We start from the raw sequence: 72,089 nt of genomic DNA on the forward strand, positions 1-72,089 counted from the left end.
CACCATGGACCACTTCCCATATCTCGGGAGCCTCCTATCAACAAGAGCAGGCATCGATGACGAGATCCAACACCGCCTCCAGTGCACCAGTGCAGCCTTCGGCTGCTTGAGGAAAACAGTGTTTGAAGACCAGGCCCTCAAAACTGCCACCAAGCTCATGGTCTACAGGGCTGTAGTAATACCTGCCCTCCTGTATGGCTCAGAGACATGGACCATGTACAGTAGACACCTCAAGTCGCTGGAGAAATACCACCAACAATGTCTCCGCAAGATCCTACAAATCCCTTGGGAAGACAGGCGCACCAACATCAGAGTCCTCGTCCAGGCCAACATCCCCAGCATTGAAGCACTGACCGTACTCGATCAGCTCCGCTGGGTAGGCCACATAGTTTGCACGCCAGACTCTCAAAGCAAGTACTCTACTCGGTGGGCAAAGGTGGACAGCGGAAATGTTACAAGGACATCCTGATAAAGTGCGACATCCTCACTGACACCTGGGAGTCCTTGGCCAAAGACCGCCCTAAATGGAGAAAGTGCATCCGGGAGGGCACCGAGCACCTCGAGTCTCAACGCCGAGAGCGTACAGAAATCAAGTGCAGGCAGCGGAAAGAGCGTGCGGAAAACCAGTCCCACCCACCCCTTCCCTCAATGACTATCTGTCCCACCTGTGACAGAGTCTGTGGCTCTCATATTGGACTGTTCAGCCACCAAAGAACTCACTTCAGGAGTGAAAGCAAGTCTTCCTCGATCCCGAGGGGCTGCCTATGATGATGATAACAAGTGACCAAAAGTGGCTCTAAAGTGCTTTGGGATGTTCGGTGGTCATGAAAGGCGCTATATAAATGCAAGTCTTGTTTCTTTTTGTTATATTTGCATGGCGGGATCGATATTTAAGACGGTGGAAGCATTTAATGTGAATTATCGGTTGAAGACATGAATCTTCTGGAAATCTCAGCGGGTCAGGCAGCATCTGTGGAGGGAAAATCATCATAGGCAGTGTGTCGGAATCGAGGAAGACTTGCTTCCACTCTAAAAATGGCTAAACAGTCCAATACGAGAACTACAGTCCCTGTCACAGGTGGGACAGATATTTGTTGAGGGAAAGGGTAGGTGGGACAAATTTGTCACATGTTCTTTCTGCTGCCTGCGTTTGATTTCTGCATACTCTCGGCGATGAGACTCGAAGTACCCAGCGAAAAACAGAGTAAACGTTTCGGGTAGACGACCCTTGGTCAGAACTTTTTCGGCTTATGTGGTTCAGTGACAAATTTTGTGTGGTAACTCCCCTGTAAAGCACCTTGGGATGTTTTACTACGTTGAAGGCACTATCTAAATGCATGCTGTTGTTTCCAACAGGGGTTGCTGGATAGTGACTGGGAGCAAGGCGCGGCTGGCTCCAAGTCCTGGGTTGCTGAGGTTACTTGTCGCACCCAGCTGCTGACTAAGGAAAGAATGACCCTGCCAGTGCAGTGATGCACTATTGCTCAATACATTTCACTCATGCTGGCATTCTTACTATAAGGGCAGTGAACTTTATTTATGCTATCTTCTTTATACAGGTATTGATGCTATGGTATGACATTGACAACACAAACCACGCCAGCATACAGATACAATTCTTTAACATTCTTTAATCAGTTTTTGTTTCCATATAAAGATGTATAATAGTAAGTAAATCAGTTGAAAGACATGCTCGAGCAGTACAATAATTCCTATATGGAGACTGTGATTAAACATTTTTTTTAATGGAGAACATTGTCACCTTCTGAAAATAATGCTGAAAATCTGTTGCTAAGTCAACTGCAAGTTCAGTATTTCTTTGCCACTATCCTGTAAATAGATCAAGGTACCTGTTGACATTTGCGAAGAATGGACCAGCAGGGGTAATAAAGATTAAAACACGAGTGTGCTGGTAAGGACATTGAAGTTAATGAGGCTTTGCTTAAACATTTTAAATTCATGCAAGTAAGGGAGGTAAACTTGTCTGTGCACATTTTTATTAGTCATAGCTGAAGAGCTTCTAAATGTGCAAACAGGGGTTGGAACTCATCAACACATGATAAATGGATGCCCATAACATTGCTTTAAAAGAGCACGTGGCAAAAATGAATGCAGACTCTGGCATCTAATGGAGCATAAATATTGTGATAGTAGTTCCAATGTCAGGTACATTTAAAGATAAGTGCTTTGGCATAAAGTGCTTTATAAAGTAAAAGGAATTCACAACCGTTTGACATATTTTCTAAACTAGTAATTAAACTGGTGAAACTTTACCAGAAAGCTATTGTATAAAAGATCAGTGGTAATTATTAAAATGATTGATTGTAAAATATTCATGTAGCAAAGCAAAAATTTAGATATCTGATTCCTACTGCTGTGCATTGTAATTTAATTCCATACACATAAATTATTTTTCCTGTATTATATGTACAACAAAAATAGTGTGTTGCTTTCTGTTATGGCATTGGTTAAAAACAAACTGATCACTGAATGGATTCACATACCCAAGCTTATCGAGCAGTCACTGGGTTTCCTATTGGTATATCGCAAGTATAAACAGTGATGTTGGCATAAAACTGGTATTGATTGGCCTCTTAGTTTCTGCAGAGTTTGAATATAAAGCAGATAGTAATCACATGCATTGGTAAAAGTATTTGGGGAATCAATCAAAAGTGTTTCCAAAGCGTAACATTTTGTAGTGAAATTGAAAGCAAAGAAATGCACAATCTGAAATAAAATCCAAGAATGTTGGAAATACTAATAGATCAGTCAATATCTGTAAAGAGAAGAATATTACAGGGTTGATGAAGGGTGCACATGAGCTCTGATGAAGGGCGCACATCCAAAACCTCATAGCCAGTCTTCTATTTTTCTAGATGTTAACTGGCTTGCTATATATTTCCAGCATTTTATGTTTTTATTATTTTAAAAAATTGCAGTATACATTCTCAGGTGTCCTGATCACAAATTCCTTCTTTGGACATTGGCTCCTAGGGTACTACATGCGTGTTTTGAAACTGGTTTACAATTATACTGCAGTCAGCCCTTAGGAGTATCTCCAGATTATCTAACACTCTCTGATAGTAACATAGGAACAGGAGTAGGCCATTCAGCCCCTCGAGTCTGTTCCATCATTCAATAAGATCATGTACGTCTATTCCATTTACATGACTTTGCTCCATATCCCTTGACGTCCTTAGCTAACAAAAATCTGTTGATCTCAGTGTTGAAAGCTCCAACTGACCCAACATTCACAGCCATTTAAGGGAGAAAATTCCAGATTTCTCCTAACCTTTGTGTGAAAAAGTGTTTTCTGATTTCAATCCTAAACGGCCTAGCTCCAATCTTAGATGTTTCTCTCCTTGTTCTGGGTTTCCCTAACAGAGGAAATAATGTTTCTGTATCAACTCAGCGAATTCTTTTATAATTTTAAGCATCTCAATTAGATCACCCCTCAACCTCCCAAACTCAAGGGAATCTAAACCAAGTTTATACAACCTGACTTCATAATTTAATCCTTTAGCTGTGGTATCTCTGGTTAATCTGCACTGTATCCCCTCCATGGCCAATATATATTTCTTGAAGTTCTGTGCCCAGAACTGAATGTAATACTCCAGTATTTGTGCACCAGCTTTAGAGATCTGTGTATATGGACATGCAAATCTCTTTGCGCCTCCACAGCTCCTCATCTCTTACCATTAAGAAAATACTCCAATTTGTCTTTCTCAGCTCCAAAGTGGATGATTGCACACTTCCCCACGTTGAACTCCATCTGCAATAGTTTTGCCCACTCACTTATTCTGTCTGTAACTTCCTGTTCCCCTCTATGCAACTTACTGTGCCTCATAACTTTGTGTCACCTGCAAACATTGAATTATAACTCTCTATTCCTTCATCCAAGTCATTAATATATATCATCATCATAAGCAATCCCTTGGAATCGAGGAAGACTTGCTTCAACTCTAAAAGTGAACTCTCAGATGGATGTTCAGTCCAATACTGGAATTACAGTCTCTGCTACAGGTGGGGCAGATAGTGGTTGAAGGAAAGGGTGGGTGGGGAGTCTGGTTTGCCGCACGCTCCTTCTGCTGTCTGCGCTTGATTTCCGCAGGCTCTTGGCGACGAGACTCAAGGTGCTCAGCGCCCTCCCGGATGCTCTTCCTCCACTTCGGGTGGTCTTGGGCCAGGGATTCCCAGGTGCCGGTGGGAATGTTGCACTGGTGAAAAGCTGAAGCCCCAGTACAGGTCCCAGGAAAAAACACGTATTGCATCCCAGCAATCAGAAAACATTCCCTTGAACCTACCTTCTGTCTCCTACCCCTCAACCAACTATTGACCCATGTCACAAGGTTACCTCCAATTCCATGCACTTTAATTTTTGCTAATAATCGCCACTGCAGAACCTTATCAAATGCCTTCTGGAAGTCCATAAAAACAATATCCTTAGATGTGGCTTCAGATGGATTATATAATTTGAACAAGACAGGCATAGAAATACTTTTCAAAGATATGACTAGGATGAAGGAAATATAAATATGTGACTCTAAGAATCAAAAAAGCTGCCAATGAAACATATATGTCAATAAAGCTAACAATATGCTTGTACTTCATTGAATGTCTTGGTACCAGGCTAAACTCAATGTATACATTCGAAAGCTTTGGTATTAAAACAAATTGGGTCATTAGAATTGAAAAGTAGGGACGTTATGCTAAACCTATATCGAACCTTGGTTAGACCACACTTAAGAGTACAGGTTACAGTTCTGATTGCCATATTATAAAACAGATAGAAACATAGAAACATAGAAAATAGGTGCAGGAGTAGGCCATTCGGCCCTTCGAGCCTGCACCACCATTCGATAAGACCATGGCTGATCATTCCCTCAGTACCCCTTTCCTGCTTTCTCTCCATACCCCTTGATCCCCTTAGCCGTAAGGGTCATATCTAACTCCCTCTTGAATATATCCAGTGAACTGGCATCAACAACTCTCTGTGGCAGGGAATTCCACAGGTTAACAACTCTCTGAGTGAAGAAGTTTCTCCTCATCTCAGTCCTAAATGGCCTACCCCTTATCCTGTGTCCCCTGGTTCTGGACTTCCCAAACATTGGGAACAATCTACCCACATCTAACCTGTCCCGTCCCGTCAGAATCTTTTATGTTTCTATGAGATCTCCTCTCATCCTTCTAAACTCCAATGTATAAAGGCCCAGTTGATCCAGTCTCTCCTCATATGTCAGTCCCGCCATCCCGGGAATCAGTCTGGTGAACCTTCGCTGCACTCCCTCAATAGCAATAACGTCCTTCCTCAGATTAGGAGACCAAAACTGAACACAATATTCCAGGTGAGGCCTCACCAAGGCCCTGTACAACTGCAGTAAGACCTCCCTGCTCCTATACTCAAATCCCCTAGCTATGAAGGCCAACATACCATTTTCCTTCTTCACCGTCTGCTGTACCTGTATGCCAACTTTCAATGACTGATGAACCATGACACCCAGGTCTCGTTGCACCTCCCCTTTTCCTAATCTGCCATCATTCAGATAATATTCTGTCTTTGCGTTTTTGACCCCAAAGTGGATAACCTCACAGTTATCCACATTATACTGCATCTGCCATGCATTTGCCCACTCACCTAACCTGTCTAAGTCACCCTGCAGCCTCCTAGCATTCCCCTCACAGCTCACACCACCACCCAGTTTAGTGTCATCTGCAAACTTGGAGATATTACACTCAATTCCTTCATCCAAATCATTGATGTATATTGTAAAGAGCTGGGGTCTCAGCACTGAGCCCTGCGGCACTCCACTAGTCACTGCCTGCCATTCTGAAAAGGACTCATTTATCCCGACTCTCTGCTTCCTGTCTGCCAACCAGTTCTCTATCCATGTTAGTATATTACCCCTAATACCATGTGCTTTGATTTTGCACACCAATCTGTTGTGTGGGACCTTGTCAAAAGCCTTTTGAAAATCCAAATACACCACATCCACTGGTTCTCCCTTGTCCACTCTACTAGTTACATCCTCAAAAAATTCCAGAAAATTTGTCAAGCATGATTTTCCTTTCATAAATCCATGCTGACTTAGACCGATCCTGTCACTGCTTTCCAAATGCGCTGCTATTTCATCTTTAATAATTGATCCCAACATTTTCTCCACCACTGATGTCAGGCTTACCAGTCTAAAATTACCAGATTTCTCTCTCCCTCCCTTTTAAAAAAGTGTTTTTACATTAGCTACCCTCCAGTCCATAGGAACTGATCCCGAGTCGATAGACTGTTGGAAAATGATCACCAATGCATCCACTATTTCTAGTGCCACTTCCTTAAGTACTCTGGGATGCAGACTATCAGGCCCAGGGATTTATCAGCCTTCAATCCCATCAATTTCCCTAACACAATTTCCCGCCAATAAGGATATCCTTCAGTTCCTCCTTCTCACTAGATCCTCGGTCCCCTTGTACTCCCGGAAGGTATTTGGACCTTCCTTCGTGAAGACAGAACCAAAGTATTTGTTCAATTGGTCTGCCATTTCTTTGTTCCCCATTATAAATTCATCTGAATCTGACTGCAAGGGACCTACGTTTGTCTTCACTAATCTTTTTCTCTTCACAAAGATATAGAGGCACTGGAGAGGTATTTACAAGGATGATACCAGAAAAGCGAGGGTATAAATATCAGGAAAGGATGAACAGGCTGGGTCCCTTTTATCTTGAAAAAGAAGGCTTTGGGGTGACCTAATGGAGGTCTTTAAAATTACGAAAGCTTTTGATAGAGTGGATACAGAGAGAATGTTTCCACTTGTGGGGAAGAGCATAACGAGAGACCACCAATATAAGACAGTCACCAAGAAATCCAATAGGGAATTCAGAAGAAAATTCTTTACCCAGAGAGTGGTGAGAATGTGGAACTCTCTTCCACGGGTTGTGGTTGAAGCAAATGGTATAGATGCATCGAAGGGGATGCTAGACAAGCATATGGGGGAGAAGGGAATCGAGGGGTTTGTTGATAGATTTAGATGAGGAAAGACAGGAGGAGCCTCGAGTGGAGCATAAACACCGGCATGGACTGGTTGGACCGAATGGCCTCTTTCTGTGCCGTATATCCTATGTAATCCTATGTAATTATGTTTGGGTGAAGCTGATTTCTAACTCTGAATGTTCCATGACAGAAAGAAAAAAATCGAAGACCATAATATATTCTGGACAAGCTTCAACTTTGTCACACACCCTCCCAACTATTCATAATTTAGAAAATCTTCCCTTCATTGCCATGAGTCTTAATTTCTGCATCTTGCATGGCACCTTATCAAATGCTTTCTGAAAATTCACGTGTGCATTCACCACAATCCATTTCTCTTTGCATTCTGCGATTTCTTTTTTTTTAATCACGTCTGGCCCTTCACTAATCCACGCTGACTGACCCTGATTATCTCACTCCACTAATATCATTCTATATTGTGAACTTGAGAAGTTTGCCCACTCGCTGGTCTATATGTCCCTGACTTATCCCTTTCCCTTTGAATAAACAAGAACATTTGCCAGCTCCTTCCCGTCCTTTGGCGCTATTGCCATTTCCAATTCTCGTTAGTGCCTCCACTTCCCTCCCTCCCTCAGTACCCTTGGTAACCGATCACTGGATGGTTCGGGGTTTTTTTTATGTTAGAAGGGCCGAAACATCTGCTATCTACTAACAATAAAAACATTCAAAGGCAAGTTTAATAAGTCCCCAGGAGGCCCATCAAACTGCTGGGGCACTTTTAAAAGGCAGCTTTACACGGCGCTGGAGTTAGACTGCACCCCTTGTGAACTCATACTAGTTATGAGGTGGCCTCATGGAGAGCATCTCAAAGCCTTCGCTTTAGCCTGTTTGGCTATCAGACTCCCCAGTCTCTTAGTGACACTTTTGTGTTGATACTTATCCTAAACCTTTTCACTTCCTATAAAATGATCAGTCTATGGAAGAGAAATGGTTAAGGTGCTCGGGCGATAAAGGGCCATTTAATAATCTGCTTTTTTAGTTGTTTGGTAAGACGCTGCTTAATTTATATCTGTCTTTGTTTGACCAATTCGATGTATTTACTTTACACATGTCATATGAAATAAGAATCGTTTTGGTTTGGGGTCCAGTCAGACGGAAAGCGAGTTGTGGGACGACAATAGCAGGTGTTCGTAACACGGCAAGGACTTAACTTCGGTACGTTTGCTTTGATTCATTTTATCTATTTTATGCATGAGTGCAAAGCAATGGGATTGGTGCCGGCGCCCTCTGTGCACTGTACACCGAGACACGTGTCTGGAACCAGAGCTGGATAAAGAAAAAAAAAATCATTGATGTATATATTGTAATTCCAATCAGATAAAGAATATACTTTTCGTTTATCTGGAACTGTTTCCATGAAGATATGTGTTTTAAATGCCTGATATGTATTTAAACAAAGGCTCAACCGATTATAATTTATTGACTATTCAACTCCATGAATAGGGCTGATTTTGGCGGGATATGTTAAGTAGGGTCAGTGCTTGACTTCTGGCGCCTGACTAAAGCTGTAGGCGGTAGTCCCTCCCTCCACCAAGCTTTTCGGGTCAGCCTCTGTGTCTATGTCGAACTGACATCCACCACCTCCTTTGGTACCCTGAGATACAAGAATTCAACAAACTCGTCCCCGCCACGCAGAATAGCCTGACATCATTCTCAGACACGACCAGCTTTGATATTCAGCGGGAGAATGTGCATCCCGGACCCAGTGCTGATCTTGTCTTGTCAACCTATTAGTATGGAAGGGAGCCAGAATACGAACGAAACCGTTTGTCCTTTTATGTGGTGGAGGCAGAAATCAATTGTCAAAACACCTCCATCTGTAAAACAAAATGTAAACACGTACAGCCAACTTTGGTTATTGTATCTAAAGCAAAGCACATAGTGCTTTTCCCTGGCCTGTAAGAGTTGTCTTACGATGGCCTGTATTTGCATTGTCGGTTTAAAGGGTAGATTGAGTAAAATATCGATCATGTAACAAATTGCAGCTAACTTTCATAGAGCGGGCAAAAAGTGAACAGGAATCCGCCCTAACAACTGGAGACATGAAGAGGCGAAAGGCTGTGGCATGGTTGCACCTTGCGAGTTGCGATGGCTCGAGCACTGGGCTACGCCGCAGAATTCAGTCCTCTGCCTGCAGGCATCAGACTATAAATGATTGCGGAATCCGCTAGTCTCAATAGACTGAAGTGGAACAATTCAACAGGGGTTGCTGGGGTTACTTCGCATTGCCTTGGATGTCAGACGTGCTTCTGGTCATTTTCTGTCCTGAAGCACAGTCAGCGATTTGCATACAACTCCGCCCGTCTGTCCTCTCCCATTGTCAGTGGATTTGTGGCTCTTTATTTGAAATTTTGGCGGGCGATACGACTATTTAGTGCGAGGGAAAAAATCTATAGTCCTTTCAAAAGCCTTTCCCTTTCAAACCATAATGTATACACGAATTTACAATAACACTGGCGAGATTAGGTGATGGGTCTGACAGTCTCGAGATCTTATTAAGAAAACGAATGCAACTTTAAGAGGTCAGGCATAAGTGAATTCGCATTCTGTCCAACATTAACTAACGCGGAATTATTCTATAACCTGACACACAAAATGTTACTTTAAGTTCATTTCAACAAATATGCCGATACAAACAGCGCCCATCTTTATCTGAAGACTGTATGGGAAATTGCAATACAGCTTGCGAACTGACTGCATGTTGAAGAATGTGAGGAAGTATTGTTACTATTGCGGACATGAGCAGAATTCGTTTTTTTTTAAATCAATAAAGTACCATATTTATGTTAAGCACGCCACTGGAGATGGATATTCCATTGCACATGGTAGTTTAGTATGGGGGTTTAATTATTATACTGAAGTCAATCTCCCATTTACACGTTTGGTTAGCTAAAAACACCCAGTGATTCATAATAACTCTACGGTTATATTTACAAATCATTTTAAGGTTCAAGACAGAACATAAAAATAAAACCTCTAAGTTTATCTCAATCTCGGGAGACTGTGATGTCGTTCTGTCTCATTTCGGCTATCAATTAAAACTATTTTTGACTAAATTAGAGTATGTATTTTATCCTGTGAACCATGCTCCAAAATGGGATGCAGACAAAGTTTAATAAGTTTGACTGTGGGGATTGCTGGCAATTATCAGTATCCTTGACTTCCGGATCAGTGAAATTTGCCACAAAACTGATCACTTAAAAACTTCAGTGTGGAAAAAAGCCGTGTATCAATACACACCCCATAGACCACAGGTAGCCCAAAAGAAAAATCCCATTTGTATATGTGCAATGACTTCTTGTAAAAGTGCCGCGTTAAATTCACACTGCTGCACTCAGAAACTGGACCGTCACATAGGATCGTAAACGCAGCTAATGTATTGTTAAAATGTAGATATTTTATAGAAAAACATCTGTTTTTGATCAGTTTAAAATCGCGTAATGCGCCCAGAGCCCGGTGATGTCTATCCGCGGCTGTAGGTGAGATTCTGTTGATAGAATGGCGTTTACATTATCTTTTATCCAGTCAAGATTTATCAGTGATTTTTCTGAGTTAAAAATGTAAAAGCTGTGCTTGATGCATACGTGTTAATGTTTAAAGAGCAAATATCCAGAATGCTAATCTGGGCGGTCCTTTCCCAATATGTGGGGCCCAGAGAATCTCCCTCAGAAACACCTCTAGGGATTTCAGAAATATCTGAGCCAGCATTTGTTCAATACTCTGCACTTCATCTCATAGCATCTAGTGCTGATTTTTGAGGAATTTCAAATCTAGGAAAATATTAACTCTATTTTTTGTTGTTAAATGGGTCAAAACCATGAATGGAACTGAACCGAAGCGGCGAGTTAAGCACCCATCGATGCCCTTTTAAAAGTGCACAGGCTGACGTCATGTGTAGAGGCGTGCCTCCGGCGTTAGCTGCTTCCCGCGGTGATTGGCTTTCGGTACGGTGCAATCGCGGCACTTGCGGCTTGATTGGCCAGGGAGGCCCGGCGTGTGTAACAAATGCGAGCAGGAGGCGCTCTTTGGGCAGTGTCAGTGTGTCAGAGAGCGAGGCTTGAGCCTGAGCGATGCCAGGACAGTGAAAGGGTCGAGGCGGAAAGCAGCAGATGTGTCCTGCGGAATGCCAGCCGCCGGTATTTTGCAGCGTGATCCTCCTCTGGATATCAGTTTTAATGGGATCTCCGCTTGATTAAATCGGGATTACCTTTCTGGGCTTGAAGATGCTTTTGCTCACTCCTTTTGCACTTTGGACTTTCCTCCTCTCCCTGCTGAAAACGGCCTATTCTAATTACTCGGTGGATCAGTGCAACTGGAAAGGAAGGTATGTGGCCGGCTTGGTTCATTTACCTCAACATGCGTCAGTTAAAATGCCCCACTGTATTGTGATGTTTCGGTAACAGTCAGGACCGGGACCAAGTTGCGTTAAAGTTCTTCAGTGATGGCGCCCCCTGCCCACCGCTGCCCCACAGCTTCGGCACTTTACTGCTGTCAACTTGCTCTCCAGAAAGTTGCTTGTTGTTGTCAGTAGAAACAATTTTGGGAAACTCTAAGTTTGTAAATGTTTCGGGTTTCCGCGGAGAGAAACGAAGGGGTTTGCATTTTAAAGGAAGGGGTTCGACCCCCTTTCTCTCGTTATCTCGTCTCTTAAATCGGCTGCTTTCGAAAATAGCAACAAAAAATAAAAACTCTGCGTTCCCAACTCAAATCATTATTTAAAAAAGATGTTGCCCGTTAAAACTAACCTGATGAATCCTGAATTCTTGGGCGAGTAACAAGTGCACATTTGGCTTTCCACAGATCATATTTGTTGCAAAGTACAGCTAAACACTCATTAATCGACTGTAGTAGATTTTATTCCCCAGCATTCCAACCCCCCATTCCTGAACGCTTTTTGTTGTTAGTCCGCATTACTTAGACCGAGAAGATTATTTCAATTCCATTCTGGAGCATCGTCGTGTTAATGCAGCCCATTGTATCCCGGAGGTTATGTTTTTTAGCATTTAAAGCAGCGTCTTAAGCTCTAGTGTCTGTTCGCATGTTAGGATTTTTGTTTTCGATAATTGTGATTTTAAATCCCGCATTTTCATCAAAATGCGAGCCCTTTGTTATATTTGGCGCGCACTTTTATTGTTACATTTGTCTTATCCACGAAGTGTAGCGATGCGCTTGACAGCAGCTGAGTCCCGTGCAATCTGTCGCATCACCCGAGCTTGGGGCTGAGTCCGCACTTTATCTGCTTTCTTAATGTTGTTTGTTCGAAACTAACTTTGCGGAGAATGGTGGTGGGGGACTTGGACATTTGTGTATTGAGTTCACTGGGGTGGGGGAAAGGTTAACGCCCGTGGAAAGAGGACGGGGAGGCGGATTCTGCACAGTCACATTGATGCTTATTCCATTTAACAGGTATAACTTGTTGCCTGTGATTTCGTTTGTAATACGATTTATAGAGAGATTTCCGTCTGTCAGATGATGGAACTGTTTTATAACCGGGACTAATTAATAGAGCCAGGTCTAAGGTTTACATAATTCATGTAGACTGTGAAAAATAACTAGTGTCCCGTTTATTTTTCTCAAGAGAAATGTGAAAATCTTTTAAAAGCCTTTCATATTGAACAGCCCATAGCAACAGGTCTGGAGCAGGTGGCTCTGCAGACAGTTCCAAGTTCCCATCGCCTCCACCACCAATGAATCACTTTGTCAATGTATGTTTGGTCAGTTGAATCTCAAGTTATTTGATGAGTGAAGGTTGGAACCGTGGAACAGAAGGGCAAGTTTTCCTTGAAGCAGGTTTAAGGGGTAATTTAAGAGGTGTTCAGAATTATAAGGGCTTTGGATAGAGTAGATAGGGAGAAACTGTTTCCACTGGCAAGGAGGTGGTAACCAGAAGTCACAGGTTTAAGGTACTTGGCAAAAGAACAAGAGGATAATGTTTTACACAGTGAGTTGTTATGATCTGGAATGCACTGCCTGAAAGGGTGCTGGAAGCAAATTCAATGGTAATGTTCAAAAGGGAATTGGATAGAGACTTGAAACGGAAAACACATTGCAGGGGCTGCGAGGAAAGTGCAGAGGAGTGGGACTAATCAGATGCTCGATCAAAGAGAGGGGGGGGCATCGTTTTAAGAATAAGGGGCTGCCCATTTACAACTGAGATGAGGAGGAATTTCTTCTGAGGGTTGTAAATCTGTGGAATTCTCTGCCCCAGAGAGCTGTGGAGGCTGGGTCATTGAATATATTTAAGGTGAAGATAGACAGATTTTTGACCGATAAGGGGGTGAAGGGTTATGGGGAGCGGGCGGGGAAGTGGATGAGTCCATGATCAGATCAACCCCATCATCGTCACCACCACCACCATCATAGGCATTTCCTCGGAATGGAGGAAGACTTGGTTCCACTCCTGAAGTGAGTGCTTTGGTGGCTGAACAATCCAACAACAAATCTTATTGAATGGCGGAGCAGGCTCGAGGTGCCAAATGACCTACTCCTGCTCCCATTTCTTATGTCCTTATGAGGCAGGATGGGCCGAATGAAGTATATTGTATTGGTGGGAATGTATTGGATTATAATCGATTCAATTCCTATGGTTCTCTATGAATGAATAATGTCATTCCAACAGTGTATTGAAACTCTTTTTGGAGTTTATCTGCAAAACAAAAAAAATTAAACCGTGCCACCCGACCTGGGTGACACACCAGACATTTACAAGACCCTTTTTTTCCTTTTTTTTTTGTGTTTTTCTTTTTTTTTTTGGTTTTTTTTTGGGCACTAAAATCACAATTTTTCCCCAGTGCCCCCTATAAAAGGGAAGGGGACACTAAAAGCACCGGCAATTAAAACAAATTAAACTTTAAAATGTAAAATCAAATTAAAATTTGGTTGCCGGGCGTGATGATGCACTCCAGTCCCTCCGGTGCCCACCTCTCGCGGAAGGCCGCGAGCGTACCGGTGGACACCGCGTGCTCCATCTCCAAGGACACCCTGGACCGGATGTAAGAGCGGAAGAGAGGCAGGCAGTCAGGTTGAACGACCCCCTCGACCGCCCGCTGCCTGGACCGGCTGATGGCACCCTTGGCCGTGCCCAGGAGCAGTCCTACGAGGAGGCCCTCGGACCTACCCGCTCCCCTCCGCACAGGGTGCCCAAAGATCAGGAGAGTGGGACTGAAGTGCAGCCAGAATTTCAGGAGCAGCCCCTTCAAATAATGGAACAGGGGCTGCAACCTCGTGCACTCAATAAAAACATGGAACACGGACTCCTCCAGACCGCAGAAATTGCAGGCGGCCTGGGAGTCCGTGAACCAACAGTGCATTGAGTATAATATATGCAGCGCCAGATGGTTTGAATTTAACAGAAAAATTCCATCAGCCGCGGTGTTAAAGGTGATGTGTGTGTCGGTGTTATTTTGTGTATGTTGATGATGTGTTAATGTTCCGCTGCAGTGGTCTATCCCAGGAGCCTGGCAGCGTGGAGCAGATCTTCCTCCGTTGCGCCGAAGGGGACGTGGAGTGGCTGTACCCGGTGGGAGCGCTGCGCCTCAGCCTCTCGCCCCGGCTCCCCTCGGGGCCAGCCGCCTCCGCCAGCCGAGGGCACGCCGGCAGCCGCATCACGGCGTGCATCAAACCGGCCGACACCTTCCGGGGGGCGCAGATCTACCTGGAGCGGGACGGGGAGCTGCAACTGCTGGTCCGAGATCAACAAGAGGAGGAGGAGGTGGAGGAGGAGGGGGAGGGAGCCGAGCCGAAAGTACATTGCTTCAGCCGCTTGGCCGGCGAGAAGGTGGCGCTCTTCATCCAGTCTACACTGCACCGGGATATCAGCCGCCGCATCGCTGCCTTTAAGTACGAACTCCGCGGGGACTGGAGCTCGGGACTGCTGCTCCCTCAGCAGATTGAAAGTAAGGAGCCTTACTTTGAAATACATGTATCGTATTGACCCCTCGTTACATTTAGCGCTAACGGTGACTTGTTTCCATTATTCAAGCTGCAGGCTTGCCCTTGACTAGCAACCCTCCACTTGTCAATTGCAAGGGGCGGGGCATGATATCAACCAGTCATCAGGCACTTGAACACTCTGCCTTGAGAGGGTAGGAAACTGCCAATAACTACAGGGAATGTTGAGAAGGCCAATGTTGGGGTGATAACACCTCATTTCCTATCTCTTCTACAAAAGAAAACAAAATCTGCATTATCCATTGAAAAGAAGGTTACAGTTCAATTCATTTTCATCCGCACCTCTCCACCTCCAATATTTAACACAATGAAGGAAAGACTTGCATTTAGATAGTGCCTTTCATGATCCCAAACCGTCCCAAAACAGATTTACAGCTAATTAAGTACTGTTGTAATGTAGGATACCTGGCAGGATAAAAGCAGCCAGATTTTATTTATTTTGGAAAAACATTGATAAATGGTTGCATGCAAAAATTGAAAAGGGGAAAAAAAGAAAGACTTGCATTTATATAGCACCTTTCAAGACCACTGGATGTCGCAAAGCACTTTACAGCCAATTAAATACTTTTGGAGTATAGTCATGGTTAGTGATGTAGGAAACACAGCAACCAATTTGCGCACAGCAAGCTCCCACAAACAGCAATATGATGACCAAATAATCAGCTTTTAGTGATTTTGATTGAGGGATTAATATTAGCTAGGACACCGGGGATAATTCCCCTGCACTTCAAGTGGGATCTTTTACGTCCACTTGAGAGAGCATACAGGGCCTCGGTTTAATGTCTCATCTGAAGGATGGATGAAAAATTTACATTAATTCTTCTGTTCATTGTTACCAAATATAACAATGTTGTGAGGCTGACCATCTGTAATAAAAACAGACAATGCTGGTAATATCCAACAGGCGCATCAGCACCCGAAAGGGAGAAATGGGTGCAAAATGTCATCAGAACTTGCACCAGCAGGCTGGAGAGGCCAGTGAAATTAGTTTGACTTCAGTGCATCACCTGGATTTAAAAAGTACATAGGAAAGTAGGAGCTCCTTAAAGTTTTCATTAACTTAATGACACCGTGGGAGAAATCTCCCAGTTAACTTGATCATTTCTCAACAGCAGGCAATCCAACTTTTGCAAAGGACAAGGGCAGAGGTTTACAGGGAGATAATTAACCAAAACACAGTTCATTCTGGGCAGAAGGGAAAGAGAAAACAACTGGTGTTTTTTTCCTGTAACAGAGATTCTTGCAAAGTAAAATTCACATTGGCTTGGTTTGATTGTTTTGTCAGTTTCAGAAAGTCATTTTCATGTAGAATTAAAATTGATTAGGGTCAAAGATTGCAGTAAGTACCAGCGCAACTCTGCTGTGAAATCTTGTCATTAGCAAAGAAACTATCATCATATCAACAGGTTCAATTGGAAATACTTGTTCCCTGGTCGGAACAAACTGCAAATCACCTCAGCAGAGCATTTTAGTGTTGGGAATTTAATAGGGCCTTCATTTGGTCACAACTGCTGTACTACTAAAATGCTACAAAGTCTTGCATATGTGTTATTTCAGGTCCTTCCAAAGCACAATACAGTTGCAGGGACATCCTGCTCACAACCTTCAGTTCACAAAGGCAACACTTAAAATAAACTGAAATATTTAGTTACCTGCTGCCTGATGAATATTGTATCAAGTTCTTGTGTAGATACAATTGACTAGGCTGAGAGAATCCTTATAACTATTTCTCCTATTAGATTAAGAGGTTGTAGTATTGAGAAAATAAACTTCAAATCCCACTTGGTTGGTGATTCTGAAACTTGTTGCCAAGTAGTCATTATTAAGAACACTTCAGAAATCAATCTACTTCCTCTTATTATTATAGGAGAAGATAAAAGGGAAGGACTGCACTACAGACTTTGTATTTTTTTTGCTATACAGGATTTAATCTGTTTAGAATTGTAGTTATAAATTACAATGCTTTTTATTATACCATTTGGAAGATATTTCTAATTTTCAAGGGTGAAGCTTTTGATTCAATCTTGGATGTAAAACTATTTTGTGGATTGAACGAGGCAGAATGCCTTGAAACATTTGTGTTTGTGTGGCCTGAGCTTCTTGTACCATCAGCGATTCTTCCAATCTTCACTTTGTGTTGTGTACAATTCAGAAGTTTTAGTGAAAGTCTCACACAGCTCACTCACTGAAGCATGTTGGCTCCAGCCAGGTACGTCTGGACATCAACTTGAAAATGGGTAGTTCCAAAGCTTTAATCCCACCCCTATTTGGCTTCCCATGCTCACGCATAGAATTCTTCCCCCTTTCCTATGAACAAGTCCATGGAGGGGAAAAAAGCTGCAAGTGCATTATGAGGGTCAAGAATGCTCTTGTCTTTGTGACTCCAATAGCACCCTTGTGGTGGAACAGACAAAAGCCCAGTGTGTTGAGCGCAGTACAAAACTCTGCCTTTTATGCAGATGCATGAAAGATTAAGGATTAGTACAGTTGTCATGGTGATTGTGAAGTATTTCATCATGTCGCCTTGTTTAGTTTTTTTTATTATGAGCAACCAGTATCTTTTGGATTTTGTTAGTTTTTGTTTTGGAGGATGTAGGTGGAAATAAGATTTATGGAACATGTAACTGGAAAACCTTCCTCAGAAAGTAGCTTAAAGTGCAAAATACCCTTGAGGCATTTTCCTTCAACATAACAAGAATTCAAATTTGTCTGAAGCAACAGCAATATTATAAGGTCCATGTTACTTCTGTGTGCCACAATAATTGTTTTTATAATGTATATTAAGCATAAAGTACAAAAATGAATTTCCCTTTTTAAAGGTACAGAAAGTAAAAATTAAGAAATTTTAAAAACAAAGTTTTCAAATTAATTTCTGCAGTGTCTGAAGAATATAAAAGGAAGGATTTTTTTCTGTCATTCCCTCCAATCTCCATTCAATAATGGGTGAAGATTTATTCATTGCAACAAAATTGTAAACTCCTCCTTTATAACTTATTATGAATTTATTATCCATAGTGCACTGAGGACATCATTCCCCACTATTCCAAAGTCAGTGCACAAAGTAATGCTGAATCTGCCATACAATATTACAGAAGAAAGAACTTTCATTTTTATAGCCTTTCACATCCTCGATGTCCCAGTGTATTACCGAATTGCAACAAATTTTAATAGTCAAAGAGCTAGAAAAATGCCACACAGTTTACGCTTCTAATTCCTCCTGAAACTATTAACATGTGACAATAAATATTCAGAAAATTGAAGTTTTGTCATTCTCTCTTTGTCACCTAACCAGGACATTAGAAGCATAGAAATTTACAGCGCAGAAGGAGGCCATTTAGGCCCACCATTCCACGCCTTTTTACTCGTACTTAGTAGAAAGAATCTATTTTAACCTTTTGTCAACCATTGTGTTTTTTGCTAAACAGTCATGTTAAAGAATTATCATTAATTGTTTCCAGTCCGACTGGAAAATTCCAACTTGGACACCTGGAACCTGCCCTGGATCCTCCCACTGTTCCATCTTCGGTGCACCTTCAGCACTTTTGCCTTAAGACTTACAAAAGTTATTTGGAACAGCTTTCTAAACCTGAACAAATTCCAATGGAATAAAAAAACAAACAAACATACTAATGTGAGCACAACACAGGTTTCCTTGTCGTCCTTTATCCGTTGAGATGCATCTTCTGCTCCCTGGCTCTCAGCGTTTCCTGCTTGCTGCTGTTGCACCCTATCTGCATGTTGAGTACCAACAGTGTTTGTTGGGAGATGTGAGTGGGGAGCTGCAGTTACGTTCTTCACTCCCATCACTGCAGGGGTGGTAGAGCCACTTGGACACTATGGACTCCAACTTCAATCAGATTCCATTGATTTGTTCCAGCAGCTCTTTTCAATTGGCTTTATTCAATTGCAGTGCGACAAGCCGTTTAAGTTTAAAAAGAAATATAAGTCTTTGGTCCCTGGCAGTTTATAAAATGAAACAATGTGAGACCACCTCTTAGAATTTCTCACTTTTGCCAAATATCGTCCCACACCGGTAGCTTTATGCTGCATGTTGGCACCAACAGACTGAAAATCTCGGCAGGGCACTGGTGCCAAAGTGCAGTATAATAGCCACTTAAGAAACGAGTGTAATACTTGGAAAATTAGTTCTGATGGGAAAACATTAGAAAAGGCCTTTTTGTGGTCAAAAAGAATGGCAAACCATTTCTACTGCACAAGCAGCAATGAGCCGGAGTCTGATGACCCCTTATGTGTCAGCTGTGGCTCAGTGGGCAGCACGCTTGCCTCTGAGTCAGAAGGTTGTGGGTTCAAGTCCCACTCCAGGGACTTGAGCACAAAATCTAGGTTGCCACTCCAGTGCAGTGCTAAGAGAGTGCTGCTCTGTTGGAGATTCTGTCTTTCAGATGAGGCCCTATCTGCTCTCTCAGTTGGAGGTAAAAGTTCCCATGGCACTATTTTGAAGAAGAGCAGGGGAGTGTCCTGGCCAATATTTATCCCTCAACGAACATGACAAAAACAGATTATCTGGTCATTATCATATTTCTGATTGTGGGAGCTTGCTGTGCGCAAATTAGCTGCCGCGTTTCCCACATTACAACAGTCACTACACTCCATTAGCTCCATGAAAGTACTTCATTAGCTGTAAAGTGCTTTGAGATGTCCGGTGGTCATGAAAGGTGCTATATAAATCCAAGTCTCTCTCTCTCTCTCTCTCTCTCTCTCTCTCTCTCTCTCTCTCTCTCTCCTCTTTTTTTTTCTCTCTCTCCTTTTTTTGTTTCTGGTACCAGAATCTACATCAGGAGATTTTGGCAGACACGGCTAGTTCTATAGACTCCACAGAATATATTTTCAATTAAATATACATTTTTCCTGGAATTGTTTATATAATAACACATTGACATCATTGCGACATTACACTGCAGCCTAGGATACACAATACAGGAAAGGAAATAACCAAAACTACAGTTGAGTCCCTGTAAAACACTTACATCAGGCTCAATTTGATCTTATCTCCAGAGTCCAGGAGTTAACTTGGTTGTTTACACTGTAGTTGTGGATTAGGATATGGGCCAAATTCAGATTTAGTTTTCTCCATGCTGTCTTGAAAAGCTACCAGCATAAAGATTACAAGGTCATAGTGTCTTCCAAACTCCCCAAATTAAATCCTTAATTTCTGACAACTTGCAAAATCATTTTTTTTTGAGGAGTAGATGATATTAAATGAATGCATGGGATGTGAAGAATACTGTATTTAATCTTTCAACTGACTTCTTCACTCAAGAGTAATGAGGTGTTTACACTCAAAATGTTCCCATGTGCCACTATCCCATGTAAGTATACTTTAAATAATAGATCGCTTAATCTGCCTATCAAGCTATACCATTTTGATTTATACAAGGCAGGTTTTGCTCCAATGCAGTAGCCACCATTGAGGAAACTAAGGCAGGAGCCTTGGCTAGAAACACGAAACACACACAAAAACATTGGCCTGGCTTTACCTGAACTTTGAAGGTGTGGTTTGACTGGTGCTCCCTCTGTTCATTTTGAAGTTCTGCTACTGCCAAGCACTTGTGTTTAGTTAAGATGCTAATAGATTTTCAAAGCAAGCAGTAAATCATCAATACGTTGTTCACAAACACTGCCGTCGGATATTTAGGAGAGTAAACTTTCTTCTTAAAGTAATAACTTTTTTATGTTGCAAACGTATATGCTTTTATAGTATGAATTATTTATTCAATCTGATACAAACAGAAGACATAGTGAAAATGTAGTCCATGGGAAACAATGGGAGTTGTTAACCATGTGAAAACTAGAAAAGGTGTCATTATCATAATAGGCAGTCCCTCGAAATCGAGGAAGACTTACTTCCACTCTAAAAGTGAGTTCTCAGGTGGCTGTACAGTCCGATGCGGGAATTACAGGCAGACAATGGTTGAAGGAAAGGGTGGGTGGGGAGCCTGGTTTGCCACACGCTCCTTCCACTGTCTGTGCTTGGTTTCTGCATGATCTCGGTGACAAGGCTCGGTGTTCAGCACCCTCTAGGATACTCTTTCTCCACTTTGGGTAGTCTTGGGCTAGGGATTCCCAGGTACCGGTGGGGATGTTACACTTTATCAAGGATGCTTTTGAGGGTGAACTTGAAGCTCCATCTCACTATCAACAAGCTGGAGTGGAACTAAACTATAGAAAAGGTGTATAGGATTGCCATCAAGGTAATGCAAGAGCTTTGAGGATACATTTGAAGGATGGTAATTTTGAACAAATGTTTCTGTAGATATTTAACTATGAATGGAAAATGTCAAGTAAATCAAAGAAGGGTAAATGAGAGAGAATGGGAATGGTGCTGTAAATGCTATGCTTGGATTAGATATTTGTCTGCATTTCTGGACTGTCGCAGTGTTCCTGATCAGTAAAACAAGCCCATTAGTGGGTGGTGCAATGGGTTAGAGCATTGCCCCAGCACCTGAGATCAGGGCTTAAACTACATACCATATTCTACCCTTAATGCTTATCAGGGACATAATTCTAAGATTGAGCATTGTAAACCCATTTCTTAATGGACATGAGACCAGGAAACACAACTACCAAGACTTTGTAGTTTCTCACAAAGGTTACTGTTGGTTGGAGTAGGCATTACGGGAATCAAGGGATATGGGGAAAGTGCAGGAAAGTGGAGTTGAGGTAGAAGATCAACCATGATCTTATTGAATGGTGGAGCAGACTTGTGGGGCCGAATGGCCTATTCCTGCTCCTACTAATGTTCTTATGAAACAGAAATGTCATACGTGCTGTAGGTGGTGGTTTCTGAAATTGATGGTAAAATACCTTGTTAAGGAAGTGTAGGGAGAGCTTCACTCTACTGAACCCATGCTAATTGTGGCCTAGTGCTTAATGTTGATGCTGAGTGGGAAAATCTAAAAATTGTTCCGTTTGCTAACACTGACCGCTTTGCCTTAACCAACACACAAACTTTCAAGAATAATGGAGAGAGGGCAAACTAAGTCTAGTTACCATGTGGTACTACAGCACACACTTACACGTTTATGCAACAAGAGAATGTACACACATATATTGATGATAAAAGTCTTGTGCACTTCCTGTAAATGTCACATTTTGTATAATACTTTCCCTGCAACAGAGAAAGAAGGTTTTCATCCTGTTAGTCTGAACTGGATTTGAACCAGGATCCTGAAGTGAAAGGACATTGTGCTAATCTACTACACCCGAATAACATTTGAATAGATATATTTATACAGATTGAAACTCCCTTATCCAGCACTCCCTTATCCAGAACCACCCCTCATCCAGAACCATTCCCGCCACCGGGAGGCGCATCCGCAGAACTCCGACATGACCAAATTGAACTTCTTCGCTGCCGACTCCCGCGATCGCTGGCCTGACCCCGCGATCCATCGCCCCTCCTCTTTTTCTCTTCCCCCCCCCCCCCCCCCCCCAATGATCTCTCTGGCACTCTCCCAGCCCCAAGCCCAAGCCAGCCAGCCCCGATATCCCCTTGCTCAGTACCTGTACCATCCAATTTATGTGATCAGCCCTCGTCTGGAAAAATCCCTTATGCAGAACAGGCCAGATCCCGAGGGTTCCAGATAAGGGAGATTCAACCTGTAGTTAGATTGTCAAGAAATGCTCTGATCTGACTTCAGTCTTCCACATAGTGAGAGAGAATGGGAATGGTGCTTGTAAATGCGATGCTTGGATTCGATATTTGTCTGGATTATATATGAATTTATCTGACTTGACTAAGTGTTACACATCAGATCACGTATTCAGGTCAAATCCGGTCAATTAACTCAACAAAGGAGACCTGTCATCAGAAGCAATATAACTCCCTTCATTATCATACTTCAGCTCTTTTTACAAGTCATTTTGTGGTAAAACTAAAAGACTGTCTTCATGCATCATGAAACATTATCATCTGACTGTTTTATTACAGTGAAAGAGTATGTTCAGTGAATTATTATACTTCATAGAATAACAGGGAAAAGCTGAGATAGAAAGCATGACTAACAGTCCTAAAACTACTGTAGTTACCATTTTAATATCTTTTATTGCAGAAACTCAAGTATTTTTAACTTGTTTTCACTAGTGACAATTAATTAAAAATAAAAGGCACAGTCATTGTATAGCAATTTACTAGACCAGATTGTGGTCTTTGCTCACTAGCATTCTGCAATGATGTGGTCTTTTTCAGTATATTCATAGATAGCATCTGAAAACTCTTTGTATTATCATTGTGTTTTTAATCTTTCCTGTGTAGGGAGGATCTCCTACAAGTATTGACACACATGAGGAATCCCTGTACTAATGGCCAAAAGATAGTGTCAGTTACTCAAAGATAATTTTGGCATTACAGAATATTTTGTCAATTTTTAGTATAGAGCAATATAAGTTATGTGCTAATTAATCAACTAATATGGATGAATTTAATAAAAATCTGATGATCAATAGACAAGAACTGGATAGACTCCCAGGATGTCCTCACGGATCGGCGACCCCAGTTTGAAAACTTGATGTTTTAGCAGCATATATTGTTGCTTAAGGTCTAAAGAGTCGGTGTGAAAAGTGTTTGGCAAATCATTTTTTTGTATGCGCAGGGAGAAAGAACAGAGGAACTGTGATATTTATGTCATATCACACAAGTGAGATGATGTATTTCATCACAAGTTACTGACTGGGTTATATTTATGGATAAACATGAATATTTTATTTTCATAATTCCCCAATATTAATATTTTCCACCACAAAATGAGAAGTAACATTACACTCGTGAAAGTATCAACTAACGTGCACACCGACAGTCAGATCCACAGATCACTATATCCATGGAAATTGGTGCCACATCTCCCCCAGGATATAACAAAACCATTTACAGATATTTTAAATCTCCCTGCTTTGAAATGGAGTGCAAGTTGATTTCACTAATAAGACAAACTTCAAAATACACATTAATTATAGTTCTATCCCACTTATGAAATAAACTCAGGCGATGCATCTCCACCACTGCTAAATCCTCTCTATATATTTAAGCTGCTGCTTGTATAACCAATCTCTACATTTGTCCAATAATGAAAGGGTCTTTTTGTGTTTTCAAATGTAAAACTTCTCCACCCTTCAGTCAGCTCTTCAATGGGTTTCTTTTCCACCTCAGGTTTTTGTATATATAAAAAAAAAGTCTCCATTTCACTCAAGTAGTGGGGGCAAGGTTAACCTTTAGCGTATGGTTCATTTGTCCTTAACAATACTGAGCATGTGTCTCAGCCGAATTCCTCCTCTTGTTTAATTAAAAAAAACTCCCAACAGCTGAGCTGCATTAATGCTTTTCTTGTGGCAAATTCCTATTAAATGTATAAAGGAGAAATAACAATTTCTAAGGACATTGTGTCATGTTCAGTAACTTGGCAAACTAACTGCAGAGCAACTATGATGCAGCCGGTGTTTAAAAATAATGGAAAAAGAGCCTGCAAAGAACAGATTTGTTGTTTGTTTGAGAGAGCTGTTATGCAGATTTATAGATGTCATTTCTTTCAGTAGGAAAGCAAACCCCTTTGGATATGAAGTTTTGGTTTGCCACTATTGTTATCACAAGAATAGACCTTTTGCCAGTCCATATGGTGCAGTCTGGATTTAAAATATATGGGGAATAAAAAGTAAAACCCAGCCAACAATTGCATTTACTTAAGCCATGTCATAAAGTCCATGATAGTTTCAATGTGTTTGGGACATGACTGAAAGCAGATAGCTTTTGGGACTGTTGATCCATATCCTTTATTTCTTCAGTCCGAATTTTATAAGTACAGGATCTCCAACACTTTAGAAACATAAAAGTTTAAGGCACAGAAGGAGGCCATTCGGCCCATCGTATCCAAGCTGGTCATAAAAGAGCTATGCAGTCCAATCCCATTTTCCAGCTCTTGGTCCGTAGCCTTGTAGGTTACTGCACTTCAAGTGCATGTCCAAGTATTTTTTAAATGCAACAAGGGTTTATGCCTCTTAACACCCTTTCAGGCAGTGAGTCCCAGAACCCCTTTTCACCTAGAGGGTGTTGGAATTTCCCTTCAACTCTTCTCTAATCCTTCTACCAATTACTTTAATTCTATGGCCCTGGTTATTGACCTCGCTGCTAAGGGAAATAGGTCCTTCCTATCCACTTTATCTAAGCCCCTCATAATTTTATACACCTCAATGATATCTCCCGTCAGCCTCCTCTGTTTTAAGGAAAACCTAGCCTATCCAATCTTTCCTCATAGCTAAAATAATAGAAAAGTTCATTTGATTGACGATCACAAAACACTTAAGATTATCAAACTGTTCATTGTATCTTTAGTGTTAGTTAAGTGTGTCGTACTTAGTGAGGAAAGGACACTGTGGGTCTTTGTTTTTACCTACACTGGATTTGTGAGGCTGAGGTGCACACTTTGAAAGAAGTGGTATCAAAGCACAGGACAAAGAGTTAAAATTTAAGCCACCTGTGTATTGTGTTACTTGGCGGAGTTAAGTTTCAGTACAGCTGGAAACCATCCTCAACATGTGACCCATGTCACATGCAGAGTATGTGGAACACAGCAACAATTAACAACACATGGAGTGTGTAGTTTGGCCTGTAGTTAAGTGACTTTGAAATTGCTGAGATTCTGTACAAATATTTCTTTTAACTAATTTGCCTGGCTAGAGGTAGCAGACAGTCCCTAGGGATGGGAGTAATCCATGTAGTGCGTGAGGTTTTCTAACTTGAACCTATTCAAGGTGTCAAAAAAGTGGGATGGAGAACAACATTTAAACACTGATTTGGTTTCTTACAATCTATTTCACTTTTTTTTTGCTTAAAAGAAATCTAGTGCATCAGAAATACTGTCCTAAATATTGGGATCTTTTCAGAGAGCAGTCGACATTAAACTGTTATCCATGCATTCTTCTTGCATTGGGGAAAGTAGCAGTCAGTGCATGTATGCTTAAATGTAATGCAATCCTGTGTACTAGCATATGATCAGTGATAACATTTATAATGTTGGGAAGAGGGTGGGTATCAGGAACTAAAGTTCAAAATATTGGCTGCAAATCAACAGCCAATATGAAGCCTGAGTGGAGTGAGTATATCTTCTGAAAAAATTAGCAATCAAAATGCAGAAAAGTTGGCTTCAGTGCAGTGCGAAGGTCACGTTGCACTACACCAACATTAAATATGCAGGCCCGGAATTTCTTCATAATTTTTGGCACAAATCGCACCATTCCCCCCACCACCCCCCCCCCCCCCCCCACTCCCCACGAAATTCGCACAAAAGGCCAGTTTACTAATTTTACCCCGGAGCCCTGCTATCCACAAATTTATTTATGTAAATGTAAATTTAGGCACCGCACAGTCCAAATCTGCAGAACTGTGACTTGTGGAAATGGTAGCAATTTTCTTTGTGATTTACAAAAATACTATTTTTTTTTTTTACTGAGACCAGCACTATACTTGGCCAAAGTGCCATCAGTCTCAGCACACACACAACCTTTCAGCCTCTCCCTCTCCCCATGTGTTTGGAATGACTATGTTGCTGGAATGGCCCTCCCAATGGGCATACATACCCCTGTTCTGTACAATAATGGGAAAGGAGTAGCAGAGGCAAAGAGCTGAGTGAGGTGCGTGGCCATAGATGGGCCACCTCTTTTTACATTCGCGCTAGTGGTGTTGCTTTTGTGTTTGGTGAATGTTTTATACGGTTTTTACAACGAACTTGCATTTGGGCTTAAGTTCCTATCCGCATAGAAACTGGTGTAAATGTTGGGCTAAATTGAGATAATTCCAGGCCAAAGTATTACTGGAACATAAAATATACTTTTCCTAAATGTGACGGGCTGAATTAACACTTTGGTTTATTGAAACCCTTTTCTAACTGGGGAACATAAAGTTTAATTCAATAAAATATTCACCAATACAGGACTGCTTCGGACTCTTGCGCATTTTCCTCTTGCTAATACTGCCGACTCTACTTAACTGCATACCTTTTTTGTTGTTAACTCCTAATAGGAGTTAAAATGTGTCTCCATTTGTTTCTGCAAAAGTCTGTTCTAAGTCTAGTAATAACAGTAATTTTCTTTGCAGTGTAAGGTTTTATAGGCCGCCTCCAATTCTCACATTATACTAATCTGTTAATTGCTCACCTACTTGCTAGTTTAGCCAGTGCAGGTGTTATACCCTAAGCCATTTAAGCAGTCTATTGTAAAAGCATTCTAAGTGATAGTAATGTTATAATCCACATCTCTGATCTGTGAATAATAATAGTGGGTAATCCATTGGGTATTTAATAATGAGGGGCCTAGATAGAGTGGATAGGAAGGTACCATTCTCCCCAGCAGAGAGCAGATTTTATCCACCTCGGTGGGGTCTCCCTTCAGCCTCCTATGTTCCAAATCAGGTCGCTGATTGGAGTGTGGGCAGGTACAGCAGGAGCGGCAAAGTTGGAGCGCAGGAATGGCGAGAGATTGAGGAGTGACATAATCGGGGCCCAGAAGAGATGAGGGCTCCGGGGCAGCACGGGCCAGCCCACACTGCGATATGTGTGCACACTAGGTCGGTGCAACAGAGCTGGTCTCCAGTCGTCTTGGTTAATCCTTGCCACTGGACCAAGACCTAGCTTTGTCAAGCCTGTGTAGTGGCTGGTGTGCAAAGGCTACCCCACGTTTTTAAAAAAAAAAAAAAAAAAAATCCACATAGACATCTTCCACCTTTCAACATGTAGCTCTGGACCTGGAATATTAGGTCTTTCATTGAAGCACCTGTGAACTCATTCCTTTTTGGCATGGAAGCAAGTCATCCTCAATGCAAGGGACCACCTATGATGATGATGATTTAATAGTTTGTCTGATTATAGCATAGATTATGTTCATCACCATACTTAATGGGATTGCTGTTGAACATCAATGAAGCACAACCTCGACATAACACATACTGTCCAATAAACATAAGGGCTTGATTTAACATTGTTTTATTCAAACGGTTTGACAATTTTATAACCAGCAAACAGGACTGCATCCCTAAAACAAAGCTTGTAAGAAACTCCAACCTTAGATTCTTGCCTATGCAGATAATTGATTTGTCAGAACATCATTAGTGTACATTTGATTTTCAAATTATATCATTTTTAAAAATTGAGAATAAAAAAGATTCCCTCTTCCTCTGCCCCCCCCCCCAACCCACCCCTTAATCTAGTCTCCTGAGCTATGCACCAACTGTGGTAAGAGATTGCATAGGTGAATTGTAGTACTCAGTCCTTCCAATGTATTTAGAGCCAGTTGCGAGAGACATGCAGCCCATGTTGACTCTTGTAAATGTTCATCGCTCCCTGTGGCTTTGCTTGACTTTTCTGCATAGAGGCATGGCTGAAATTGGAAATTCAGCAGTGTGGAGAATCGCAGGCATTCTGTGGCAGTATTCATTGCAGCTTAATATGGTGCCAGTGTAGTATATTTTCATGTCAAAGAACATGGCCAGATAATATTTCTTTAAATGTATATAAGATACATTTTAACACCACCAACAATAACTTGCTTCTAAAAGAAAAAAACCTCGAGGCTGATTCCAGTGACGAGTGTAAAAAGCTAAGCTAAGAATTTAGCAACATTAAATAAGGATGAAAACATTCTAAATAAAAGTGGACATTTAGTGCATCCAGTTGAATTGTAAATTTGATGCAGTTTAGAAAATAAGATTGAGAATTCTTTTAACTGGCATTCCTGCCAATAAAACCAGTCTCCTTGACTGCTGTATTTAATAAATGCAATTCAACTTCATTCTCTTTGATTTTTTTTTTGTTATTTGCAATAGGAATTGTCTGAGCAGTTTCAGTCTGATTCATGAGGCGTTGTAGTCTGACCCGAGGTGTGTATCATTTTTGAACGTTTAGCTGATGCCACACAACAGTTTTGTAAGGTGAATAACTACAATTCTACACCTTAAAGTTCATGTGCTGGAATTTATGAAAGCATTATACTGAAAACACACAACCAGACTGAAGGTCAAGTGACCCCTGACGGCTCAGTCAAATTCAATAGGCTCCGCACAGCCTGACTTAAGCCATCCATCAAACAGCAAGTCCAAAGGAGTTAAGGTGAGGTCATAAAGCACAGCTGGAGGCAAAGCTGCAGGTGTCTGATGGTCTACAGGCTGAAACTGTTTACACTTCTCTAACCCTAACAAAGTGTTTGAGGCTATTAGGCCAGGAAGGACAAAGTCTTTGTTTAATTTTAAACACATTTAACTATTAATACAGTGACTAAGCAAATTCTTTTGGGGCTGGAATGTTTCCCCACCCAACATTTTCTAAATGTTAATCAAGTTGCCAAAGATTGTTTGAAGAAGGCCCTTAAACTCATTTGGTTAGCTTCTGAAGTCACTTTTTATCCTAGCACTTGTTTCGTTGGGTTTGTGGCACCACGATGTCCCTGCATTTACATTCCTACAATAAGCTCCCTTTTCCTGACCGCAGAATCAGTGGTTTGTAGGTCTACAATTCTGCTTAAGGAAGATGGTCTTAGCCGTGCTAATACAGTAAGTTGGTACCAAATGCTTCGCCCCACGACCAATGCCAACATAAAGCTGCTTCTATCAGATTTCTGACAGCCAATTTGGACAAAAATTAGATATAAAACTCACTGAACTAATCTCCTCCAGCTCCACAACCCCCCCGAGATGTCTGCGCTCCTCTAATTCTGCCCTTTTTGAGCATCCCTGATTATAATTGCTCAACCATTGGTCATGCCTTCTGTTGTCTAGGCCTTAAGCTCTGGAATTCCCTGCATAAACCTCTCTGCCTCTCTACCTCTTTCCTCCTTGTATTTTGCACTGACCAGTGGAAGTAGAAAAATGTGACAATTAGAACTTTCTGATTAACTCTGAACAAAGAACAGGATCTGAGCGTGAATTTCGCTGAGATATTGCTCGTTTTAATATATTGGGGGTTATTTTGGTGAAGGGCTGAAAGCAGGTGCTAATAGATGCTGTGCTAATAAAACACAGCTGTTTGAAAGTCTGGTTTTAGCAGACAATTTTGGGTCTAATTGCTGATTACCGATTAATTTGAACTTGCCAGGAGATGCTAAAATAGACACCTACAGGTTTAGCACTCAACTGCTGATTAGAAGCAATTTTCATGGAGCAGTATATGTGGGCTCCACACACACCCACTCCATCAAAGGTGTGGCGTGTGCTGGCTGACACACAACTGAAGGTTTCAGGAGGGTTCCAGGACTGAGGAGAGGGCACATGGGCTCTCAGACATGGCACTGGAGGTCCGAGTGAAGGAGGTCCCGAGGAAAAAGGGATGTTCTATGCCCGGAGGGGTGAACGAGTCCACCTCGCCCTCCTATCCCACCTCTCCCTCCTATCCCTCTATCTTGCAGCAGCTAACGTGGCTCTCCCTGATCTTGTGGCTTCCTCCCATTCCTCCTGCAGACCCCTTCACAAGATGCCCCCACTCTTTCCCCTCCTGCAGGGTGTTCAATAGGTGGAGTAGTACAGCACTTACACTTTGTAGGTGAAGGCCTCACAGAATTTCCAAAATAAATGCTGATAGAGTGTTGAAGTCTTGACAAACTGTCCCAGAAAATCTCCCGATGGGTTTCAAAAGTTCTCCAAATCTCCAGCAGCAAGGGAACAGTAAAAGGTGAGCATGCCTTTTAAGTAGCTCTCAATCCTCAGCAACTAGTCATTGTTAGAGCTTGACCCAAAGCCCTCTCCTATCTACCAAAATGTTATGCAGCCTCTTTTAATGAGGGCTATCAGGCAATTGAAGTGGTAATCGGAACCCTAACGATCCCCCAGGCGGGTGTTCCTTGTGGCCGCTTCAGCTCCTTTACCAAGATGGCGTCTTGCGCTAAACCGAAGTTTCAGCTCAAGCCCCCATCTTGGCAACCTTGGGGGCTCTTTAGAGCCTAAAGCAGCCAGCACAAATCGGCCCCAGATTGTCTTCAATCTTGCAGTGTTGGAATGAAGAGTGGTCGCAGGTAGTGGTGCAACAAGAAGCTTAAAGTGCCCTTAATGTGGAAAAGTGAAAATGAAGCCCTCTCTCTGGTTGGATTATAGAGAAAGGAATGTAGAATCAAAGAGGTTAACATTACTGTTCCTTTCAATGCAGGCTGACATATCCTTTTCAAGATGTAACAAATAAAGCCGCCTTCTGAATAAACGGCAGTCTCTATGGAATAGTTTTAAATATATATTATGCCACTGGGTTGTATGGCCTTATAGCCATACTGCAACCCAGTGGCATAATTTGAGCTCTGTATTTAAATCCTTTGAAGACGGGTTGAATGTAATTGCTTCAGTTGTTTTGTGGGTCGCTGCATGGCAGGAATCTTTGGGCTTTTGTGCCCGATTTTATATAGTTCCATGGACAATCTTTCTGGAAACACTGGAGGACAGAGTGATTCAAATTAAACAATGATTACACAGGATAATAGCAGAAAGAGATATGGGATGATGGAATGTGATAGAGAAAAGGGGTGATTCAGATGCAATTTCCCTGCCACATATTGGTATATATCTGAATACCTGTAGTAACTAATACAAAACCCACCCATGGGTGGACCTTCTTTAAACTGGCATGGGTGTGGTGTGCATGGATCACACAAGATGGATTATATTTTATAGGATAGAATTTAGTCCATTTGGGGTTTGACCTGGCCACTGAAATACAGTATAATTAAGATTTCTAGATTGAGGCAATGATTTATATGTTTCTAATCAGTTGGTTGAATAACTTCAACATGATGTTGCAATTATATTCAAGGTCAAGATTGGTCACTGGAGGTGCTGTCTGAAGCATGTTGAATGTGTGCTGTCAGTAAGGAAATGTAACCAATGAGCTAAGTTGACAGCTGTGGGCTTTATCTGGTTCAGGGACTAAGTTTCAAGCATCATAATATTTCAATCTTAATCAAAATAACAATACACCTATGCCTAATAGAACAGGAGAGACTTGCAGCATTGGTGAGGATCCTATCTCCTCCTTCCAACTAGCGAGAAGGATATGTGTGTGTGGTATGGTATGTATGTATGTATGACCAACTGTGATGTCTAGCTCGGGTCCTGCAGCATGTTTTTAAATTATTTAAGGGCACATATGGTGAATCCTTGCAATATTCGCTTATTACCCGGATGCCAGTGGGGAACATCTTTGAACTTTCCACAACAATGATTATTGCTCACGGTCATAGACCAGTTGCAAGCTCGAAGACTCCTGTGGCACTATTGGCCAAAGAAAGGAGACATTAATTTTCTGTGGCTATTTTAAAATTACCAGAGGTAAAATGATAGGGAATTTTAAAGGAAAAAAAGAAATACTTGCATTTATATAGCGCCTTTCACAACCTCCGGATGTCCCGAAGTACTTTTGACATGTAGTCACTGTTGTAATGTAGGAAGCGTGGCCGCGAAGGTCCCGCAAACAGCAATGTGATGATGACCAAATAATATGTTCTTTTGTAATGTTGATTGAGGGATAAATATTGGCCAGCGATAACTCCCCTGCTCTTATTTTAAATGGTGTCATGGGATCTTTTGCACCTAAGAGAGCAGACGGGACCTTGGTTTAACATCACATCTGAAAGATAGCACCTCCGACACCGCAGAACTCCCTCACTGCACTGGAGTGTTAGCCTAGATTTTTGTGTTCAAGCCCTGGAGTGGGACTTGAACCCACAACTTTCTGACTCCGATGCGAGTGTGTTACCCACTGAGCCATGTTATCCTTTTTTTAGAAATTAAAATTCAAACTTTCTTAAAGTTTTTTTGTATCTGTATTCCTAAAGATACACAACGTGTATTGCTTTCATTAAGGAAAAATGATAATAGTTACTTAGCAATGTGTCTTTTATACATACAGGTAAGAATAATTTTGTAATTTAAACTATAATATCTTGTTGCATGCTTGGATTTTGTATGTGTCAAAAGTATCATTTGATATTCCTGATATGCACAAGTTCATAGAATCAACAGCATAGAAGAAGACCACTCATGTGTGCTGGGTACATGCTGTTCACCTGGAGCGGCCTCTACACCCGTTTCCCTGCCCTTTCCCCCATATTCTTGTCCCATACTCCTTTAAATGTTAGTTACTGCCTCAACAAACATTTGTGGTAAAATATTATTTTTCCTAATGACTTGTAACTTTGTTGTGGCATAGAAGGTGTTTGCTAAGGCCCAGAGCGCACCGTTGATGGAGTGCAGTGTAAACAGAGTGGGAAGTTGAGAATTTGGTGAGAGTGGGAATTCAGTGCCGAGGGGAAAGGAGGTGGTCCTTTTAGTTAAATTAATTAGTTTAAAATAAACCAAGTGAATTAAGAACATAAAACTTTAAGCAAATATAAAAAAAAAAGGTCAGATAGAGTGCAGGAGGTCTGCTGCACCCGCAGCATGTGGGAGTTTGTGGAGACCAGTGTGAGCCCAGGCAACCGCATCTGCAGTAAGTGTCTGCAACTCTAGGAACTTCGGCTCAGGGTTGTTGAGCTGGAGTCCGAGGTGCTAACATTGCGATGCATCTGGGAGAGTTACCTGGACATTTTGACCCAGGAGGCAGTTAGGTAGTGATTTTAGATCTGGTCAGGGACGGGCAGATGTGACTGCGACTCAGGCAGGTAAGGGGACCGCAGATGCAGTGGTGAAGGAGCCTCAGCCCTTGCTATTGTCCAGCAGGTGCCAGGTACTGGCTACCAACGTGGATGAGAACAAAGACTGCAGGGAGGATGGGCAAATTGACCATGGCACCACGGCACAAGAGGCCATTCAAGTGGGGAGAGTGAAAAGGGATGCGGTAGGGGATAGTATAGTCAGGGGGATAGATACTGTTCTCTGCAGCTGTGACCGGGAGTCCTGAAGGCTTTGTTGCCAGCCTGGTGCCAGGGTTAAGGACATCTCGCGGCTGGAGAAGAACTTGGAACAGGAGAGGAAGGATCCAGTTGTTGTGTTCCACGTAGGAACCTACGACATAGGTAGAACTAGGAATGAGATTCCTGGGATCAGAGGGCTGTCCTAGGAGGAGAGATTGAGTAGAATGGGTCTATGTTCTCTGGAATTTAGAAGAATGAGAGGTGATCTCATTGAAATATATAAATTTCTTCGAGGACTTGACCGGGTAGATGCTGAGAGGCTGTTTCCCCTGGCTGGAAAGACTAGAACTACGGGTCATAGTCTCAGGATAAGGGGGTCAACCATTTAGGACTGAGCTAAGGAGCAGCTTCTTCACTCAGAGGGTTGTGAATCTTTGGAATTCTCTACATGGGTGGGCTGTAGATGCTCAGTCGATGAGTATGTGAAAGATTGAGATCAATAGATTTTTGACCTAAAGGATTCAAGGGATATGGGGTTAAGGCACAGCAGGTGTGAGGGGCTGAATGGCCTACTCCAGCTTTTATTCTTATGTTTTTATGTTCTTGTGAATTCTGTGGGGAGTGGGGGAATTCTAACTTTTTAATTCATTTACAAGATGTGGGAGTTGATGGCAAGGCCAGCATTTATTGCCCATCTTAATTGCTCTGGAGAAGTTGGTGGTGAGCCATGAACTTCTGCAGTCCTTGTGGTGAAGGTACTCCCACAGTGCTGTTGGAGGGGGAGGGGAGGGGAAGTTCCAGGATTTTGACTTGGCAATGATGATGGAACGGCAATATATTGGACTATTTTTGAATAGGGTTTGAACACATTTTCATCAAGCATCATACAGAAGCTCCTCTCATTGAAAAGCTAAGTTTTTCCCCATTGATAAGAGGCTGTGTCCCTTGTTACCAATTTACTAATCAGTGGAAACAATCTACCCCTATTTAGGTTTTTGACCCATGAAAGAACACTAAATGAATTAAAAAGTAATAAATTAAGATGAATATGATTGGATTCAAATTTTAGTACAATGTGGTCAGAGTCAGAAAAGCAAATGTGTTGAACAATTTGGTTACATTTGAGAAATGTTGGGCTTCTGTAGCTGATTTCTCCAGCAGGCCCATTCTGGGGACACATATGGTAGACAACAACACTCATTTATTACCCTGTCACCAATGGGGAACATCTTTCCACTGCACACATCTCGATGGAAGAGAGTACCTGGTGTGAATCATTCTGGAAAAAGCTGAACGTGTTTCCGGTTTCTCAAGAATATTATACTATAAATAGAGAATACATGCGGTGTAATCATAAAAATATTCCAGCATGACCCAGATTTGACATGACCAGTCACTTGAGGGTAATGTGGTTTGTTCATTATGGTGTATTTCAACATTCTGGGTTAACTCAACAAGTATTCCTAGTTAGGTATGAACAATTGTCCCAGTGGGATTGCCTTCACCAGTGGATTATGCAACAATATAGTGTAGTGTAATCCAACATGGTTTGAATTATTTTTGCATCGAGCATCGTACAGAATCTCCTGTCATTGAAAAGCTTCTGGCTGCTGTTTACTGATTTGAGAATAAGAGAAGCTTTATTGAACAGAATGAGCACGGATGTTGAAATGATGGTGGTTGTGAATAGGCCTTTTTGTACTATGAAGTTTTGTTCACAAAGATCATTAAATAAAACCCACCAGTTGACCAGTAGATGACATGTTTTCAATAAAATACTTTCCAAAAACCAAAAACATGTCAAATTAAAGCTCTGGTTACCTCAACTTTACAAAACTTAATTAAAGTCTTTGCAGATAAAAGTTAAAATTATCACTGGGCGAAAAATGGGTGATAGGGAATCGGCAGCCCATTTTATACCTTGCCCGATTTTTCTTTTTGCATTGAAGTCAATAGCAAATAAAATTGGACTTGGTGTAAATATAATATATATATTTATATATATATATAAAATATATTTTTTATATAAATATATATATATATATATATATATATATATATATATATATATATAGTCCTATTTTGTTTTCTATTGACTTCAATGTAAAAGAAAAATCTAGTACAAAAATTAGCCTCTAATAGATAACTGAATGTTTGCTAATCTTCATTGGGAAGATTTTGCTTCCAAACAGGCCCTGTTTTATTTAGAAAATCGGAACACTTGCATTTCTTGTTTGCAAGGAGCTTGCAGTAACTTATCATTTCTATATTAACTGATAGTATTATTTATTATATTGGTGTTTATTACAGACTAAGTTGTATAAGCTTCAAGAAACTTATGAATTCTTTTTGATTTCAAAAACAAATTATTCTCCTCCTACCAAAATATACAATACGTTGTCCTGGGGCGGGGGGGGGGGGGTGGTGGAAATAGCATGATCAGCTGGGTCAGTGTCAAAAACTTGAGGTCTGGTAATCAACGTGTGTGTAATTTTCATTAGCTCCATAATTATATCATCACATCCCTTATTGGCCCATGCAATATGTTTTATAAAGCTTAAAACCTTTAAGCTCCCACAATGGCCTGTCGTCGTCGTCGTCGTCATCATCATAGACTGTCCCTCAAGCGAGGATGACTTCTAAAGTCACTTGGCATCACTCGTGTTTAGTGTCTCGATGATCAGTCATTGTCTATGTCTATGTCTATGTCTATGTCTATATCTATCTTGAATGGTGGGGCAGGCTCGAGGGGCTACTTCTGCTCCTATTTCTTATGTTCGTAAGCTGTGCTGCATGTTGACAACCTGAGTCTCCCAAACTAGGTCCTCGCTATCTTACACCTACTATGAGGTAAATAAGTTATGGCCTTGCTTTTACCCCATTACCATATTTTTGGTGTATCTGCCTGCCTCCCCCCACTTTGCTGGTGGGCCTGCTTCCCAGCATTACTTAAGTTAGCTGACCCTGGAATTTCTGATGGGGTCAGCCCCTTCCTGTTTCAGTGAGTACGTTCCACTCTGCCATACTTCTGCTGGCAGAGCCCTAAGAATTTCCATAGTTCAAAGGTTTCCAGGTACAATTGCCCTTGGCGTGTCAGCATCTCTGGGTTAGGGAAGAGCAATAATCGGGCAGGGCTCCTGCTTCTAATCACTGGCTGGCAACCCGTGAGTGTGAGTGTATCGAGTGAGTACAGGCTGTGGTCCCACCGTAGTTGAGTAGCGGGACCATTTTCACTGTCTAGGGTTTAAAAATGCGGATTGGCCAATTGGATGAGGTACCAATGGAACTGTACCCCAGCAAGAGTCAGCACCTTCGAGGAAGAAAAGCAGATGGCAGCGAGAAATGATTTTACACCGAGCAACTAATAGGATAGTGTAGAAATGAGCAAGTCATCTCTAAATTAGCCTAGCTTTGCACTTCTGCTATCACATTGGAGGACATGTCGCAATTTTCCTGGACGTCATTTGATTGTTTTAAGTTTAAAAAGAAAACATAATTTTAACTCTCATTCCTAGCAGATATGTTGATTGATATAATTGAAAGTCTACAGAAAGACTAAATGTGCTTTTTGTTTGTTTTGATTGTAGGAGCATGTAGACCATGCAACGACACAGAGGTCCTTATGGCTGTCTGCACAAGTGATTTTGGTAAGTGCTTCCTGACTTCTTTTCACCACAGTCCTTTACCTATCTTTCTTCACAACCACACAACTGGTAATATTCCAGAGCACTGTGCACCCGTTATAGGGTATGTAGAGTACCCAGCTGTAAAGCTGGGGGGTGTTTCTAGGTGGTGTTCTGTAACAGAGAGTAAAGAGGAGTGAAATGAATTGGCGATCTATTCTTTCTATGAATAATCTTTGCTCCATCAGGAATTGGCAGCATTTGGCTTCCAACACTCTTTATAGGACAGTAAATGTATTCATATTTTTTACTGTTGCCATACTGCATATTGATGTATGTACTCAGAACTCCTTCACGGCAAACGAGCCAAAGATGGGCAGAGGAAACGTTTCAAGGACACCCTCAAAGCATCCTTGATGAAGTGCAACATCCCCACCGACACCTGGGAGTCCCTGGCCAAAGACCGCCCAAAGTGGAGGAAGTGCATCCGGGAGGGCGCTGAGCACCGAGTCTCATCACTGAGAGCATGCAGAAACCAAGTGCAGGCAGCGGAAAGCGCGTGCGGCAAACCAGTCCCACCCACCCTTTCCCTCAACGACTGTCTGTCCCACCTGTGACGGGGACTGTGGTTCTCGTATTGGACTGTTCAGTCACCTAAGAACTCATATTTTTAGAGTGGAAGCAAGTCTTCCTCGATTCCGCGGGACTGCCTATGATGATAAAAGGAATACCAATGTAGCATTCTGGGACAGGTGTTGCCTGTTAATATTACAAAATAGTTTATTTGACACATTTTCTAGATACACCTATAGCAAATAATTTATATAGATTCTGAAAGATCAGTATACTTGGACTGAACTCTGAACCATTAAATACACACAATCACAAAGAAAGAGGTGGCTACTATTAGAATATTAAAATATTCAAGTCCTACTGCTGACACTGGAGCACATATTCAGGCTAACACTTCAGTGCAGTACTGAGGGAGTGCTGCACTGTTGGAGGTGCTGTCTTTCAGATGGGTTGATCAGAGAAAAATTACGACACAGAAGGAGGCCATCCGGCCCATCCTGTCCGTGCCGGTTAAATCAAGACTCCATCTGCCCTATCAGGCGGACGTAAAAGATCCCATGACAGTATTCAAAGAAGGGCAGGGGAGTTGGCTAATATTTATTCCTCAGCCAGTACCCCCAAAACAGATTATCGAGTCACTTGTCTCATTGCGGTTTGTGGGACCTTGCTGTGCGCATATTGGCCCATGCGTTTCCTACATTACAGCAGTGACTACACTTCAAAAGTACTTCATTGGCTGTAAAATGCTTTGGGATGTTCTGAGGATGTGAAAGGCGCTCTATAAATTTTTCTTCTTGACATGGTTTTAGAATATTTTTGGTTACCTTTTTTGTTTTGTCAAAAATCCAGATTACCCAACATACCTGAAACATTTAAATCTATTTCCTGCAGTGTTCCAAATCACAGGAATGGAAATATTTCCTAATGTGTGCTTGTAGTAGAAGCTTCCCAGGACTCTTGGGCAGATTTTCTGCTGTGGCTGTAGCTTGAGTACAGTCTACCCTATTTTGTTCTGGGATTTGAGAAAGATGGTGATTTAGGTCATGAAAAATTCACTAATTTGTGAAACTGAGTTCAAACAGGCTTTTAAATTTAGTCTTTGTTACAAATTTAGCTCAGCAAGTTTCAGGTGAATAGCTGAGTCATAGTCGTTGAATCATACAGCACGGTAGGAGGCCATTCGGCCCATCACACTAGTCCAGAAAGGCCCCAGATTTGTCACCCAATCTATGCTGAGCCACGTGGTGCAGTGATGGGGGCTCTAATTGGCCTCAGTGCCTATGGGTTATGGAGGAGAAAAGTGCCCATGGTTTCTGGTCCTGGTTGTTAATCATGAGAAGCCCACAGGATGAATTCAGGTTTACTTGATGTGGAACTTTCTACCACATGGGAGCAGTTGAAGTAAATAGCACAGCTGCACTTAAGGGGAGTCTAGATAAGTACATTAGGAATGGAAGATTATGCTGATAGGGTGAGATGAGGCTCCTTTGGTGCATTATCACTGGCATAGACCAGTTAGGCCAAATGGCCTGTTTCTGTGCTGTACCTTCTATGTAATCAAACTGTTTCTAAACCATCCTGAGGATACCAGAATGCATCCCCGTTGTTCTCATGTTTGATTCCTAGGTCTGTACTTAGCTGATCGCCGATGGGTGGCTGTACAATTGGTTCTAGTGACCCTTGGATTATAAGAGGAGAAAATTAAGCAAGGTTCCCATTTTTGATCATGATCCAGTGACCCTGTCCGGAGATTACTTGTATATGGATGTCGGATGAGGTCAGGCGACGCCCACTGTGGTGGAATAGCTTGTTAGCACGCCCATTCAAGGCTCACACAGGAAGATTGGATATATGAGTGAGGCCCAGAGGGCCTCAAGTGTCACAAAGTGTAGCCCAGGAGAGGTGGGGGGTGGAAGGAGAAATTTAGTAAAGAAAAATATCCACGAGGCAACATCTTTGGAACTCAACTAAACTATTCAGAGGGACAAATAGTTTAATGCCCCCAATAAAGTACACAAGGGAGCAATTTCAGGAGGCATTAAGCATTCACAGCTATTATCCCACAGTGTAATTTCAGGACCCTAGAGTTTTATTTTGATCCATCAGGATCTCGGCAAAGCAGCTTTTATTCACATTCGTACATTCCCATAACCACACTGGGCCAATTCTGGCCTGTGCCCCTTACATTTGAAATCCCCTTTCATGCTGCATCCTGGTGCTGACAGCTAAATTTATTAACTAAACAATGTTCGCCTGTAAGCAGGCCTTTGTTTTCATTGGCACAGCTTCACCGCTTATCTTTTATGTGGCAATCTACCTACAGAAGGAGCTGGCAGGAAGAGCACCTAATTAATGTCTGCCAACCGTCTAATGCCATTTCACGCTGTCTGACTGCTGTAGATATTTTAGTTGAGTTTAACAACCATTAAACTGGAGTTCATATTGTAACAGATACAGTCAGACTCTTGTAGATTAGTTGAGCTTTATCAGTAGGATTATTTTTGCAAAGGGCATTTTCTCAGTGTAGGATTGCATTACAAACAAATCACTGGAACACTACAGTGCCAATCTTTAAAAGGGGGCATTGCCACTTAGTGCAGGTTTATAAACTGAGGAATGCAAAATGACATTGATCCGTGGTACAATTACATCATTGCATCACTAATCTTGTTTACCCTTACAAATGTTAAAAGTTCAATTTTAAACTAACATTACAATAAAATGTATTGTAAAGTTTTATGCTGAAGGAGATGCAGCAGTGCCAGCTCTCAGTGGGCAGCACTCTCTCCTCTGAGTCAGTCGGTTGTGGGTTCAAATCCCACTCCAGAGACTTGAGCACAAAATCTAGGCTGAGGCCCGAATGCAGTACTGAGGGAGTACTGCACTATCTGAGGTGCCATCTATTGATTGAGACTTCAAACCGAGGCCCCTTCTGCCCTGGGTGGAATCAAAGATCTCCGGCACTATTTTGAAGATGAGCAGGGGGCGGTAATGGGAGAAGTAAAGATGGGCTCAGAGGAGTTTGAAATGGTTATAGCAGAGGGGTAGGAAAGCATGGAAATCTGGCAAAGCGAAGAAAGCTCCCGTAGCGGAGAAAGGTGTGTAGTCCCCAGGGGTGATTCCATTAGTCGTGTATTGATAGGCAATTTCCAGCCCAAGCACCAGCCCACACCACCTCATCATAGGCAGACCCTCGAAATCGAGGAAGACTTGCTTCCACTCTAAGTACAGTCCAACATGGGAATTACAGTCTGTCACAGGTGGGACAGACAGTGGTTGAAGGAAAGGGTGGGTGGGGAGTCTGGTTTGCCGCACGCTCCTTCCGCTGCCTGCGCTTGCTTTCTGCATGCTCTCAGCGATGAGACTCTAGGTGCTCAGCGCCCTCCCGGATGCTCTTCCTCCACTTGGGGCGGTCTTTGGCCAGGGACTCCCAGGTGTCGGTGGGGATGCCGCACTTTATCAAGCCGGCCCAGAGGGTGTCCCTGAAACGCCTCCTCCACCCACCTGGGGCTTGCTTGCCGTGTAGGAGTTCTGAGTAGAGCGTTTGCTTTGTTCGCATGCCTGACAAGACTCCCAATGTGGCCCACCTAATGGAACTCCACTCCCAGTGGCTCTGGTGCAGCCGGCCTCCATTACCAGCACCTGTGTCTTAGAAAATGGGAGCAGTGGCTAAGATCTAAAGTTGTTAAACACAAGAGAAATACTTGCGTTACTAAAAAACTGGAAATAACCAACTCGCATTTACACCACATCGCTGTATTCGAGAAAATTAGCTGCTGGTTGTGGATGGGTTAATGATCGCTTGCACACAAACTGTGAACTCTAGTAACAATTAGTGGCTTAAACATCCAGCACTTAGTGTAATTAGTGTGCTCCAACCTCTGCTGCTCTGCTTTAAGCACTCATGGTCTACTGAAAGTAAATGGCCAGTGAGCAATTTATCCTTGCATGGTTGGATAATACCATGATTTGTAGGTCTTAAATGTACGTCAGGTCAAAGGGCATATGGCTGCCCCCCTACTCCAATCTGCTTTTGTTCTGAAGTAGCTCTCAGTGCACGTGATAGTTTTCTGGACTTTTGTGCCTGTTTTGAAGCCTTCAAAAATAAAACAAAATCATATTGCATCATTTTGACTAATTTAATTGTAATTTCGAAAAGTATGTTAGAAAATAGGAACCAATTCTGTGCAGAGCCATGTACTTTTTTTAAAAAAAAAACTGACCAGCCTCCCCCTCCCATTGCACCGTGAGTCGTTGCCTTAAGCAATTTTGTGAAGAGAGAAAAAAACAATGAAGGGGCTTGTCACCATGGTTTCTCCACACTCGCTTAAGGCACGACAGTCTGTGGTGGAGTTTGTGATTTGGAAACATAATTAATCCTGTAAGTAACCTAGAAGGGGAAAGAGTTTATATCTGATACAACTTCATCATAATATGGATTTAATGGGGAAAATGCTACTGTAGGGTTTAGTGGGATAACGTTTGGATAGGTTAATAAGTTTTTCTGACCTTTCGCTAGTTTGGACTTTGTACACCATTGTGTTGCCGTGGTGATCCGAATCTTATCAAATCATCTACGTTATTAATCACAAAGGCATCACAAATCAAAATTATATTGCCATGTTTAAGATGCCACATTTTAATTAAGTTGATGAAAGGACATTCCTGTTGTGTTATGCTAATTGGCAGCCATTTTACTTTATCATATTCATAAGTTGAGCTATTACATTAATGTAATTATGATACTGAATGTCCAAAGATTGGGATATGTGTTGAAAGATGTGCAGATCTATATTTGATGTGTTGTAAATATAACATCAATACACTGATGAAAAGGCATCTGCCATGCCATGTTGAACTTTTATCTCCCAAGTATACACATTCTGCTCCATTTGTTGATCATTGCTTTGTGATGTTTAATACATACAACATTTCCTGGAAGCATTTGTCCCACATCATAAATTTGATTACAGCAAACTTTACAAAAAGCTTTGGTAAATTCTCTGAGAAATGTTTTCATCATTAAAGCGATGTGGGTTCTCTGGATTATTCAGTGAGTTAATGAACCAGATAGCCAGACTGTACAGATCAGGAAGGCCCCAGGTTCAGTTCCTGGTCTGTGCTAGGTTAGTTGATTTCAGTTTTATGGCAGCAGTTGTAGGGTACTACAGTTGGCCTCAATGTCCAGGGCTATAGAAAAGAAAAACTTGCATTTATATAGCGTCTTTCACAGCCACCGGATGTCTCAAAGTGCTCCATAGCCAATGAAGTACTTTTGGAGTGTAGTCAGTGTTGTAATGTGGGAACTGCGACAGCCAATTTGCGTACAGTAAGCTCCCACAAACAGCAATATGATAATGACCAAAAAAAACTGTTTTTTGTTATGTTGGTTGAGGAATAAATATTGGTCAGGACACCAGGGAGAACTCCTCTGCTCTTTGAAATAGTGCCACGAGATCTTTTACGTCCACCTGAGAGCGCAGACAGGGCTACAGTTTAATGTCTCATCTGAACGGCATCTCTGACAGTGCAGCACTGCACTGGAGTGTCAGCCTAGATTTAAGTGCTCAAGAACCTGGAGTGGGACTAGAACCCACAGATCATGTCGGGAAAGTGCACGCATGTGTGTGTGCATTGAAGGAAGTCTAGATTGGGCTTTTCAGTGATGCCCTATATGATGAGATAGACAACTGATATTCACTGCCCAGGCGCACACTTTATTGAGGTACCGATGGGCTATTGGTGCCAATGGGACCAGAATGATGCCAATGCTTTCAACGAAAAAAGGGTGAAGAAAGTGAAAAATACATCGGGCAGGGGGGAAAGTAATTAAATCACTAGAAAAGATAGCAGTGTAGAATGGCAAGGAATCTCTGTTGCACCATTAAAAATCCTGAGAACGAATAATTTTACTTGAATTTTAATGCTAGTTTGTAGTATAGATTATTGCAGCTTGTGTAATGATTTCTTCATTTTCGTAGCAGGCATACACACGGCACAACCCCATTTTATCTACAATAAATATCCTGTTTAAATATATTAGCACTTCAGAGGATTACCATTAATCTGAGGCTGTGTCGTCCTGTGCTAACCTGACTGATAAGTCTGTTCAGTTTGGGCGGAGGAGTGAGCTCAAGCCATAATAACCATCTCTCCCCTCGCGCACACCAAAAACCCTCGACGCCCTTTATCAGAGTTTGCTAGCATTCCCTGCCATTTTTCTTCTTTGCTCTTATTTAATGGTATATTCTCTCAAAGCCGCTTTCACAAAAGTTAAAGTTTAATTACCTAAACCGCTTGGGGGCTTACCAAATAACGAACTCCCGTTTTCCCATGTTTGCAAGGACTTGGTTCCTCCAGTATTTGAAATAATTAGGAGTTCAGTTGACAATTCCTTTAGTTCTCAAGCCTATATTTCAAATATTTGCCATTCAATAGATTAAATATAAACACCAAGATATATGATGCCTCATGATAATCTGAGGTGTTCCATAATTTCATAATCAGGTTACAATCTCTGATGTACCATGTAATTTTAAAAAAGTAAACCCTATTTTTTTCCCCACCAGTTTTCTTCCCTTTATGTTTCTGTGCCTCCTGTTGTGACTTGGTGTCAAATTCTGCCTGATGTCATAGGATATACGGCACAGAAACAGGCCATTCTGCCCAACCAGTCCATGCCTGCATTTATGCTCCACTCAAGCCTCCTCCTATCTTTCCGCATTTAACTCTATCAGCGTAACCCTCTAGTCCTTTCTCCCTCTGAGACACATACCATCCTAACTTGGAAATATATTGCCGTTTTTTTATCACTGAGTCAAAATCCTAACAGCACTGTGGGAGTACCTTCACCGCATTGCAGCGGTTCAAGAAAGCGGCTCCTGTGAAGCGCCATGGGATATTTTACCATGGTTGTTGTTGTTTGATGACAGTGAGAATTTGAGCCATATAGACCAGGAAAGCCCAAGGCACATTATCAGTCTGTTCTGAGTTAGATGATCTCATCTGGGCTGGTGATTGGGGCATTACTACTGGCCTCAGCATTCCAGGACAACAGTCAAGGGATCCTGCTTTAGTTTGGCTTCTACTGGAAATTCTCTGGTATTTTTGATGATGAAAGGGATTGAGTTCAGCTGCCACATCTCCCTCACAGTCCAAGCTCTAACTTGAGTAATGGATTAGATACCAGAGATAGACCAATACCCAAGGATTCAGGGGTGAATGCCTGAGATGGCCTTCCTGTGAGTCCTGCTCCCTGCTGGCAGTGCCAGATCAGGGACTTGCCCCTTACATTTCAGCAAAGAGTCAATGATGTCAGCAGACAAAGAAGAAAATTGGTGTGAAAAGAGGAAGAAATATTTTATTTCAAAGCATCTCCTGAAGGCACAATTGACTGATTTATTTATTTAAATTATCATTGGGCGTGGGCATCACTGGCAAGGTCAGCATTTATTGCCCATCCCAAATTGGCCTTGAGATAGGGGTGGTGAGCCTTCATCTTGAACCGTTGCAATCCGTGTAGTGAAGGTACTCCCACAGTGCTGCTGGGATTTTGACCCAGCGACAATGAAGGAATGGTGATATTTTTCCAAATCAGGATCATGTGTGCCTTGGCTGGAAACTTTCAGATGGTAGTGTTCCCCTGTGCCTGCTGCCCTTGTCCTTCTAGGTGGTAGAGATTGAAGGTTTGGGAGGTGTTGTCACAGAAGCCTTGGTGAGTTGCTGCAGTGCATCCTATAGATAGGACACAGTGCAGCCACATTGTGCTGCTGGTGGAGGGAGTGAATGTTGAAGGTGGTGGATGGGGTGCCATCAAGAGGGTTGCTTTGTCCTGGATGGTGTTCAGTGTCGCGAATGTTGTTGGAGCTGCACTCATCCAGGCAAGTGGAGAGTATTCCATCACACTCCTGTCTTGTCCCTTGTAGATTGGTGGAAAGGCTTTGGGGAGTCATGAGGTGGGTCACCGCCACAGAATACCCAGCCTCTGACCTGCTCTTGAAGCCACAGTATTTGTGGCGAGTCCAATTAAGTTTTTGGTCAATGCTGACCCCCAGGATGTTGATGGTGGGGGAGTCAGCGATGGTAAACCTGTTGAATGTCAAAAGGCCGTGGTTAGACTCTCGCTTGTTGGAGATGGTCATTGCCTGGCACTTAAGTGGCAAGTAACATTCGCAGCACACATCAGCCCTTATATGCTGTCTAATGGTGGTCTATACTTTTTAGATTAGTTTAACTATTGTGTTGAAAGCCAGGAGGACTGATCTATCTGGAGTGATGAATATTCAATCAAATTTTACTGGACTCACTAGCTACCTAAAATATTGACACACATCAGAGTATTGTATTTTAAAACATACGTGAGATTTTTTACACTGATTTTGTAAATCAGATGCTTTTATTGTCATTTAATTTTTCTGGAATTACATGGTTTTAAATCAAAGTTGAGAGATCACAAGCACATTTAACAAGCTGGTGCTCTTTATTTTTAGGAGGGAAATTAAAATAAAATGGTGACCTTTATAAAACTAAAATGATTGGGGTAGAGCTTGCCTCTGTGCGATTGTGTAAAACAGATGATAGCGAATCAGCAGCTTGCTTTACATCTCTCCCGATTTTTATTTCCACTGACTTCAATCGGGAGAGACTTGAAGTGGGCTGTCGACTCGCTATCGCCTGTTTTACACTATCGCACAAAGTCTCAATCTACCCTGTTGAGTCTTGCTCCAGATGATTGAGTTGGCAGGTCTGTGTCTCATTATGTTGAAGACATTGGTGTGCAGTGTTCACAAAATGCTGAGGTGTTTTTCGCTTTGTTTTTCCAGTGGTGCGAGGGCACATTCGAACGGTGTTCCACGATCCGGAGCGGCAGGAATCAGTTGTAAGTGTGAGCACCACCAAAATCTATAGACAGAAGTACACCCTCTTTCACCCAATAGGCAAATACGGAAAATCGTTTGGGGATGTCAGGACATTCTTAAAGTGCGGCGTGAAACAAGGAGTCGGGAGCTTTATTTTCACAGGCCATGTCCACTTTGGGGAGGCATGGCTTGGGTGCGCTCCTCGCTACAAAGACTTTAAGAGGATCTATGAAGCGGCCAAAGAAACACATGAGAATCAGTGTGAGATTGAGTCCGACTGAAGCTGCTTAAAAACTTTGCTGCTGCATTTTTAATTGGCAGAAAAGAACTAAAACATATGCCACTACACTGCCACGGTACATTCTGAATCATTTTGTGAAGGAATCCCTGAAGAAAAGATTTTGGGGGAGGATTGATTCATTGTCCAGCGAGAACAACTGTGACTGTGCTGGTAACCTCACTGTGCAAAGGACATTGAGAAAGGAACTGTGGGATTGATTTATTGTCCAATGAGAACAATTGTTGTTGCACAGGCAACCTCGTACATGAAGGACCCTTAGAAAGGAGAGGGAATGATTTATTGTCCAGTGTGAACAATTGAGAACGTGCACTCAGTTTCACTTTGTGAAGGACCTTTTTTGGTTGAAGAATAAGTTTGTAAAATAGTTTCATATCAGAACACTTCCCTTTTAATGAGAGCCAATGGTATACTCCGCAGTAAAGTTAGTTTTAAAAACAAATTGTGCAACTGATTCAGCATTCTAATAGAACATTCCACATATAATGTCAAGTGTACAGGCTGCGTGACTCTATGTAGGTGCTTATGAAGATCTTTAACCAAATCTAAATAGCCGGTAAACAAAAGGTTACTGACCTACAGGATTAATGACTGAAGTTTTATCACGTGACTCGTGCAAGTGAACATTTCAGGTCATTCGGCTGAGGTGAAATTCAAGACCAGATCAATGTTCCATGATCTAATAAGAGAATGTTTACTTTGTATATTTTTGTCGTATTTATAATTTTATTTTGTGCAACTTTAGAAGAAGGAGACCACAGTCTATAAAATTTGAGTGTCCGTCAGTACTGGCACAGATAGATGTATCAGTCCAAATACTGAAAATATCAGTATTGGTGCCAGAAATCAAGTTCTGTAGATTTACCTCTTTCCATTTAATGTTCTTGTTGACCCCAGACATCTATTCACAAGTCCCCTTAGCACTCCATGACCTCTACTCCCAAACCATAGGTTCCCCATTCAACCTATTTAAGGCATTTAGATTTTATTGTCTTCTTTATGATCCCTAATGGCAAGCCTATGGCTGTGCTGTATTCTTGTCCTCACATTCTCTTTGTGAACAAAATAGTAATTGTTGTATCAACCGCTTCCAATATTGATAAAATGTGTCCCTAGAAAAGCCGAAGCTGGGGCACTTACTGTTTTGGGAAATGAGGGGGGCATACATTTCCTTGTTATGAAAGCCAGGACGGAATGTGCTCTGTTTTTCAGTATTTGAAGAGAATAGGGTATCTGTAAATATCTGGCGTTTACAAGATGACTAAACCCTCTGTAATAAAATACAAAATGCCGCAACTTTTAAAATCATTTGAAGGGGATAATATTTGGTGGCAGGTTTGTCAAAACCCTATTATGAAACAAACATGAAAATAGTGATTAAAATGGACCAATATCTTTACTGTGCTTTTGTTATTTCTTTGTACTTTTCTTGGCTTACCATACATTGCATTGTAGGAACATGGTACTGCCAACTCTGCTCATGTAAAATATTTACTGTAGTGCCAGTCAGTGGCCTTAGTCATGTTTGTGTGTCTACAGTTAGTTTGAGTGTACATATTGTAAATATTTATGCTTTAAAAAAATCCTAAATTGAATGGATGGAAAAATTGAGATCTTCTGAGTCTCTTTGTATAAATATGGGCTTAGTTTTGTTCTTAAGGCAATGTATTTGTTTTTAAAAAATGTTCTTTTTTACATTTGAAAAGTTTATTAAAATCTGAAACAAATGGTGATTTGCAATAGTGTCCATTGAATTATTTGTCTAATGCTACGATGGGCCGAATGGCCGCCTTCTGTGCTGTGTGATTCTATGACCGGGAATAAAAGATGATGCTGACTCATCAGAGGTCATTTTGGTATAAAACAAGAAAGTAAGTCTTATGAAGTAGTTCATGTAAATGCTAGATACCAATGTACTTAACCTGTTGATATTCTCTGTGCCGTGTGGTTAACAATTCATTATAATCATTTTAAAAAGTTACTATTTTTAATATAAATGCTGTAAAGGAATATTGCAGGGTGCATGCTAAATATTAAACTGAACTCCTTGATTGATGTCTCTCTCTTCCTGTAACTGTTTGCCTGCTTGTTTCACATTCTGTTTCTATTGCTCTCCCTCCATCTGTCTTGGTCTCTCTCTCTCTCTCTCTCTCTCTCAAGGCCTCTCACATACTTTCTCTTGTATGCCTCTGTACCTTTTGTGTGTCTCCGACTCTTGTAGTTATTCTTCTGGAGGGGTAGTGGGGGCGTGAGGTGAAACTTTAAAATGGCGTGTAATGCAGGTGAAAACACTGGACTTCAGCACCATGGAAACATCGGCAACATTGTACGGAGAGGGGGAATTGTCATCGTGTTCGCCTCGATCAATCGGAATAACTGCTCCAGGCCAGCAGAGGAAAGCAAGCCAATAATGAGCAGCTCCAACATGGTATGTCATGGTAAAGGGCAAAGGACAATCGGTATCCAATCACGCGCTGCATGGAGAGCAGGGGCGGGTCTGACTCATCTTGTGTGAGTCAACATTTTCAGCAATCAATGAGGTCAAAGTACCGTTGGCGACTGCTCGACAAAAGCCTGGAAGCTGCACTAAGATGTGCTGTGTCTGATAAATTCATGCTAGAATTCGAAACCTTGGTGAAAGAGAAAGACTCTGCAAAGTTTTGTATTAAATGGTGGTGGATAATTAAACAAATATACATGTGACATATATTTACCTGTAAAACGCTTTCTACTAAAATCAGTGCATGCGGCTAAAACAATGTCACCATGGCCACACCTGTGGCTCGTCGATGATTTCTATTGGACATCATATTTATGATCTGATTGATAGTTACAGGGTCCGAAGGTACAGTGGTTTCCACGGGGTCCGTTATGTGTGTTACAATCATATATTGCAACATTTTTATACATGGGTTGATTTTGAGTGCCCTCGCCTGGTAATGGGGCAGTAATGCTGTGGCAATGTGTCCAACTCCATTTTAAACTGGATGTATCGCCGGGTGTCCATAGCACCCACCTGATTCAGGAGACAGGCCACTGTTAATATGGAAATGGGGGTCCTGTGATGTAAATAGGATTTCGATTGCCATTTAAATATGAACTGGTCGTAACTTGTGCCGTACCGGTTTCGGCCAGTTCTATGGGCAATGGAAGGGAAAAGGCATTCTCAAAGTAAGCCTTGAATTGATTTTGTGGGCCATGGAGAAGCGGGAGTGGTCCTTGGGTGGGGGGGGCCACAAAAATAATCCAAGGCTGCTGAGGCCCCGGAACATCAGCCTTCGCCTACGTGATTCCTCCCCTTTCTCCCATCCCAACTTACCTTGCTGGTGACGGCTCCGGCCCGATTTGCTGTGTCCACCCTGGCCCTTGTTTGCCGTCCTGAACCACGTCTGGCAAACTGAAATAAAGCCAGAGCCCCATAACCACGGTGAGGGGTGGTGATGTCCATCCAAAGTTCAAACTCTACCCTGTACACGTTTAATATACATTTAATATTGCTTCAGACAAGGTCATCAAATTCCCACAAATATTTATCTCACCGTTTTGCTCCAAAACTAAAATAACTTAAGGTTCATCACACATAGTGATTTACATTTAGTCCCTCTTAAGAGTTATCTAAGTAAAAGTAGAACATTATATATTATATGAATGAGGATTGCCACCTCCTGTCATCTCTCCTCTCTCAGATACTCTGCCCTCCCAAATCCCTACCCAATCCTTCATTACTCTTCAACCTTCCTACTCTCCTACCGCAGTCCCAGGCTTCACTCCCTCCTAGATAAGCCTGCAGCTTCGCTCTGTACCTCTCTTGGCATCCTACGAAGGGCACATCGAGGCACTCGTTGCTGCCTCCTTACGAGCAGCAACCTCAACTGTCCCATCCTACTCTCTCGGCGACCTTCCCGCCCAGCTGGCCAAGTGGGGGCTAATCTCGGCAATCTCCTCCCCATCCAACTCATTCCCCCCAGTGCTGACGCAGTGGTCGCTGGCAATGGGGCAGCCATCTCCGACCCTCTCCGCCTCTCCCTCCAGACTGTATATTTGCTTGCAAACAAGACACTTGCCATCCATGTGCTTGTCGTGGATGATTGCATCAGCATCATGACCCTGACAAAAAAAACCTGTTTGGGGAGCGATGACACCTTACCCTTAATTGAAGCCTCCCCGCCTGGCTATATCTTCCACCACTTGTCCCGCTCAGACTGCCGTGGTGGCGGTGTGGCTCTCATCAACAAATCACACCTTGGTCTGTCGCCCTACTCCTCCGGCACTGTCTCCTCCTTTGAGCATTTCACCTTGTTCCACCCCTCTCGCCTCTCATTTAAGATTCTCGTTCTCTTCCGCCCACCCATTACTGCTTTCCTCCCTCAGCCTCTGCACCAAATGACTTCTCATCCTCGGTGATTTCAACCTCCACCTCAATTCATCATGCTCTCCTCTGAGTTCACTAGCCTCCTATCCTCCCTTCATCTCTCGCTCCATGCGAACTCCCCAAACCATATTCACGGCTAGCCCCTCGACCTTGCATCTCTCATGACCTCACTACTCCCACTGTGTCAATCGCAGATAAGGCCATCTTTGACCACTTCCTTGTATTGCTCTCCACCCCCATTCCCCTTCCACAGCCAACCCCCACCCAACCCCACCTCCTATTGTATCCACCCCTGGAAACAACTCTCTCCGGACTCTCTTACACCTGCACTTATGGGCTCTCAACTGTCTAGCCTTTGGCTCTCCATTCACCATGACATCTTTGCAGCTACCGATCTGCTCATTCACACCCTCATCACCACCTTTGATACCTGAGTCTCTATGAAAACAATTAAATACATTTTCTAAATTTGCGGATGACACAAATGGGAGGGATAGTCAATACTGAAGAGGACTGCAACAAATTACAGGAGTACATTAATAAACTTGCAGAATGGGCATATAATTGCCAAATGAAGTTTAACACAGATAAATGTGAGGTATTACATTTTGGTAGGAAGAATATTACTTGGAGGGTGCGAGTCTAGGTGGGGTAGAGGAACAAAAGGATCGCGGAGTACAAATACACAAATCACTAAAAGTTGCGGCACAGGTTAGCAAGACCACACAAAAAGCAAACCAAACACTAGGGTTTATTTCTAGAGGTATAGAATTGTAGAGAAGTTATGCTAAACCTGTATTGAACCTTGGTTAGACCACACTTAGAGTATTGTGTACAGTTCTGGTCGCCATATTGTAAAAAGGATATAGAGGCACTGGAGAGGGTGCAGAGAAGATTTACAAGGATGATTCCAGAAATATGAGGGTATACATATCAGGAAAGGATGAACAGGCTGGGTCTCTTTTCTCTTGAAAAAAAGAAAGCTGAGGGGTGACCTAATAGAGGTCTTTAAAATTATGAAAGGTTTTGATAGGATGGATACAGAGAGAATGTGTCCACTTGTGGGAAAGAGCATAACTAGAAGCCATCAATATAAACTAGTCACCAAGAAATCCAATAGGGAATTCAGAAGAAACTTCTTTACCCAAAGAATGTTGAGTATGTGGAACTAATTACCACAGGGAGTAGTTGAAGCGAATAGTACAGATGTATGTAAGGGGAGGCTAGACAAGCATATGAGTGAGCAGGGAACAGAGGGTTATGTGGATAGATTTAGACGAGGAAAGAAGGGAGGAGGCTCGAGTGAAGCATAAATGCCAGCATGGACTGGTTGGACCAAATGACCTGTTTCAGTGCCGTATATCCTATGTAATCCTATGTACAGCTGCCTCTGCCTCTTCCCTTCTTGCCTCTAGCCCAATGGGCCAAACTTCCTCTAAGGATCCCCCTGCCCTAGCCCTGACCTAACATCTTTCTCCAGTTTCTGATCTCGCCTCATGACCTCTCCAAGCTCACCTTGTCCATGAGACCCACTTCCTGCTCCCTTGACCTTATTCCCACCAAACTGCTGACCTTCCTTTTCTGCCTCCCATGTTAGCTGACATTGTTAACCATTCTCTCTCCTCAGGTACTGTCCCCCTCTCCCTCAAATCTGCGGTCGTCACCCCTCTCCTCAAATTAACAACCCTGGGACCCCACGGTCCTTGCAAACTATCGTCCCATCTCCAACCTCCCTTTCCTCTCCAAAGTCCTTGAACATGCTGTCGCCTCACAAATCCGCACCCATCTTTCCCGCAATTCCATGTTTGAATCCCTCCAATCCGGCTTCCGCCCCTGCCACAGTACCGAAACCGCTCTCATCAAAGTTACAAATGATATCCTTTGTGACTTGACAAAGGCAAGCTATCCCTCCTAGTCCTTCTTGACTTGTCTGCAGCCTTTGACACGGTTGACCACTCTATCCTTCTCCAACACCTCTCCACCGTCCTCCAGCTGAGTGGGACTGCACTCGCCTGGTTCCATTCTTATCTATCTAATCGTAGCCAGAGAATCACCTGCAACAGCTTCTCTTCCCACCCCCGCATCATTACCTCTGGTGTCCCCCAATCTATCCGTGGACCTCTCCTATTTCTCATCTACATGTTGCCCCTTGGCGATATCATCTGAAAATGCAGCGTCAGTTTACACATTTACGCTGATGACACCCAGCTCTACCTCACCACCGCTTCTCTCGACCCCTCCACAGTCTCTAAATTGTCAGTTGGTTTGACATCGAGTTCTGGATGATCAGAAATGTTCTCCAATTAAATATTTGGAAGACCAAAGCCATTGTTTTCGGTCACCGCTGCAAACTGCGTTCCCTAGCCATTGACTCCATCCCTTTCCCCAACTCCTGTCTGAGGCTGAACCAAGTCACTGAATATATTTAAGAGGGAGATAGATAGATTTCTAGAAACAAAAGGCACCAAGAGATATGGGGAAAAAGCGGGAATATGGTGTTGAGATAGAGGATGGAGCCATGATCATATTGAATGGCGGTGCAGACTCGAAGGGCCAAATGGCCTACTACTGCACCTATCTTCTACGTTTCTATGTTTGCAAACTTAATGTCATATTTGATCCTGGAATAAGCTTTTGACCACATATCCGCAGCATAACTAAAACCGCCTATTTCCACCACCTCCATCCTTGCCTCAGCTCATCTGCTGCTGAAATCTCATCCATGCCTTTCTTATGTCTAGACTTCACTATTCCAATGCATTCCTTGCTAGGCTCCCACATTCTATCCTAGGTAAACTTGCATAGAAAGCTCGGCTCTCCGTGTCCTAACTCACACCAAGTTCTGCTCGCCCATGCTCGCTGACTTATATTGGCTGCCGGTTAAGCAACGTCTCAATTTCAAAATTCTCATCCTTGTTTTCAAATCCCTCCATGGCCTCATCCCTCCCTATCTCTGTACTCTCCTCCAGCCCAACAACCCCCCCAAGATGTCTTCACTCCTCCAATTCTGTCCTCTTCAGCATCCCTGATTATAGTCGTTCAACCATCGGTGACCATGCCTTCTGTTGCCTAGGCCCTAAGCTCTGGAATACCCTACCTAAACCTCTCTGCCTTGCTACCTCTCTTTCCTCCTTTAAGACGCTCCGAGGCAGTCCCTCGAAATCGAGGAAGACTAAAAGTGAGTTCTCAGGTGACTATACAGTCCAATATGGGAATTACAGTCTCTGTCACAGGTGGGACAGAGAGTCATTGAAGGAAAGGGTGGGTGGGGAGTCTGGTTTGCCGCATGCTCCTTCCGCTGCCTGCGCTTGTTTTCTGCATATACTCGGCAATGAGACTCGCGGTGCTCAGCGCCCTCCCGGATGCTCTTCCTCCACTTAGGGCGGTCTTGGGCCAGGGATTCCCAGGTGTTGGTGGGGATGTTGCACTTTATCACAGAGACTTTGAGGATGTCCTCGAAACGTTTCCTCTGCCCACCTGGGGCTCGCTTGCTGCGTAGGAGTTCTGAGTAAGGCGCTTGCTTTGGGAGTCTTGTGTCGGGCATGCGGACAATGGAGCTGGTTGAGTGTGGTCAGTGCTTCGATGCTGGGGATGCTTGGCATGATCGAGAACACTGAAGTTGGTGCGTCTGTCCTCCCAGGGGATTTGTAGGATCTTGTGACAACATCCTTGCTGAAGCGCAGCCTTTGAACACACTGCTCCTCAGTGAAATTGATGTTGGAGAACTACTGCCAGAATACCCTGGGAGGGTAAGGCCTCCTGTTGAGAGCCCTGCTGGCCCTCCTACCTCTGGCCACATTGTGCAATCTTCCTCAGTTGCCTCTGACGGTGACGCTGGAGGGCGAGGTCCAGTGTCAGCACAGCCCCCATGAAACGATATAAATGTTGGCGTTTCAAATCTGCCTTCAATACAAGACAGGAATCTTTAAGTGCCAGAACACTCCTTGAACTGCAAATCGATCAAATCGTTCGAAACGCTTGCGCCGTGCGTAGCAGAGTGGTCACTATGTGTTACCGCTGCCGCAAAACACCCACCGAATTTAGCGGGAGGCACTGCTTTCACCGCATCCGGTCGCAAACTGATTTGTGCCCTGTTATGGCCCCCTGGGGACACTAATGGGAGGCACAAAGTAGCCTAATTTCTCCCCCCAGGGGAGTTATCCTTGGTGTCCTGGCCAATATTTATCCCACAACCAACGTCACTAAAAAAAAGATTATCTGGTCATTATCACAATGCTGTTTTGGGAGCTTGCTGTGTGAAAATTGGCTGCCACGTTTCCTACATCACAACAGTGACTACACTTTAAATAGTACTTCATTTGGCTGCAACTTGCTTTGGGGCATCCTGAGGTCTTGAAATGCACAATAGAAATGCAATATTGAATTAATGGTAGCTAGTATTCTACATCTAAACCAGCACTACATCAGCTGTAAAGCACCTCTCATAACCAAAGGCAAACATTTGGCAATAAACATAACTTTTGATACTTATGGAAATGCAGACACAGCACAATAGTATTGTTACATTAAAAAAAATCCTTTCTGAAACAGTCAATGGTCCAGTTAGCCTTCTGGCTTCTATTACTCAGTAGCTCCTGGATATAATTCAGCATCTCAGTCACTTTAGACAACAGGGGAAAGATCTTCCAGAACTCCTGGCCAAACATGTCAGCAAATTTCACTCTGTCAAAGTATCTGTTTTGTATCATCCATGACATTGTTCTGTGAAATTTCCATCAAATACAAGACTTCAAAGGCTGTGACTTAGAAATAGCCATGGCACTGACAGGAGTGTTTGCCCAAACACTGAGAAAATATCATCATGGACAAGTGGTCCTTTCACCATTCATTCTACTTTTTCCACTGAATCTTGTATTATCCCAAATGTCTTCTCTGAATTCTTCTCTTAAATTCAAAATCTTCAGCTCTTTCAAGACACCGAATACTGGGAAGCAGGAGATGGAATATGAGAAGGGGAACTGCACGCACAATTAGGCTGTTGTGGTGCCCTTTTTATACTCCTTTACAAACAGCCCCAAGCTTTTTCACCACATGTAGCCATCACTGCAGTAGGAACTTCTTTTGTCTCCTACGTTGTTCAGTCTGCATTTCCCCTCAAGCTGAGGTGTTAGCTTAAGCTCCACAGACATTAGAATCACTCCTCAGACAAGTCAGTCTCATCTTTAAGCTGTCACACAATATGTGCTGCCGGGAATTCCTTTCCACTGTGACTTTTACTTGCCCTGTTTATTTTATACATGTCTTGCTGCAGGTAATGTTTTCTTCCTTAACCATCACCTCTTTTTAAAATTGTTGATCATCAGACTTGTGGTTTGTAAATTGAAATATTCAGTTTGCTTTTAATCCCGGTTAGTAGTTTGTCACCTTGTAGCAGCTGATTCTTGTATTGTGGGTGAATTCTCAGTTTGTTTGAACAACTGTGTCTGAGTTGACTGTCTCGTTCTGTTGTATTGATATGCAACTTACTTTATGCAACTTACTTACCAAATGCATTTGAATTTCAGTTTCTCGTTTGTTTCTTTCTTTCTGCAGATACAAGCAAATGTATTCCTGAACATTGGCAAAGAATAGGCCAAAAATAGCAGATAGAAATCCTAGAGGCAGAAACCCAGCCAAGCACTATGGCTATCATCCAGCCCCACATAGGGGCACCACTCACAATATTGCAAAGTCTCGGTAAGTGCCTTCCAGCTCGAGTCAGACTAATACACTTTCAGTTAAGCATTTAATCAGGGATTTTATTTAGCGAACTGTCACAGCTGTAGTAGAAAACATCACAGCTGCAAACACAGAGGGAGCAATTTTCCAGGGGTCAGTGGGCGCGATTGATGGCGGGTCGGGTGGGAAAGCGGTTTTTTTTTGACCGTGGGATGGGACCTCACTGTTAACCCGGCGACAAGCGCCCTTACCACAAGTCGGCTCTGCCAGCACGGAGCAGACCCGATACACAGCGGTGGGGGAGGCAATTAAAATCATGGGTGGCTTGTTTACAGCTACTTAACGCTGCTTTCCCCCAGCTTTTTGAAAGTGACAGGTCGTCCACCAGTTTCCCACTGTGCCTATACCTCGTCTGTGAAGCTGAGGTCACTGGCCATTGTTTCAGCAGATGAGTTGCCAGCTTCAAATGTCAAGTTAAAGCTCCCAGCTGATTGAGAAATGTTAGCTACTAGCTTCTCTTAACTGTATTTCCACTACAGATTCAGAATGCTGCAAGTCTTTACACAAGTCTCCATCCAGTCTGAACCTTATTACCTCTCCCACCATTGACAGATCGCTTCTGTCATCTCTACTACACCTGCCATCTATTCTATCAGCATCGGTGCACTTTATACTCTCTAATGGTCCTCAGAATCCTACCACAATCAGCCCCAACACCAGCAGTACCCGGCACACCAGCAGCACCAAGAACAACACCAACTTTCTCTGCAATCACCTGACTGCTGCGCAGGACACAGGGCATCAGCACCTGACCACATTGCTGCTCGGGAGGACAGGGATGACCTCACCATAGTCAAAATTACTTCACAGGCTGCTACATGATGCACCAGGTTGGCACACCTACACCTACACCATAAAGCATCCCTACAATGCCCAAGCCATTCCTTTCACATTAATGACCATTGTACTTGGTAACGTATGTCTCACCATTCACTGCAACTCACTAAGCAACTTCCAAAGGCACACACAAATCTTTCCAAGAACGTAAAGTGTTGAAAATAAAGGTTTCAATGTTTGACAGCACATTAACAGAAACTTTATCTGAACTTTGGATAAAACAGCCCAAGTTCCTACCCTTTTGTGTTGTTAGCTGGTATGATTGCATTAGGATGAGGGTGAGTGTGAGGGGTGGCTAGTCAGATGGGGATGTGATAATGTAGAGAGAGGGGGATGGGTGGAGGTGCAAGTTAAGTTTGTGTGAGTGAGGATGTGTAGGAGTAGGGTAGGGAAGGCAGAGTGATGGGGACGTGCTGAGAGGCACGGCAGGATAAGGTTGAGTGTGGCTTTGTACTAACATTTTGTAATCTACTGAGATCATTGAAGCGTTTGCGGCACTGCACCCAGGCCCTCCCAACCACATCCCTGCTTGTGCCCTCCTGTGCAATGTGCAACCAGGCTGTGCTGGTCTCCTGGGGAGGTCTCCTCTGGCCAAGGGAAGGAAAGAGAACCTCCCTGTGTGCTGTGACTCCCTCCATAAGCATATGGAGGGAGTCATGGGCGAACCTGGGTGCAGCTGTGCACCTTTGTGCAGTGCTTGTCAGTGTTTGCAGCATTTCAATGCTGTAGAACACTGACAGCACAAATGTCAAATTAAAGTTGGCCATAGTCCCTTTAATAAAACAGGCTGATGATGCGTCATCAAATGACATCACCAAACCCTCACCCTCTAATTGGCCGGGAAACATGCTGAGTGGGCTTAACAAGCCCAATCAAAGAGAATTCATTCTACACAGTGGGCTGGAGCCAGCAGCGAGGCCGGGACCCGCCATCGATGTCGCCCACCACGGACCCGCTGAGGTTGGTAAAATCCAGCCCAGATTTCCAGAACAATCGGCAACTCTAACTGTACTAGACAAACCCAAATATATATCTGATGCATCTACCTAATTGACACATTTATGATATTCTTTCTAGAAATGTAAATTAGTCAGATGCTTAGCTTATTTTATAATAAAAAATTCTCTGCTGAATTACACAACATGGTAACTAATTATTGTTTTGCACAATGTCTCTTTTCCTCAATGAGCTAAAAAAAAAGATTTGCATTCATATAGCACCTTTCACGACCACCGGGTATCCCAAAGCACTTCGCAGCCAATGAAATACTTTTTGACGTGTAGTCACTGTTGTAATGTGGGAAATGTGGCAGCCAATTTGTGCACAGCAAGCTCCCACAAACAGCAATGTGATAATGACCAGATAATCTGTTTTAGTGATAGTGATTGAGGGATAAATATTGGCCAGAACATCAGGGATAACTCCCATGCTCTTGTTCGAATTAGTACCATGGGATCTTTTATGCCTCATGCAAAAGATGGCACCTCCGACAATATAGCACTGGAGTATTGCACTGGAGTGTCTCTAGATTTGTGTGCTCAAATCTCTGGAGTGGGACTTGAACCCACAATCTTTTGACTTAGAGGTGAGGGTTATTATCCATCTAATAATAATATAGTTACTTACATGCCAATTTTTAGTGTTTCACATTGACAAGTCACTATTCAGCACAAACTACACTACCACTCACTCATCTGTTTTCTGACCCTCCTAATCCCCCTTTCCCCGACTCCTGCCTAAACTTAACTGCAAATGGACCAGACCACAATATCCCTCTCCTCAACGCTGCTAAGCTAAGAACACAGTATATTGTAGGAGGGAACACTTGTAAAAACAGGAGCTCCTGCTTACAGTATACAGCAGCCACAGTCACTGCCATTTGTGGCAGGAATGGTGTTGTGGAGAAAGAGGTCATGGCCAAATCCATTAGAAGCCAGAATCAAGTCAGAGCAGCATCAATGGATAGCAATAAGGGGGTAAAATGGACAGATTTGAAGGGAGTAATGGATGGTATTGAAGTAGAAAAGAGAGGGCAGGGTAGGGAAAGGGGCAATGGATTGCTATGAAGAAGAGAGGGAAAGGTTAAATGAAGGGGATGGGGAAAGGGACAGAAGTTGGAAGCAGCACTTTAGGGTGGGAGAGGAAGCATTAACTGACAGGGGCAGGATCCCAATGCAACAGTAATTTCATGGCTTCACCAGTTGGATTTCTTCCTTATGCACTTACATTTTTTTCCCTGCAGAACAATGGATGGAATGTTGTGTATACCTAGAGCTTAAGCTAGAAAGCCTACTTTCACCCATCAAAGGTTTCTGATCAGGGCCATTCTTGAGGGATCAACATTTTGAGGGACTGCGTCAGCTTTTCTGAAGCTATTGATCAATGTCACGTTTCAGATTTGATGTTTACTTCATGGAAAGGATTTAGTGATTGAGTTATGTTTAAGTGTGCTTTAAAAGTTTTTTTTAAAGTGCCACAGGCTGAAAGCATAAGAACATAAGAACATAAGAAATAGGAGCAGGAGTAGGCCATTTGGCCCCTCGAGCCTGCTCCGCCATTCAATAAGATCATGGCTGATCTGATCTTGGCCTCAACTCCACTTCCCTGCCCACTCCCCATAACCCCTGACTCTCTTATCGTTCAAAAACCTGTCAATCCCCGCCTTAAATATATTCAATGACCCAGCCTCCACAGTTCTCTAAGGCAGAGAATTCCAATGATTCACGATCCTCTGAGAGAAGAAATTCCTCCTCATTTCCGTTTTAAATGGGCGACCCCTCATTCTGAAACTACACCCCCTAGTTCTAGATTCCCCCACAAGGGGAAACGTTCTCTCTGCATCTACCCTGTCAAGCCCCCTCAGAATCTTATACGTTTCAATAAAGTCACCTCTCATTCTTCTAAACCCCAATGAGTATAGGCCCAACCTGCTCAACCTTTCTTCATAGGACAACCCATTCATCTCAGGAATCAACCTCGTGAACCTCGTCTGAATTGCCTCCAATGCAAGTATATCCCTCCTTAAATAAGGAGACTAAAACTGTATGCAGTACTCTAGGTGTGGTCTCACCAATGCCCTGTGCAATTTTAGCAGGACTTTCCTACTTTTATGCTTCATCCTCCTTGCAATAAAGGCCAACATTCCATTTGCCTTCCTAATTACTTGTTGCAAGTCGCTGGAGAAATAACACCAGCGATATCTCCGCAAGATCCTGCAAATCCCCTGGGAGGACAGACGCACAAACATTAGTGTCCTTGTCCAGGCCAACATCGCCAGCATTGAAACACTGACCACGTTTGATCAGCTCCGCTGGGCAGGCCACATAGTTCGCATGCCAGACACGAGACTCCCAAAGCAAACGCTCTACTCGGAACTCGTCCACGGCAAACGAGCCAAAGGCGGACAGAGGAAACGTTAGAAGGACACCCTCAAAGCCTCCCAGATAAAGTGCGACATCCCCACTGACACCTGGGAGTCCTTGGCCATAGACCGCCCGAAGTGGAGGAAGTGCATTCGGGAGGGCGCTGAGCTCCTCGAGTATCATCGCCGAGAGCGTGCAGAAATCAAGCACAGGCAACGGAAGGAGCATGCGGCAAACCAGTCCCACCCACCCTTTCCCTCAACGACTGTCTGTCCGACCTGTAACAGAGACTGTGGTCCTCGTATTGGACTGTACAGCCACCTAAGAACTCATGCTAAGAGTGGAAGCAAGTCTTCCTCGATTCCGAGGGACTGCCTATGATGATGATACTTGCTGTACCTGCATGCTAACTTTTTGTGTTTGATGTACAAGGACCCCTCAGATCCCTCTGTACTGCAGCATTTTGTAATCTCTCCCCATTTAAATAATAATTTGCTTTTTTATTTTTCCCAGCAAAGTTGATAACTTCCTATTTTCCCACATCAGCCAAATGTTTGCCCACTCACCGAGCCTGTCTATATCCCTTTGCAGATTATTTGCGTCCTCCTCACAACAATACTTTCCCACCTATCTTTGTATCATCAGCAAATTTGGCTACAAAGATAGGTGGGAAAGCAAGTTGTGAGGAGGATGCAAAGAATCTGCAAAGGGATATAGACAGGCTCAGTGAGTGGGCAAAAATATGACAGATGGAGTATAATGTGGGAAAATGTGAGGTTATCCATTTTGGTATGAAAAATAAAAAAGCAAATTATTATTTAAATGGAGAGAGATGCGTATTGAAGTCAGATGGACAGTTTGTGGAATGTAAAGCTCCAAACTAAAACGTTAAGAACCAATTATCACACCCTAGGTCCATTACTTTGTATAGCTCCAATTCATTTTGAGAAATGCAAGAGATAAACCATGTCCCAATTGAGGCGGGGGGTGGTGAGGGAGGGGGGGGTTGGTGCATGGGGGGAGGTGGGGGGGGCAGGGGGGAGAGAGGGAGGAGAGAGAGGAGAGAGGTAGCTGGCTTTATTGATAGGTCTTCTGGAGAATCGTTGACTAGGGAGGAAGTTAACATCATGGAAAGAGAAGAAAACAAATGGCTGCATGGGAAATCGGATTTTAAACAATAGACTCTGAGATGTAGACCTGAGGCTTGGGGCTAGAAATTCGACAGGTTTGCACCCTTTTAGCACCATGGTGAAGCTGAAAAAGTAATTTTTTTGGCACTAAACCAGTCGCATAAAATTTAGTGCCCGGGCAGAACATTTGGCAACGGTTTTGCGTCGGCACTAAAAATTATTGCCCGCCCATTTATTTTGACAGTTTATATGACTTCAATCGGCGTACAACGCTGCCCGATCACCGGGGCTGGAAAATTCACCGATATCGCCATTTTTATCGCCAGCCCAAAAACACGCCCGAAAAAAAATCAAATCTTACCAGGTCGAATCCAGGGAACACTCAGCGCTAACGGCGCCATCTTGAAAAACGGAGCAGAAGTTCAGTGCATAAAAGGATTTGGAGGAAAGGCTGCGTTTTACACAGTGAGCTTTATGTTAGTTCATAGTTCGTTTTTAAAGATACTTAAGGACATTTAAAAGAATGGGGGCTATAATATCTCTGCCATTATTCCTGGCTGCTTTTTCTATGTAGCATCGAGCTGGAAGAAGACTTATTCAAGAGCATTTTGAGCGTAATTGAAGAGCTCGCAGACGTATGGGGAGGAGGCCTTACCCCCCCCCAGGAGTTTACAGGGAACATCGCTCATACCTGCAGCTTTCTGAGACACAGTGGGTTCGAAGACTGCGTTTCCGAAAAGAGGTGGTCACAGAGATATGCCAGCTCCTACAGGCAGACCTACAGCCTAACAGCGCCAACAGGACTGCACTGCCTGTCGAGCTGAAGGTGACTGCAGCACTTGCCTTCCATGCCTCCAGCTCCTTTCAGGCATCAGCAGGCAACATATACTTCATCTCACAGCACACTACACTTTGATGCATTTGCCAGGTGACTACTGCACTATACACATGCAGGATGGACTTCATAAATTTCCTAATGACCAAGGAGGCACAGAATGAGAGGGCTGTAGGTTTTGCATGAATTGCTGGCTTCCCCAAGGTTCAGGCTGCCATTGACTGTACGCACATCGCTCTGTGAACACCTTTAGAGGATCCAGAGGTTTACCAAAACCAAAAGGGATTCCACTCCCTGAACGTACAGATTGTCTGCGACCATATTCATCGCATCATGGCAGTAAATGCCCACTTTCCAGGGAGCATCCATGATGCTTTCATCATGCGTGAGAGCAGTGTCTCATACCTGTTCGAGCGTCAGCCACAAGGCCAGAGCTGGATACTGGGGGACAAAGATTCCGGCCTCGCCACCTGACTCATGACACCCCTCCGGAACCCTCAGAAACAAGCCGAGCATCACTATAATGACTGCCATATAGCCACACGCAACATCGTCGAAAAGACAATTGGAGGGCTGAAGCAGCGCTTCCGATGCCGGGACCACTCTGGAGGCAGCCTGCAATACTCCCCTCAGCAGGTCTTTGAGTTCATTGTGGTGTGCTGCATGATACACAACGTAGCCATCATGAGGGGACAGGTTTTGCCACTGGGCACTGCAGGACCACCTCAGGAGAGAGGGAGGAGGGGGTGAGGGGGGAGGGAGGAGGAGGAGGAGAAACAAGGGGAGGAGAAGGACCACGAGGAGGATGAGGAGGAGGATGAGGAGCCTGGCGATGAACCCATCCCACCACCCTCACCACCAGTACAGGGGAGACCTCGTGGAGTTTTCGCCGCTGCAAAAGCCTCACGTCCGCAGCTCATAATTCATCGCTTTGCTGGAAGAGTGAACGTCACGTTTCACCGTTGCCTCCCCACTCTATCCCACCATGTTGACTATTCCCCCTCTTATTCTGCAAATGAGACACTACACAGGAATGGTTAAGGTGAACAAAAGAATGTATTTAATATACAGTAACTGGAATAAGATTTATTAAACATTGTAAACATAATTTGGAAACTGGAATAACATTTATTAAACATTATTGTGAACTTCTAATAACTTAACAGAATTGGGAAACTTTTTAACTTTTATAAAATAGCAACAACAAAACAGCAAGAAAACAACAAGAAAACAACGAAAGAACAGAGCAGTCACGCGCTCCTCCAGGTCCATTAATGGCAGTGTTTGGGGTGGATCGCCGTCTGTGCACCGCTGCTCCCGGCGGTTATGTGACAACTTTCCCTGCAAAGATGACAATTGGAATAGTTACCAGAGAACCCTTCTGCTCTTGTGGCACACACAGATCACCATCAAACACTTATACCATATTGTGTACATTTAATACAGTCCTCTGTTTAATGGCCCTGGTAGTTGCACATGGTTCATGAGGAAGACATCGAAGTGCAGAAACATCTTTTAAGATGTCAAAAAGCAATCTTACTAATGTGTAATGATCATTCATGGTAAATAATGTGCAATGCTAAGCCTACCTACACCAACATGTCTCAGATTTACAATTTACCTAATGAACAAGTGCATGAATAAAACTATTACTTACTCTGATGACCCTGCAATGGTCATTGAACTTTTTCCTACATTGTTGATGGTCCCTCTTGATATTATCAACTGAGGAAACCTCCTCGGCTACCATGTTCCACAGACGCCTTTGCAGAGCTGGGAGAGGTTTACCAGCACCCCTCCTATTAAATTCCCCTCATCAGCTTTGCACAGCTGCAATCAGAGCCTCAGTTGCCTCATAACTAAACTTTTGGGCTCTCTGCCTGCTGGAGTCCTCTTCCATCGTGGCTTCTTCATCTGTGAAAAATACCTGACTCAGCCCTGCATGTATTGCCCATGTGCGGGCGCACCTTAACAGCTGACCAGAATCGCGAGAAGAAGAAAAAAAAATCGGATAAAAAAAAAATCGGGAAAAAAATTAATTCGCGCATGCGCAGAAGGTCTGTTTTTTTTCGATTGCAAATTTCGACTTCGGAGCACAAATTCACTCACGGATTTAGCTCTATTGCTATTGCTGGTCACCGTTTGGCGAATTTTGCGATGTCCAGCAATATCATTACCCCGGCGCTAAAAAAAAATTACTCCACGATTATCGCCCAAAAACGGGTGAAATCGCTAATAACTGAATTTCTAGGCCTTGGAGTTTTAACAGTTAGAAGTATTATAGAAGTAAGGAAATGCTAAAAAATATTAAGTTAACCAACAATATGGGCAGGGTGCTAGATTCCCTAGTCATGTATACATATATAGGTAGGTTTAGGAGTTTATTTGATTTCGTATGATTAAGGTTTTTGCTTTCTTTTTACTTATACTTATACATGGCTTGTGGAGTTGTACTGCAGCTAGGAATAATGAAATGGCTACAGTTTGCATCACTTATTTAGGAGCTGCGAACATTCGCATCTGATAGATTTATCAGGAAAATATATCAAAGAGAAAAAAGAAAGACTTACACATTTAAATAGCGCCTTTCACAATCATAGGATGTCCCAAGATGCTTTACAGCCAATGAAATGCTTTTGAAGCCACTGTTGTAATAGGGAAAATACGGTAGCCAATTTGCAAAGGTCCCAAAAACAGCAATAGATAATGATCAGATAATCGGTTTTAGTTTATTCACAGGATGCTTTAAGGTTTAATGGGGTCAAGGTGGTGTCACCGTCTGTGTGCTGATTTTACCGCCAGACGTTAGGTGCAGGCTCCAACTGCCAAATTCATCACAAGATCACAAGAGGGGCTTATAGTTATGCCCCTGGGTTAATGTATCATATAGTTTGATACTGGGTAGTACAGGCGCACTCCTGAATGTAAGGCACTCAAGACTACTTAAAGGATGACTAGGACTGCTCTACCCCAACTAAGGCAGACCTGAACCTTGCAACAACAGTCTAGTTTTCTCAGTTGGCATGTATGTTGCTGCATAGACTGATTCCAGTTCAGAAACTTTCTCCACAATCCTCAAGCACACAATAGAAAGCAGCTTTTGTAAATTACAAACCAAATGGTATTGGACGGGTCTCATTATTGTCCCAAGCTAAAGTAAAATATTACACTAAAAATGATAATGGTTACAACAGGGCATGAAAATGAAACGAGAACTACTCAAAAGAATTTCCAAGCCCGGCCTCAAAAGACCATAGAACTCCTCACAGTAAAATCTGGTTTGGGTAATTAAGGGTGTTTATTAACAGAGCAGATTCCTCTTATCAGACAATCACTTTTAACAGCCAGTGAAAGGTCCTCCAAGACTAGCTCAAATGAATCACGAATCACTTTGGAATAATATATCCTGTAGAACTGTTTGCTTCAGAAAGCTGTTCTGCCAGTTCTTAAAACAGTGACATAATCAAAGATTTAGTCAAACATTGAAGATAAAATAAGTCACTTTCTGCAATGGCTGCTGATACTGCAGTTTTGAGGCGAGTTTGATTGCATCACTTATTTAGGAGCTGCCAACATTCGCATCTGATAGATTTATCAAGAAAATATATAAAAGAGAAAAAAGAAAGGCTTACGCATTTAAATAGCGCCTTTCACAATCATAGGATGTCCCAAGGTGCTTTACAGCCACTGAAATGCTTTTGAAGTCACTGTTGTAATAGGGAAAATATGGCAGCCAATTTGCAACAGTCCCATAAACAGCAATAGATAATGACCAGCTAATCTGTTTTAGTGATGTTGGCTGAGGAATAAATATTGGCCAGGACACCGGGGATAACTCCCCTGCAGATGGTACAAAGTGGAACCGTTAAATAGAAGATATTAAAAAGAATCAAGACTGTAGAAAACAATAAGGATAAGGGGAAAGTGGCACAGAGATGACAATAATTATATATATATATAGAATTACATAGAATGTACAGCACAGGAACATGCCATTCGGTCCAACTGGACTGTGCCATTTATGCTCTACACGAGCCTTCTCCCACCCTACTTCATCTATCCCTATCAGCACACCCTTCTATTCCTTTCTCCCCAATGTGTTTCTCCAGCTTCCCCTGAAATGCATCTATGCTATTCGCCTCAACTACTCCTTGTTGTAGCGCGTTCCACATTCTTACAACACTTTGGGTAAATAAGTTTCTCCTGAATTCCCTATTGGATTCATTGGTGGCTATTTTATATTTATGGCCCATAGTTTTGGACTCCCCACAAATATAAGTATCTTCTCTACATCTACCCTATCAAACCCCTTCATAATTTTAAAGACCTCTATCAGGTCACACCTTAGCCTTCTCTTTTCTCGAGAAACGAGTCCAAGTTTGTTCAGCCTTTACAGATAAGTATATCTTCTCAGTTCTGGTATCATCCTGTGAATTTTCTTTCCACTTTTTCCAGTGTCACTATTTCATTTTTATAATATGGAGACCAGAATGGTGAACAGTATTCCAAGTGTCGGGTCTAACCAAGGTTCGATACAAGTTCTCTGCTTTTTAATGCTACAGGTATGATGTCTGAAATTCGGAAACCTTGGGATTGAGGCCATTCCGGATTTTGGTTGAGTTGGGTAGGGGATTCAGTCGGGTCGCCGGATGTCAGGGAGGTCAGTCGGGCGGAGGCCGGGGCGGGGGTCGCTCGGGCCGGGGTGGGAGGTCGGGCGGAGGCCGGGGGAGGTCGGGCTAAGGTCAGGCCGAGGCAGAGGAGGTCGGGTCAAGGCAGGGGAGGTCGGGCCGAGGCTGGGGTAGGTCATGCCGAGATGAGGGGAGGTTGGACCGCTGGAGGTCGGGGTTGTCGGTCGTGCCGAGGTTGAGGAGAGTGGTCAGAGTAGGTCAGTAGGACCGAGGCCGGTGGGGCTCGGGGGAGGCCATGGGAGGTCGGGTGGCTGCAGGTCAAGGGGAGGTCAGGCTGGGGCCAGGTGAGGGCGGGGGAGATTGGGCAGAGGCGGGGCGAGATCGGGCTGAGGCAAGATCGGGCGGATGGAGGTCGGGTCGAGGCCGCGGGAGGTCGGGTGGTGGAGGCCGGAGGAGGTCGGGCCGAGGCGGGGGGAGGTCAGGCCGAGGTGAGGGGAGGTCGGGCGGTCGAAGGGTGGAGGAGGTCGGGCCGAGGCGGGGGGAGGTCAGGCCGAGGTGAGGGGAGGTCGGGCGGTCGAAGGGTGGAGGAGGTCGGGCCGAGGCGGGGGGAGGTCAGGCCGAGGTGAGGGGAGGTCGGGCGGTCGAAGGGTGGAGGAGGTCGGGCCGAGGCGGGGGGAGGTCAGGCCGAGGTGAGGGGAGGTCGGGCGGTCGAAGGGTGGAGGAGGTCGGGCCGAGGCGGGGGCAGGTCGGGCCGAGGCCAGGGGAGGTCGCGCCGAGGAGGTCGGGCCGAGGTGAGGGGAGGTCAGGCCAAGGTGAGGGAAGGTCGGGCGGTCGAAGGGTGGAGGAGGTCGGGCCGAGGCAGGGGGGAGGTCGGGCCGAGGCCAGGGGAGGTCGCGCCGAGGAGGTCGGGCCGAGGTGAGGGGAGGTCAGGCCGAGGTGAGGGGAGGTTGGGCGGTCGAAGGGTGGAGGAGGTCGGGCCGAGGCGGGGGGAGGTCGGGCCGAGGCCAGGGGAGGCCGCGCCGAGGAGGTCAGGCCGAGGTGAGGGGAGGTCGGACTGCCAAGGCGGGGGAGTCCGGATTTCAGAACATTTTCCGGTTTCCGGACGACTCCGCCATGGATTGGCCCGGTGTCCGGATTCCAGAACTCCAGATTTTGGACATTGCACCTGTATCCCTCTAGAAATGAATCCCCAGTGCTTGGTTTGCTTTTTTCATGGCCTTATTAACCTGTGTTGCTACTTTTATTGAATTATTGTTGGAGGTTTTAAAAAGGTCAAACCAGTGGGGCATTGAAGAGGATTTCTTTTTAATGCAGCAAGTTACGATGATTTGGAATTCATTGCCTGAAAGGGTGGTGGAAGCAGATTCAGTAGTAACTTTCAAAAGGGAATTGTATATCCACTTGAAAACTAGAAATTTGCAGGGAAATGGGTCTAATTGGATAGCTCCTTCACAGAGCCAACATGGACACGGTGAATCAAATGGCCTTCTTCTGGGCTGTAAGATTCTATGATACAAGAGTTGAAGTCGGATTGCATCTTAATGCTTATAGCATTTAAGCTATTTATATATCAATAAAATGAGTCATTTTTGTCTATTTTATGCTAACCTGATAATCAGTGATATATCAACTTGAGCACAGAAGTTAAGCTGACACTTCAGTACACCACTGAAGGAGTGTGAATGTCGGAGGTGTCATCTTTTAGATAAGATTTTAGATGAAGCCCATTCTGCCTGATCAGGTGACATAAAAAATCCCATGGCACTATTTGACGAACAGCAGGTGCCCTGGCCAGTATTCCTACCTCATCAACATTATCCGCAAAAATCAGATTTGTAATCTCTCATTCATTTGCTGTTTGAGAGCCCATGCAGTGTATCGATTGTCCAACACATTTGCCTTCTTTCTAGTGTATGGTTTGATGAGTGTCAGGTGCCTTCCAGTATTTCATTCAAGTGGCCATTTTTCATGCACGAGTTTTGACAATGAGTATTGGCAGATTAATCCACCATAAGGGAATTAAAGCTGAGACCAGGCCTGTCCTCCCTTGACATCCATCTGATCAGGTAGATGGGATCTTGGTTTAATGTCTCATCCAAAAGATGGCAATTCAGACAAGATATCTCTCCTTCAAACACTCCCAGAGTGTCAGCTGTGGCTCAGTGGGTAGCACACTTGCCTCTGAGTCAGAAGGTTCTGGGTTTGTGCCCCACTCCAGACATAAAAGTCCAGGCTGACACTCTGTGCAGTGCTGAGAGAGTGCTGCACTGTTAGAGGTACCGTCTTTTGGATGAGGCATTAAACTGAGGCTCCGTCTACCCTCTCAGGTAGATGTAAAAGATCTCAGGCCACTTTTTTGAAGAAGAGCAGGGGAGTTCTCCCTGGTGTCCTGGCCAATATTTATCCATCAATCAACATCACTAAAATAGATTAGCAGGTCATTATCACATTGCAGGTTGCTGTGTACAAATTGGCTGCTGTGTTTCCTACATTACAACAGTGACTACACTTCAAGAAGTACTTCATTGACTGTAAAGCGCTTTGGGACATCCAGTGGTCGTGAAAGGCACTATATAAATGCAATTCTTTCTTTCTCCCTCAGTACGCAAATTACCATCCAAGGTCAGTGGACAGTGACCAGGACAGCAGCATTTGTTGGTTTTCTCCTCCCTACGTTATGGGTAATGACACTGATTGTAGTGCTCCACCTGTTAATAAGAACATAAGAACATAAGAAATAGGAGCAGGAGTAGGCCATACGGCCCCTCAAGACTGCTCCGCCATTTAATACGATCATGGCTGATCCGATCATGGACTCAGACTCACTTCCCTGCCCGCTCTCCATAACCCCTTATTCCCTTATTGTTTAAGAAACTGTCTCTTTCTGTCTTAAATTTATTCAATGTCCCAGCTTCCACAGCTCTCTGAGGCAGCGAATTCCAGAGATCCACAACCCTCTGAGAGAAGAACTTTCTCCTCATCTCAGTTTTAAATGGGCGGCCCCTTATTCTAAGATTATGCCCTCTAGTTCTAGTCTCCCCCATCAGTGGAAACATCCTCTCTGCATCCACCTTGTCAAGCCCCTTCATAATCTTATACGTTTCGATAAGATCACCTCTCATTCTTCTGAATTCCAATGAGTAGAGGCCCAACCTACTCAACCTTTCCTCATAAGTCAACCCCCTCATCCCCGGAATTAACCTAGTGAACCTTCTCTGAACTGCCTCCAAAGCAAGTATATCCTTTCGTAAATATTGAAACCAAAACTGCATGAATCGATGCCCTTGAAACAAACCGCTTTTTGGGGGGTATATTTACTTCAGCGGGGGCACAAACCTGGCAATACATGATCGGCTGGCCGATTTACACCCTGTCCAATCATATATAATGGGAGGCCTATCCATTACTGCCAATTTTGTGCCCCTACCTAAGTTGAATTTTACCCCCTGTGAGTGGATTATCTGGACTCCGGCTTTGAGAAGCAACTTTAGCCCCCTCTGCTGAGAAGCTACATGGGATTTTTCTGAAACTCTCCCAGCCGAGAAGCTGGTCAGGCCTTTTCTGAATCCTCCCCCAGCTGAGCAGCAGCTTAACCTTCTTCCCCCTCCCACATTGGGACCAAATCTATCCACTGCAACTTTCAGCCTACCCCATTGACTGAAAATAAATTCGCCCTGGCCTAGTGCTGCCCACACTATCTCCATCCCCCAGCGACCACATTTCCTACACCGTCTCCTCTTATCACAGAATCATACAAATTTACAGCACGGAAGGAGGCCATTTCGGCTCATTATGTCCGCGTCGGCTGACCAAGAGCTATCCAGCTGAATCCCACTTTCCAGCTCTTGGTCCGTCGCCCTCTAGGTTACGGCACTCTAAGTGCACATCCAAGTTTTAAATGTGGTGAGGGTTTCTGCCTCCACCACCCTTCCATCGTTTCCCTCGCCCTATCCCCTTTCTTTTCCACATCCACCTCTCCCATCCTCCTCCTGCTTCTCCTCGCCCCATTCTTCTCCT

General features: G+C 43.3%; 1 protein-coding gene across 1 annotated transcript; it reads left to right on the forward strand.

The window, feature by feature from the left end:
• The first annotated feature begins 11,091 nt into the window (after positions 1 to 11,091).
• On the forward strand, positions 11,092 to 48,823 carry metrn (meteorin, glial cell differentiation regulator). Its single transcript, XM_070856786.1, has 4 exons — positions 11,092 to 11,366; positions 14,483 to 14,937; positions 37,405 to 37,464; positions 46,836 to 48,823. The coding sequence occupies exons 1-4, from the start codon at positions 11,266 to 11,268 to the stop codon at positions 47,150 to 47,152; spliced, it is 933 nt and encodes a 310-aa protein (XP_070712887.1). The 5' UTR covers positions 11,092 to 11,265; the 3' UTR covers positions 47,153 to 48,823.
• The last annotated feature ends 23,266 nt before the right edge of the window (positions 48,824 to 72,089 follow it).

The sequence above is a fragment of the Pristiophorus japonicus genome, chromosome 15 (assembly GCF_044704955.1).
Source record: "Pristiophorus japonicus isolate sPriJap1 chromosome 15, sPriJap1.hap1, whole genome shotgun sequence".
NCBI lineage: Eukaryota > Metazoa > Chordata > Chondrichthyes > Pristiophoridae > Pristiophorus > Pristiophorus japonicus.

Coding starts and splice junctions, on each gene's coding strand:
- metrn (XM_070856786.1), top strand. CDS start 11,266: ATGCTTTTGCTCACTCCTTTTGCACTTTGGACTTTCCTCCTCTCCCTG. Junction 11,367..14,482: donor CAGTGCAACTGGAAAGGAAG/GTATGTGGCCGG, acceptor GTTCCGCTGCAG/TGGTCTATCCCAGGAGCCTG. Junction 37,465..46,835: donor TGTCTGCACAAGTGATTTTG/GTAAGTGCTTCC, acceptor TTGTTTTTCCAG/TGGTGCGAGGGCACATTCGA.